The following is a 72089-nucleotide window of genomic DNA, read 5'->3' on the forward strand; positions in this document are numbered from 1 at the left end:
TTTTTACTCCTCATGTATATGAAGGATGTAAGTAATAAAGTCAATTCAATTCAAAACTATGGCTAGAATTGCATCCAAAATATAAAAAACTTTTTTAAAAATAAGCATTGGAGCTGTTTTTTGAGGATATAACTAGAGAAAAGAGAAAATCAATGGATGTGTTGCATTTTGATTTTCAGAAGCACCTTGATAAAATCCTACCGGGGGGCTGGTGTACAAGCACAAGGGGTGGGGATAAAATACTGGTGTGAATTGAGAATTGGTCAGGAAACAGTAGGGATTGGGGGTCCCACAATGATCAGAGCTTGGGTCCCAACTTTTCACAATACATATTAATAAGCTGGATGAGGGAACCAAAATTCATAATTCTAAATTAATTGATGGCGAAAAGCAAGGTGAGATCAGTTGTGAGAAGCTGAGTGACCGTGCAGATGACTTCACTGGGGGAACCAGAAAAGGAGGGTTCTACTTGAAGATCGATGGATGAGGAAATACTGATCTGCAAGGGAATTTGGGTGCTGTTGCACACCAGTCACTGAAAGCCAGCACACAGGTGCGGAAAGTGGGTGTTTTGTTGACTTACCTTGCGAGAGGTTTTTGTGTACATTGGCTACAGTTGTACAAGGGCTCAGAGAGACTACACCTGGAGCATTATGCACAGTTCTGGTTTCCTTATCTAACAAAGAGTATACTTGGCACGTATATCCTTGAACATCTTCCTATTCCCCTGAAGCAATGTTCCCTGTAAGGTGTGCATGAGTGTGCACACACACATCTTTTGCTACTGTGCACAAAGGAATTTAAACTGCACACAAGAAGTGTCACACTCTACCTTGTTGGCATGTTAAGTATCGTACACAATCACATTTCCTTTTCCGGTTTCTGATGTGGACAGTGCTGACAACATGGAGTTTGCGACGATTTGTCTGCAGATTTGAGAACTGGCTTACTTAAACTGTTTTTATTGAAGAAATTGTTCAGTACACACGTGTTGTCACTGGGCAAAAAAATACACAGCACAAGATTTTTGTGCACATTGGTCATTACAAATTCGAGGGAATATTGACCTGAAGTCTACTAGCAATCTGTCCACCGTTTCTTGCCACAGAAAGGTCCAGTAAGTCTCAACAGGTCTGAGAATATTTTCCTTAGTTGACCAATTGATTGGAAGAGCTCCGTATCATGGTGGTCAACTGTCACGTACCCCGTGATGGGAATAAAGAACCAGCAGAGATGGAAACACTTTGGAGTCCAGTATTGCTATAGTCTAATAATATTTATTAGTGACTATGCAATACAGTCATATAAATGTAGGTAAATTAAACAGGTTAGCAATGATTATACATTTAAGTAAATATATCAGTAAGTGTGGAAATATATGTATGAAAAACCAAGCTTCTTTAAGTCTAGGGGTAAAAAGATACAGTCTTACGATGATGAGTAAAGTTCAGTTCAGTTCAGTTCGTGGTATTGAGTTGAGTAGTGATGGAGAGAGAGAAAGGGAGAGATTTGAGTCTTCAGGTGAGCTGACGCCATCGATCTTCTCGTTGTCCTTCGAAATCCTTTAAAAGTCACCGACTGTGACTTTAACAAAGGGGACCGGTTTTCTGTGGTGGAGCTATCCCCCAGGCGAGAGTGGACACACAGACAACCCCCCACCAGTCAACCCCTTTTCCTTCTTTCACCGCAAGAACGACTGATCGATCCTCCAAAACCCACTTTTCCTGTGGGCACAACAATGCTCATTCAGTGTCCAGACATGTGTCTGAGGTCTGTATCATCTGACCTCCTATTTTATCTTCCCGTGCTGAGCAGCAACTGTCACTCACATAACTCATCCTTCCTCTGTCTGTGAAAGAAATGCAAGCAGGCGAACTGTCCTTGAGAAGTATCAACACTCTGCCGAAAATCATAACATCGAGTGTCCATTAAATAACACTGCCTTCAGTCACCATAGCAACTTACAAGCTGCTTGATGCCATCTCTCTCTCCAACTCAGTAGAAGTCCAAAAGTTACTTCCAGTGCCTTAAAGTGACAGTCCAAAAGTTAGTCTTCGTCTCTCTCTCTCTCTTTTAAAAAGCACAGTTAATAGGGGTAAACAAGCACAGTTCATAGGGGTAATTCAGGATCCCGTCACACAACCAATTACAATAAATTTTTCTTTTTATGTACTGCTCTTAAACAGCCATCAACATAGAAATAACACCTTCTTCCAGTGTTTGCACTCTTTAGACAAGCTACTCACCTCCATTCTCCAACCTGCACGCCTATCATGGACAAAAAACTCCACTGGCCCCGGCCACATGTTTACCATTCATTCAGCAGAGTTATATCTTGCTATCCTCTAGTGACGTGGTTGTCAGCACCCTCTTCTCACAGAAGAATTTAAAAACCTGTGTCTTTCAAGCCTCACCAATCGTATTCTTTCCACAACACTGATCCATTCTCAAAAGCAAGGCAGAATTCCAGCAAACCACAGCAAGTCGATACATGTTCAGCCTCCTTCAGACATCACGTTTCATTATGCTGACACCAGTAGTTCATCCTTCCCAAATGACTCCTCCTCAGTCCTCCACGAACTGGATCAACGTGTTGATGTCCTGTGAAGGTTTGCATGCTTCCAGGACTCCATCTGGTGATGCTGACTCAGGGCTGTCCATGTAGGAGAGGTTGTGGACAAAATGCCAGATGAAGATTGATCCAACCCTGGCTCCCGAACAGACAGACACGCATCTGCCATACAAAACAACAAATGACTCCTTCTCAGTACATCCTCTGTAAAACCCACAGCATGTGGTACAGATACAGGCCATCCAGCCCAGACTATCTGTGTTGGCATTTACGCTCCACTCAAGCCTTCACCTGACTTTTCTAAATTGGATTAATGCAAATGGACCATTGATTGGCACAGACTGGGTGTGTCATTGATTGGCACAGACTAGATGGGTCATTGATTGGCACTGACTAGGTGTGTCATTGGTTGGCACAGACTAGATGGGTCATTGATTGGTACAGACTAGATGAGTCATTGATTGGCACAGACTAGATGGGTCATTGATTGGCACAGACCAGGTGAGTCATTGATTGGCACAGACCAGGTGAGACATTGATTGGCACAGACTAGATGGGTCATTGATTGGCACAGATGAGGTGAGACATTGATTGGCACAGACTAGGTGGGCCATTGATTGGCACAGACCAGGTGAGCCATTGATTGGCACTGACTAGGTGTGTCATTGATTGGCACAGACTAGATGGGTCATTGATTGGCACTGACTAGGTGTGTCATTGATTGGCACAGACTAGATGGGTCATTGATTGGTACAGACTAGATGAGTCATTGATTGGCACAGACTAGATGGGTCATTGATTGGTACAGACCAGGTGAGTCATTGATTGGCACAGACTAGATGGGTCATTGATTGGCACAGATGAGGTGAGACATTGATTGGCACAGACTAGGTGGGCCATTGATTGGCACAGACCAGGTGTGTCATTGATTGGCACAGACCAGGTGTGTCATTGATTGGCACAGACCAGGTGGTCATTGGTCTTGTTTCTGTGCTGTGTGGTTCTATGACTCTATAAATATATCACTACAACTCCCCCTCATACACCTGTTTTGTCTCTCTCAACTCACATCAGCCGCACCTCACCTGTTGCAACAAATTCCACATTCTTAAAATTCTTTGAGTGAAGGAATTTCTGCTGAATTCATTGTTAGATTTGTTGGTGACTATTTTGTACTGATGGACTTCTCACAAGTGGAACTAACTGTGAGCTCATTCTTAGCAAATCCTTTCATAAAGCTGGGTGGGATAAGCCCAAACTGTTCCCACTGCTTTCTTGTGCCACGCAATGCCTTGTGACTGTACATGGTCCCAGAACACATCGTACACAGTCAAGAAAGCTCACCAGCCCTCTAATTCTGAGGATGCTGAAGACAGCTGAATTTTACACATCCACACTGAGGCCATTCTGCAGACTTGCAGTAGGGAGCATCTGAGAAGCTGCATCCTGCACGGTAAGGAAACCGCTCCGCACTGGCAGTCAGAACCATCCAATGCATCAGCAGTGCCAGCATACCTGCCATCACCAACATATTTGCAGAAAGGTTCTGGAAGAGGGCCCATAACACCAGGAAGGATCCCACCCACCCTGCTAATGGCCTGCTGAGCCTATTCCCATCAGCTATGTAGGGTTCACGCTAGGACCACCAGACTCAAAAATTGTTACTTTCCCCAAGTAGTAACACTGATCAACACCTCCACCCACTATTTTACTATTTCCCATCAGTCACCAGTCAGCCTAGTGTCACTTTATGGACATACAATCAAACTCGGTACAGTATATAAGCTATATTGTGTAGTTATTATTGATAGAGATTTTTAAATTATTATTGAGTTCTTTATCTTTATTGGCATTTTTTGTGCTGCATTGGATCTGGGTAACAATTGTTACATTCTCCTTTAAACTTGTGTACAGGAAATGACATTGAACAACCTTGAATCTTGAATGATAGCAGATTCCTGATCAAAAGTGTGATACAGAATAGTCATAGAGAAGTACAGCACAGAAACAGGCCCTTCAGTCCATCTAGTCCATGCCAAAACCATCTAAACTGCCTACACCCATTGACCTGCACCAGGACCACAGTTCTCCATACGTCTACCATCCACGTACCTATCCAAATTTCTCTTGAAATCGAGCTGACATGCACCACTTGTGCTAACAGCTCTTTCCACTCTCTCATGACCCTCTGAGTGAAGAGGTTTCTCCTCATGTTCCCCTTAAACTTTTCACCTTTCACCTTTAACCCACGACCTCTAGTTGTCGTCCCACCCAACCGCAGTGGAAAGAGTCTGCTTGCATTTACCCAGTCGATACCGCTCATCATTTTGTATACCTCTGTCAAATCTCCTCTCAATCTACCTTCTAAGGAACCCATTCAATCTCCAGGCCCAGGACTGTGAGAGATGGTACAGTTATCTGTGTATTAGATTGAAGGATATTTATATCTGATTATGAGCTCAATGCAGAGAGAAGACTCTGAGCTTCTCAATCCATCTGGCTCAGTATAAGGTTGAGAGATAACATCACTCATTCAGCAATCAGGAGAGAAAGCTATAAAGAGCAGTACTATTTTCTCCATTTGTAGCGATCAGAAGCAAGAAGGGGTAAAGTGTGGGATCCTAAAAGGGTGGTAAAGCGGAGGAATGAGCTGAGAAGTTCAGTAGTGCAGATTATACAACAGTGATCTTTGTTGGATGGCACAGGGATCAAGAATCAATTTTATTCGCCAGATACACTTATATGTATTAGGAATTTTCTGTGGTGTGTGCAAAACTAAAACATACAACAATATTCAACAATTATAAACATTAATAAATAAAAATAAAGTTAGAAATATGGATGTGGAATAACATGTGCACAAATACATAAATGCCAGCATGTATTTACAATGTACAGCATTATAAAAGTGTTTACAGTGCAGTGCAGTTACTGAGGTATTAGACAGAGGGCGGTGGGGGTGGATTGGCGACCTAGAATAGTTGATCAGATTAACTGCCTGGAGGAAGATGACATGAAGTTTTTGTTTTAATAGCCCAGTGATGATGTGATTGAAGGCTGAACTGAAATGGACAAAGAAAATCCTGATGTGCACTGGGGGGGGGTGGGGGGATGAGGTACTGTAGTATGAAGTCTAGACCGATGTTAACTGCCTCATCTACAGACCTGTCGGCTCCGTGGCTGAACTGCAGCAGATCTAGAAAATTTTGAGTTATGGATTTGAGAAATGACATGACCAACCTTTCAAAAGCCTTCATTATGACTAATGTGCGTGCAACTGGCCTGTAGTCACTGAGTCCCGTGGGAACTGGGGCAATAACGGATTTCTTGAAAAATGCCGGAACAATGCATAGCCTAAGGGACTGGTTGAAAATATCTGTGAAGACTGCAGACAACTGGTTAGTTCAGTGTTTAAGGATGGCAGGTAACACAGAGTCAGGGCCAGCAACCGTCTTGATATTTAGCTTCCTGAACTGCTTTCTCATTTCTTCTTCCTTGACAAGGGTGCGGCCAACAAGTCTTGAAATCAAACTGTAGTTAAGAAATATTTAATATATTTATCTGCCATGCTGACAGTTAGTAAAAGATAATTTGAATTAAGTTGCTGCCATTCATAGAGTAACAACAATGGGAATGTGAGCTGAATGAGTTAAGTAGTTTGTGTGTTAGTCCCCTACAGTGTAACGTAATATTTTATAGACTCAAACCGCCCTTACACCAAATCAACAAGGAAAAAAAGAATACAGGATACTTGAGTGAACAATACATAAGGGCAGCTGGGAAATATTCATATCAATATACTACATGTCCAGAACTAGCTATTTGCCTTTATATCATGTTTAAATTAGGAACTAGCAATTTCCAGGGACTCTATATTCTTAGGTCCTGCTTACTTGAGGGAGGCAGTGGTGAGAAGAAGGCAGGTTCCCAGTAACACTAAACAACAATGCTTTTTGAAATAGGAGTCCATTACGTATTTACTTCTCCAGCTGAACCAAGTAGCTACCCAGCTTCACAGAGCAACACACACAGAATGCTGGAGGAACCCAGCAGGCCAGGCGGCATCTACAGAAATGATTAAACAATCGACATTTTGTCCCGAGACCCTTCATCAGGACTGGACAAAGGGGAAGATGCCAGAATAAGGTGGTGGAGGAAGGGGTAGGATTACAAGGTAGAAGGTGATAGGTGAAGACAGGGGAGTGGGGGAGGAGGATGAAGTAAGTCGCTGGAAGGTGACAGGTGGTAAAGGTAAAGGGCTGGAGAAGCAGGAATCTGATAGGATGGGATCATGAGAGAAAGGGAAGGAAGAGGGGCACTGGGGGAGGTGATGGGAGGGTGAGAAGAAATGCTCCCCAAATCTTTCTGAGCTTTATTGATGTTTGCATTGGTGCTGCTTCACGCATCCATGCTGACTTCATCAATTTCTTCAACTTTGTCTCCAATTTCCACCCTGCCCTTAAATTCACTTGGTCCAAAACAAACTGTCCACTAACATCTTTTAAAAACCTACCAGTTACCACAACTATCTCGACTATACCTCTTCCCACCCTACCTCCTGTAAAAAAGCTTTTCCATTTCTCGGTTCCTTCGTCTCCACCTCATCTGTTCCCAGGATGAGGTTTTCTTTTCCAGGACTACAGAGATGTCTTTCTTCTTCAAACAACAGGGTTTCCCTTCCTCCACTATTGCTGCTGCCTTCACCCACATCTCCTCCATTCCCCAGACACCTTAACAGGGATAGAGTTCATCTTGTCCTCACCTACCATCCCATGAGCCTCCACATTCTCCGCAACTTCCTCCATTTTCAACAGGACCCTACCACCAAATACATCTTTACCCCCTGCCTCCCACTCTCCACTTCCCAAAGGGATCACGTCCTTCATGATTCCCTTCTCCATTCGACCCTCTCAACTAATCTCCTTCCTGGTACTTACCCCTGCAGGTGGCAGAAGTGCTACACCTGCCCATTCACCTCCTCCCTCGCCTCCATTCAGGGCCCCAGACAGACCCTCCATGTGAGACAACACCTCAGCTGCGAATCTGTGGGGCAGTGTATGCAGTGCCCCGCTGCAGCCTCCTCTACACCGGTGGGACCTAATGCAGACTGGGGAACTGCTTTGTTGAGCATCTTCACTCCATCTGCAAACTGCAGGATTTTCCAGAGGCCAAACATTTCAGTTCCAATCCCCATTCCCATTCCGGCACATCTGTCCATGCCCTCCTCTACTGCCATGATGAGGTCACACTCTGGTTGGAGGAACAATGCAGCCTCCAACCTGATGGCATGAACATCGTTTTCTCCAACGTCCAGTAATTCTTCTGCCTCACCTTTCCTTCTTTTTCATTTACCAACTCAGGCCCTCCTCTTACCTCCTCACCTCAACTATCACCACCTCCAGGTGCCCCTCCTCCCTCCCTTTCTCCCACAGTCCACTCTCCTCTCCTATCACATTCCTTCTCCAGCCCTTAACCTTTTCCACCCATCACCTCCCAACTTCTTACTTCATCCCCCCTCCCCACCCACCTGGCTTCACCTATCACCTTCTAGCTTGTTCTCCTTCCCCTCCCCTCCTCCCACCTTCACATTCTGGCTTTTTTCATCTTCCTTTTCTGTCCCGGTGAAGACTCTTGGCCTGAAACATCGATTGTTTAGTCCTTTCCACAGACGCTGCCTGACCTGATGAGTTCCTCATTTTTCTGTGCGGTGCTCTGGATTTACTGAACCTCTTGTGTTCCTTTAAACACAACCTTTTTTAAGGGGCTGTTGGAATGCAATGTGACTGACTCAGGAACAGCAATGGGGTCAGGTACAAAGACCACTCAAAGGGCAGACATAAGAATTCACAATTCAAGACCCAGGATAGTTCGTTGTCATTCTTCATTACACAAGTATAAAGAACAACATGACCGTTACTTCAGATCCCATGGTTCAGAGAGCTGATGGGACAGCCATGGATTATGCAGAACATAGATAACGAGCGTATGAGGAGCATTCCGGTTTGGATAATCCATGGAGCATTGAAAATGCTGAAGGAATGTCCGAGTTCAGCCCAGCAGGAAGTTTTAGAGATAGCGGTGGGATCAACCTACGACGTGATAGTATCATCGGCCGGTGAAACAGACCAGGGGAGGGGGAAAAGAAGTTGTGAAGTGGCTGTAGTGAATGTAGCTGCTGTGACATCACAGAGAACCTGCTTTGTGTGCCCGCAGCCGGGGCACGTAGCAAGGAACTGCTGGAATAGACATGGAGGGTAAAGGATGTGATTTCTTACAGCTGCACCTTCTCAGGCCGTGGTTGGAGGCAGTGTCCTGAAAAGAGAGCGAAATGTGAGAATCACTCACCAAAGCAGGCAGAATCCACAGCAGCGCCCTCTCTTCCTGATTAGACTGCTGAACAGATTACAGAGTTGATGAGGTCAGACAAACGTCGGACGGCAGTCTCTGTTGCCCATGATGGTCATCCACAGATATATACAAGAGTTTATCAGGGGGCCAGCAATGTGAAATGTGAGTGGACATGAGGTCTTTAGCATCAATAACTGATCTATCCTTGCCCACAACTGAAGAGGTGACTTACATTTCCAGTGCATGAGGTGAAACAGTGAGGGTGGAGAGAAGTCAACCCCTGGTACTTGGGACTGAGGGAGTGTGGCTTCCTGTAGATCTCTGGGTGTGCCCAAACAATGAAGGTACTGTGCTGGGGATTTACACACCCAGAAAGGCAGGTGTGATCATAGACCCAGGAGAAGGATAAATAACATGGGTCAAACAGGAACTGCAATCGCGTGTGGCCCAGAGAGACAGCAGCCTCAAGCAGGGAGGAGAGATGGGGTGATGTGCGGGAATCAACTCCCAAGGGTTGGGACCAAGCAGAGTCAGGAGCTGTTGGAAATAGTGCAGCTGCCCAAGGAGGAAGCAGTGATTAATGTAAAGGCTCACCAGAAAGGGGACAGTAAGGAGCAGAAAGGGAACGAGTGGGCAGACGTCAGTGTGAGGAGGGCAGCGGAAGATCAGCAGCAACAGAAATTACAAGTGTTCTGGAAGGAACTACAAATGCCAAGTTAGTAAGATTACATGGAGGCATGAAGGACCACTGCAACCAGAGTAACACACTGAGAGATCGGGCAAAGCAACAGCGACATATTGTGGATCAGAGAGAGCCAGAGGGAGAAGAGATAGTCCTCCCACAGGCAGGTGAGCCAGGTCATGGTAAGGGAGCTGGTTGACAGAAGAGGTTTCACTCCCAGGTGGTTAGAACCATAGATGGTGCTCCGGACGAATGGCTCCTGTGTTGTGTACAGTCCCAGCAGGGCGGCCAGTGGAATCACTGGAGTCAGGCTAAATTGCATGACCCACCTTACCTTCTCGCTGCCCTCGCAGACAGAGTACGAGATCGGGTGTACCCAGTAACAGGGTCATTGCAGAGAACCCAAGTGATGGAAGCAGACCCACAGCAAATGCGAGGGCAGAGGACATGGAGAGAGTGTGGCAGCTAGACGTGAACAGCTTGTTAAAGTTCAACGGTAACTGTACTCTGTAATGAAGGCTGGTTGCTGAAGGTAGATGATTAGTCGCATTGCTCAGAATAGAAAAATATTGGGGAGATTAGATGGGAAGGGATCTGAGTTACAACAGAGACATCAGATTCCACAACTTTGACAGCGTGGCGGACCGAGAAAGAGAAGAAATCACACACGGCTTCTGAAGGCAGTCATCCCCAGCCTGAATGGGGAGTGAATATAAATAAGCTGGGTCCTCTCAGAGGCTGGGCCAGTGATCAAATGGACAGTCCGGGAGGGTGTGCCACCTGGGTGAGGTCCCTGCAGTCATTCAAACAGAGACCACCCCAACCCCTCCTGTACAGCAACGAGAGGGTTTGAGAGACTCATCATCAAGATTCTGGCAATCTGTTGTCACGGCAGGTAGTGTGAACCGTTGCCTGTGAACCAGATACATTTACCTTGCAAGTACTCCTGCCCAGAGAGTAACCACTAATGGTCACTGCTGAGTTTTAGCTACCAGAGAATGAAGGGGTGAAGATAAAGAATGTGATTTAACTGCAATCGGCCAGCAAGGGAGAAGGCAACAGGCATACAAATGGTGAAGCTGCATTTTAAAGACTGTTGGTCAAACTTCTGGAACAATGTCTGCTTAGAGTTGTGTAGGTAGCCATTGGGGGATGATCATGTGGATACAGATGCATATAGGGATATGATAGACAATTGGGGAAAGGGTTTCAAACTACAGGGCAATTTTCCTGCCCTATTTGATTAGATCCTCCTTAAAGTTTGGCCTTTCCTGGAACAAATTTATTTTAGACCAGGAGGTCCAAGAGGAGGGACTGTTATAGTGTATAGCAAATACTAATTTTAACAGCAGCTGATCTTCAAACCTGAACATGAGAGTAGATTGAATCGATAACACAACTCTGAACTGTGGCCTCCTATTTGACCACAGAAGTCTGCATGTGGATGAATGCAGCCCAGAGTTGATAGAAATTAACATTCAGTTTGAGTGTCTGGACTGCGGGTGCGAAGAAGGTGGTGTTTGAAAACTATATGTAATTCAAAAGAAGCATTGTAGATACTATAGAATTGTCCTGCTGTAATGTTTGATCTTTAGCATATAAAAATGTCATGTAATATTGTATTGAGCAGGCATCTTCTTCCAGGAAGGTCTCAATAGGATGCCCACTGCTCATTTTTGCCGAATAAACACCTTTATATCCATTAGCTTCAGTGTCTCGCTGGTGACTTTGTTCTTGTCACGACAGGGCATATGAAAACCCAGTAGAAGAGTGACTGTGTCAGTGTAGGTATGAGGTGTGGAGTGCAAGCATAAAGTGGCAGTGAATGGGGGATGAAGGGTGCTGAGGGGCTGCAGAGAGTAGAGGGTGATGTGGATATAGTAGTGAGGAGTGGTGGGATGGGTTAATGCAGCAGAGGTAAAATTGGGGGTATTGCATTTTGATCATTCAAATTTCAGTTGCATCAGACTGAAGCATCTAAATATTATTGTCCTACATTTATTTTGTAAAAGTTTAAAGTTCTTATAGCCTTTCAATCTTTTTTCTGATTCTCAAGCGTTCAAAGCCTTAAAAACCAAAGTGTCTTGGAGGGTGGGTGGTTTAACCAGCTGTCAAAGCATTTTGAGGGTAGGATAAGGTGTTTTCAACAAGAAACCATGTGGGGTGTAAGACCTTCCTTATTAAGAACCAGTTTCAAGACCATGTGTCCACAGCGGGAAGCTCAGGAAGAGGATCAGGAAGTGCAGAGAGCTCAGCACTTTCCCTGCCGTGACAACAGATTGCCAGAATCTTGATGTCAAGTCTCTCAGACCCTCTCATTGGTGTACAGGAGGGATTGGGGTGGTCTCTGTTTGAATGACTGTAAGGACCTCACCCTGGTGGCACACCCTCCCAGACTGTCCATTTGATCACTGGCCCAATAAATGCCCACTGGCAAATATAACTGGTGGACCATATACAAGGCGATTCATCAAACCTGCAACAACAGTAGATTGCTATTGCTGCCTGTTCCTCCAGCATTTTGAATGTGTTGCTTTGGATTTCCAGCATCTACAAACTTTGTGTTTTTATCTTACCACTAAACAGCTTTACCTCTGCCACTCCCTCCACTTTCCACAGGGATCATTCCCTCTGTGATTCCCTTGTCCATTCATCCGTCCCTATGAATCTCCCTCCTGCCATTTATCCCCGCAAGTAGCCTAAGTACCTCACCTGCCCGTTCACCTCCTCCCTCATATTCATTCAAGGCCCCAAGCAGTCCTTCCAGGTGAGGCAACACTTCACCTGCGAATCTGCTGGGGTCGTCCATCCTGCCCAGTGATCCCGCTGCGGCTTCCTCTACATTGGTGAGACTCATCGTAAATCGGGGGACCGCTTCGTCAAGCACCTCCACTCCAGCCACCAAAAGCAGAACTTCCTGGTGGCCAGACACCTTAATTCCCATTTTGACATGTCGTGCCAAGATGAGGCCACCCTCAGAGTGGAGGAACAACACCTTGTATTCCATTTGGGTAGCCTCCAATGGCATGAATATTAATTTCTCCCTCTCCCTCTCCTCTCCTTCTATTCCCCACTCTGGCCTCTCACCTGCCCCTGGGTCCTCTCCTCCTTCCCTTTCTCTTATGGGCCACTCTCCTCTCCTGTCAGATTCCTTCTTCTCCAGCCCTTTATCTTTCCAACCCACTTGGTTTCTCATCACCTTCTAGCTAGCCTCCTTCCCCTCCCCCAACTTTTTATTCTGGTGACTTCCCCCTTCCTTTCCAGTCCTGAAAAGGGTCTTGGCCCAAAACTTTGACTGTTTATTCATTGGCATAGACATTGCCTAGCCTGTTGATTTCCTCCGGCATTGTGAGTGTGTTGCTCGAGATTTTCAGCGTCTACGGTGTATTTTGTGTTTACAATAAAAATAGACCCTTTGGTTCTGCTGTTCTCTGTCAATATTAATGCTCCACAGAGCTACACCAACCTGATTTCATCTAATCCCATCACCGCTTCTTTCAGTTCCTTCCTACTTTGTGACCCCACCTGGGTTTTCCTGAATCCAGAAAGCCAACCAATCTGTCCTTCGACTTCCTGCAGCAAATCCTAATCTCGGAAGAGGTTGATGATAGGTGATATCTTGCACTACCAGTTCACAAACTGCTTTGAGAGCAATTAAACCACGTAGCCCCAGGCCTACCAGCTGTCAAAAGGAATGTGAATGCCTTGGTATTTTGTGGGAGGGAAGTGACAAGGGTGGGCCTAACCACTGAGTCACACACCAGTTACTGCGATGGTGCTCTGCTTTTGTTTACCGGGAGAGACTGACACTCAGAATTAATTCAGACCATTTCATTGGAACACACTAGCATTAACAATCTGACATTGCAAAACAAATGTGTTAAATATATTAACCCCACTTTATGTTCTCAAATATTGAAAAATAGTTAATACTGTTACAAAGTAAAGCTTCAAAAAGTTAAACATTAGAAATTAAAAGAAAGCTAAACATCAAAAACACAAAAATAACATGTTTTAATGGATTTAACTAATACAAAAAGCATGATACAAAGATGAAACATTGTTCTCTGGAGTTTAGAAAAATGGTGAATGAACTTTTAAAACATGCAAACAAGATAGTGAAGGAACCTAACAGGGTAGCTGAAAGAAGCTCCCACTAGTGAGAGTCTCAATCAAGAGGTCACGCTGATGAGAAGAGGTGGCAGCCATTTTAAACCCAGGTGCATCGGAATTTTTCTCACAGATGGTGAGAAGTCTTTGGAATTCTTTGCCCCGGAGGGTTGCAGAGGTAAGCTTATAGGAGGTATTTATTGAGGAAACAGATAAATCTTTGAAAGGTCAGAGAATTGTGGGTAATTAGGAATTTTCACAAAGATCGGCCATGATCATATTGAATGACAGGGCAGGTTTGAGGGGACGAGTGGCTGCTCGTGTTTCCTTGTGTTCGTGAGCTCTTTTCCCATCTCCCTTACAGTCTTTCCTTTCCATTTAGAGTTGCATTGCCAATACCCCCAGCTTCAGCATAACTGTTAGAGAAAGACAGGATGCTGGCACTCCATGGACGCTGGCACTCCACGGGTGCCCCTTGAGGAGTCCAACTCTGATATTACAGCAATCTCTCAGGAAGTTTGGACCTCACTGTGCAACCTCAGGAGTGATGTCGATCGTCATCTGGCCTTCCCATAAAAAACTACTGCATTTGCTGTCTGATTCGGGCAGGTTGCCAGCTCCCCAACATACTCTGTGTGAAGACAGCAGGATATAAAATACTTCTGAGGGGTAGTGTAAAATGAGCAACAGCAAACCGGCATTGCGTTTTGCCTTCCACCCCCAATTTTCTTCCACAGCCACGCTGTTGCCAAAAGATAAATTTGCGCCGATGTCTCGGCCGCTGAATCTCATAGCCTAGCTTCTGGTAATGGGGAGAAATCATTGGCAAGATCAGACGAGCTGAAATGCTGTTTGAGTTTGGGACTCAAATACGAGAGCACAGGAGTGAAAGCCTTCTGCTCCAAAGCACTTTTAGACGACCCCTTAACTCGTAGCCACGGTGTTTAATGTAACCTGACCCGGCAGTACACTGCAACAGCTGAGCTGTTTATAATACTTCAAAACATGTCCAACATCAAGAGCTGTTTAAACAGACAGTATGATTACTATTCCTGGAAACAATAGGTGCAGACATTGTCCCATCACAGCTGACTGTGTAACCTCGATCTTCCAGCTCAGATGGAATGCTTAATGTCACCAGACAATTTAGACATCACTATTTGAAAGTGTGCTTCAGTGGTGCACATGGACAAAGGTGAGGCCGTCATTGCCGTTTACTTGGATTTTCAAAAGGCCTTTGACAAGGCGCTACACACAAGGCAGTTAAGCGAGAGCCCATGGTATTACAGGAAAGATGTCACAGCACAGATAGAAGATTGGTTCACTGGCAGCAGGCAAATTGTAGGAATTAAAAGGGGCCTTTTCTGGTTGGCTGCTGGTAACTACCGGTGTTCCACGGGGGTTGGTGTTGGGGCCACTCCTTTCGACATTATACGTCAATGATTTGGATGACAGAATTGACGGCTTTGTGGCCAAGTTTACGTACAGTACAAAGAAAGGTGGAAGGGAAGGTCGTGTTGAGGAAGCCAGGAGTCTGCAGAAGGACTTAGTTGGATTAGGAGAACTAGCAAAGAAGTGGCAGTTGGAATAGTGTTGGAAAGTGTACGGTCATGAACTTCGATAGAAGGAATAAGGGCATCGACTATTTTCTAAACTGGGAAAAATTCAGAAATCAGAGATGCACAGGGATTTGAGAGTCTCCATGCAGGATTCCTAAAGGTTAACTTGCAGGTTGAGTCGGTGGTAAGGAAAGCAAATGCAATGTTAGCATTCGTTTTGAGAAGAATTTACAAAAAGACTAGAATATGAAAGGATGTAATGCTGAGGCTTAATAAGGCATTGGTCAGAAAGCACTTGGCTATTGAGAGAAGTTTTGGGCCCCTTAGCCAAGAAAGGACGTGCTGGCATTAGAGAAGGTTCAGAGGAAGTTCACGAGAATGATCCTGAGAATGAAATTATTGATTATTGTGATACAAGAAGCATTTGATATCTTTAGGCCTGTACTTACTGGAGTGTAGAAGAATCGGGGGGGGGGGGGGGGTGGAGTAGTTCATTGAAACCTATTACATATTGATAGGCCTAGATAGAGTGGATGTGGAGAGGATTTTTCCTATAATGGGGGAGTCTAGGACCAGAGGGCAGAGCCTCAGAATACAAGGGCATTTCTTTAGAACAGAGATGAGAAGGAATTTCATTAGCCAAAGGGTGGTGATTCTATGGAATTCATTACCACAGAAGCTGTGGTGGCCAAGTCATTGAGTATGGTTAAAGCAGAGGTTGATAGGTTCTTGATTAGTAAGGGTGTCAAAGGTTACAGAGAGAAGACAGAAGAATATTGGGGTAAGTTTTTTTTTAAAAAAACGCAGAGAGTGGTGAGTGCGTGGAATGGGCTGCCGGCAACGGTGGTGGAGGCGGATAAAATAGGGTCTTTTAAGAAACTCCTGGATAGGTACATGGAGCTCAGGAAAATAGAGGGCTATGGGTAACCCTAGGTAATTTCTCAGGTAAGGACATGTTCGGCACAGATTTGTGGGCCGAAGGGGCCTGTATTGTGCTGTAGGTTTTCTATGTTTCTAATGGGATTGAGAGGGATAATAAATCACCCATGACTGAGTGGTGGAGTAGACCCAATGGGCCAAATAGCCTAATTCTACTCCCATATCTTATGGTTTTGTATTCTTCTTTGTTTGTCAGTTTAATTCATCCACAAGCAGGTCATTATTTGTAAGGCACAATGTCAGCCACAACAAAGCCTGTAATCAGCCCTAAACAGGGGGCACACACTTACCCTCGTGCAGCTGAGCAGCGGACAGCAGTTGAATCTTTGAGTGGTTTCTTTCATCTCCTGGTACAGGAGTTGTGAGCCTTGCAAAACCCCACCATATCAGATCATTATACAATAACCTAACCTCCTCCTTGTCTGGATCAGACCATAAGACATTGGCCCAATCCTACTCCTTTCAGCCTTCTCCCCATAATCTTTGACACCCTTGCTAATCAAGAACCTATCAACCTCCATTTTGAATATATCTAATGACTTGATATCCACAGCCTTCTATGGCAATGTATTCCACAGATTCATCACCCTCTAAAGAAATTCCCCCTCATCTTTCTTCTAAAGGGTCTGTGCCTTCTGGTCCCAGACTCTCCTACTATAGAAAACATCCTCTCCACATCCACTCTATCCATTTCTTTCAATATGTGATCATTTTCAATTAGATCCCTCCCATTCTTCTAGACTCAAATGCTCCTCATACATTAACCATTTTATTCAGGGTATCATTCTCGTGAACCTCCTGTATATCCTCTCCAATGCCAGCACGTCCTTTATTAGACGAGAGCCCAGAACTGCTCACAATACTCCAAATGTGGTCTGGCCATTGTCTTATAAAGCCTCAGAATTATCATGTGCCTCAAGATTTCATCCTTAATAATAGACTCCAACATCTTCCCAGCCAGGCAAACATGGCCAGTAATTTCCTTTCTTCCGGCAGTGGAGTGACCTTTGCAATTTCCCAGTTCTCCAGACCCATTCCAGAATAATGCTTGAAAGATCAGTGCTGATGCCTCCACAATCTCTTCAGCACCTCTTTCAGAATCCTGAGTTGTAGCCCATCTGGTCCAAGTGACTTCTCTACCTTTAGGCCTTTCAGCTTCCCCAGCACCTTCTCCTTAGTGATAGCAACTACACCCACTTCTACCTCCTGGTGCTCTCAAATTTATTGCATACTGCAGCTGCCTTCCACAGCGAAATACTTATTCAGTTCATTCCTTTGTCTCCCATTACTACCACTCCAGCATCATTTTCCAGAGGTCCAATAGCCACTCTCTTACTCTTTATATAGCAGAAGAACCTTTTGGTGTCCTCTTTGATATTATTGGCTAGCTTACTTCTATATTTCATCTTTTCTCTCCTTACTGCTTTTTAGTTGCCTTCTGTTGGTTTTTGAAAGCTTCCCAATCCACTAACTTCCCAGTAATTTTTGCTCTATTATATACCCTCTCTTTTGCTTTTAAGTTGGCTTTGACTTTGCTTGTCAGTCACAGTTGCCTTATCCACCCCTTAAAATACATCTTTTTCTTTCAAATACATCTATCTTGCACTTTCCAAGTTGCCCCCAGAATCTTCAGCCATTACTGTTCTACTGTCGCCTTCCAATCAGCTTTGGCCAGCTCCCCTCTCATGCCTCTGTAATTCCCTTTACTCCACTGTAAGACTGATACATAGAGAAAAAAACAACAGCACAATGCAGGCCCTTCGGCCCACAAAGACATCTGACATCTGACTTCAGCTTCTATCTCTCAAACTGCAGGGTGAATTCTATCATATTATGATAAGGGTACTTTTACCTTAAGTTCCCTAATCCAATCAGGTTGATTACACAACACCCAATCCAGAATTGCCTTTATCCCTAGTGGCTCAACCACGTGCTGCTATTAAAAGCCATCTCACAGGCATTTCACAAATCCTGTCTCATGGAATCCAGCACCAACCTGATTTTCCCAATTTGCCTGCATATTGAAATCGCCATGACTATCATAACATTGCCCTTTTGACATGCCTTTTCAATCTTACATTGTAATTTGTACCCTACACCTAGCTACTGTTCAGAAGCCTGTATTAACCTCCCAATAGGGTCCTTGTACCCTTACAGTTCCTTGACTCTACCAACAAGGATTCTATACCCTCTGATCCTATGTCACCTCTTTCTAAGGAATTGATTTCATTTTTGACCAACAGAGCCACTCTACCTGTTCTGCCTGTCCTTTCAATACAATGTGCATCCTTAGATGTTCAACTCCCAACCATGATCTTCTTTCAGCCGTGACTCAGTGATGCCCACAACATCATGCCTGCTAATCTCTAACTGCGCAACAAGATCATCTACTTACTCCATATATGCGTGATTTCAAATATAACATCTTTACTCCTGTATTCATCACTGTTTTCAACCTTCCTGCATGTCAAACTTCAACTCATCCCACTGACTGCAATTCTGCCCTATCACCTGCCTGTCCTTCCTTACAGTCTCACTCCACTCTGCATCTATTTGTATATCAACTGCCCCATCCTCAGCCCTATCACTCTGGTTCCCATCCCCCTGCCAAATTTGTTTAAACCCTCCCCAACAGCTCTAGCATACCTGTCCGCAAGGATATTGGTCCCTCTTGGGTTCAGGTGTAACCCGTCCCTTTTGTACAGGTCATACCTTCTCTAGAAGAGATCCCAATGATCCAGAAATCTGAAGTCCTGAACCAGTTCCTCAGCCACACATTAGTCTGCCAAATCATCATATTCTTTCCCTCACTGGCACATGGCACAGGCAGCAATCCAGAGATGGCTTTCCTCCTTTTCAGCTTCCTTATATTCTCTCTCCAGGACCTCATCTCTTTTTGTACCCATGTCATTGAGACCTTCTCCTTTAGAAGGCTTTGGACCTGATCAAAGACATCCCTGATGCAGATGTCTTTGGGGCAACAGAGCATCCAGGTGTCTCTTTCACGTCCACAGAATCTCCTGCCTGCCCCTCCAACTATGCCCCTTCTCACTATTGCACTCCTCTTCCCTCCCCCCTCTCCTCTGAGCCACAGAGCCACCCTCAGTGCCAGAGACCTGGTCACAGCAGCTTCCCCGGTAGGTTACTGGAGTGCTTTTCTCATCTTCTGACAGTCATCCAGGTACCTGCCCCCTGCAACTGAGGGGTGACTACCTCCCTGTAGCTCCTGTCCACCACCTCCTCCTCCTTCTCCCATACAAGTCGAAGTTTATTGAGCTGCAGCCCCAGTTCCTTTACACAGTCTCTAAGGAGCTGCAGCTCGATCACTTCATGCAGGTATAGTTATCGGGCAGACTGGAGGTCTCCCAGAATTCCCAAATCTCATACAAAGAACATGGCACTGACTCTGGACCCATTCTCGCCACGCTAGCTAACACATAAAGAAAGATTAAAACTTACCTTAACCTTTGCCCCTTCTCACCAAAGCCTGTTGAGCCAAACCCTAACCACTTTAACAATGGGGTTTAGGAAGTGGGACCTGGGAGCCAACAAAATCTGGGTAAAGGAAGGAGGATGCACAAGAAGTTGATCACAAAGGAATGGAGGAGTAAAGAGCATAGGGCTGTAAGACATGGGGCGGGGGTTGAAATTTAGCCATTTGGCCCATTGAGTCTGCTCCACCATTCAATCATGGCTGATTTATTGTTCCTCTCAACCCACATTCTCCTGCTTTCTCCCCGTAACCTTTGATGCCCTGGCTAATCAAGAACCCACTGACCTCCACTTTAAATATACCCAATGACTTGGCCTCCACAGCTATGAGTTCCACAGATTCGCTACCCTCTGCAAAGAAATTTCTGTCTGATAGCAACCTACAAATGTGATTGTATTTACCTTGGGAAAACTGCAGCCCAGTAGATGAGTGTTTTTGCTCATCACACCTTTCCTGTGGAACCATATTTTGGTTTGATCTTTGACAACCACACTAGATTGCTTTAATCGCAAATTCTTTTCCTCTCTGTCTCTTTCCAAATTCACTAGGAATCAGTTTCTTCAGATCTAATACCAAGAACCAGCAGTTACAAAAGAGGAAACTTACCAAATCTTTCTGCTCGACTAGATCTTCGCCTTGCACCAGCAGAAGCTGCCTTCCTGAGAATTAATTCTCAGCCTGAAAATTAAATTTCTGGATTTCCAACCAGGCATTGTTGAGGTTACAATACAGGCCAAACCTTGTGCCCACTGGCTAGCCACCAGGAATCTGTAGGCAGTGCTTAGGAGCAGGAATTTTAGCTGCTCGATCCCAGTTGCTATACAGATTAAATCTCCACGTTCTCAAACTGGAGCCTTCTGAGATTAAAAAGATAAACACAGAGTGTGAGAGCTCTGATCGCCAGGCTATGACAAGCACTCCTAAGGAGTCGTACTGCTTTCGCCAGACTTAGCAATGATTTATACATCACTTGGAGATGACATTTAACTTAGTTGAAATAATTGCACATAATGATTGACAACTCACTAAGCTAATTTTACGCAAGTCTTCACTTGTGTAAATTCATTTCCTGCCAGTTCCTGCTCCACCAGCTTCCCTCACCTCATTTACCTTAACATCTCCCCTCTACTTTTGCAGCCTAGATGAAGGGTCTGAACCTAAAATGTTGACTGTCCATTTCCCTTTACAGATGCTACCTGACCCAGTGAGGCCCCCCTGCAGTATTTTGGGTTGTTTTTTGCATCTTTAGTGGTATATTGTATGGATAAGAGGAGAAAGCTGCAAGCGCATATTGTCCTTTTAAAGAAACAGACGCGTTTACAGAAGTGATGAGGAGCATTGACTCAAAAAGGCGGCGTCCGTCATTAAGGACCCCCATCACCCAGGTCATGCCTTGTTCTCATTGCTACCATCAGGAAGGAGACACAGGAGCCTAAAGGCACGCACTCAACGATTCAGGAGCAGCTTCTTCCCCTCTGCCATACAATTTCTGAATGGACATTGAACCCATGAACACCACCCCACTACTTTATTTATTTTTATTTTTGCACTACACCTTTAATCTAACTTAATATCTACTTACTGTAATTGTTTTTTTCTCTATTGTGTATTGCATTGAACTGCTGCTGCAAAGACGATAAATTTCACAACATATGCTAGTGATATTAAACTTAACTCCGAGTAGTGTGAAATCATCCACTTGATCTTCTAAAAGAAAAAGCCAGCTTAAAATATATTTCTAAAGGAAATAAATGAGATGCTGTACGAAAAAGGATGCCCATAATGCTCAAAACCAGAGCACAGATGCAAAGAGTGAAGGTGAAGAATATTGGGATGCTTCATCAAGGAAGCTGGAGTTGAATAATGAGGCAAACAGAACATGGTTCAGACATACACTATAGCACTGCTTTCAGGTTTGACGATCATATTAGCATGAAGCAAGGTAGTATAATTCATCAGGATGATAGCACGATGCAAAGGACTGAAGTATTAAAGAAAATCAAGGGGTTAAGAATAAACTATTGCAGATTGAGATTGTGCATGTTGAGGAAGCACGTATGTGGAAAAACAGTAAGAGAATGCTGAATTAAGTGTTACAGAGAAAGTGAAGTGCCGTGCAGTTTTGAATAGACAAGACAGACTTTAAATACAATAAGATAGCCTCTTGACCTCACGATCTACCTCATTATGGTCTTGAACCTTGCCTACCTGCAATGCACTTTCTTTTAACTGTAACCCTTTCCATATCTGATGCACTATTATAAAGATTTAACCTCTATGCAAAATAGTTTTCAACTGTACAATAATGAAACAATGTACCAACTTATTTCCACTGGCAGAGAAACTATCTTAAATAAGAGCTAGGCTATTCAAGAGTGAAATCAGGAAGTGATTTTTTGACCAAAAGGATGATGGAAGTCCAGATCGTCTCTTCCAAGTCAGGAAATATTCAAAACTGAGAAACAATATCTTCCAGTGACATGATTATTTGAAACCCTGGCAGTCAGAATTGGTGCACTTGTCCTTGAAGCTGATCAAAGTTCAGCCGCACTCCCTGATTTCAGTCATTCTACACACTTGCTTCAAAATGGAATGCAAACAGGAAAAAAGCTGGAAACTCTCAACAGCTCCGACAGCAGAACCTGGTGGGAAGAAAAACTAGTCAAAGACCCTTCAGTAATGGGAAGGAGAGAAAATAAGTTTGTATTAAGCTGAAGAGAAGGACGGAGGAGGGATGAATTGGATAAAGAGAAGATCTCAAATAGGCTGGGGTCAAAGTTGCCATGGAGATAAGAATGTAGATTAAGCTGTCTGCTTGATTGGTCAAGAATGTGATCAAAGGAATACCAAAGCTGCAAAATACAAAGGTATACGAAATGTCCAGTAGGTCAGGTGCTAATGGAGAGATGAAAACTGAGCTAACGTCCCATAGGTCAGGTGCTAATGGTGAGAGGGAAAACTGAGCCAATGTCCAGTTGGTCAGGTGCTAATGGAGAGATGAAAACTGAGCCAATGTCCAGTAGGTCAGGTGCTAATGGAGAGATGAAAACTGAGCCAATGTCCAGTAGGTCAGGTGCTAATGGAGAGATGAAAACTGAGCCAACGTCCCATAGGTCAGGTGCTAATGGAGAGGGGGAAACTGAGCCAATGTCCAGCAGGTCAGGTGCTAATGGAGAGATGAAAACTGAGCCAACATCCCGTAGGTCAAGTGCTAATGGTGAGAGGAACAACGGAGCCAATGTCCAGAAGGTCCAGGTGTGAATGGAGAGAGGGAAACTGAGCCAATGTTAAGGAATGATGCTCCACAGCAGAACTGACCTGTCCCGATACAAATAATGAAAATAAATTGCCAAATTCAATCTCAGGTCTAGAAGGTTTCAGTCTGTCCATATGGAAGATGAGTTGCTGTCCCCCCAGCTTAAATCAGGCCTCATTTGATCACCGCCACAAGCCACAGGTGGATAGGAGTGAGGTAGAGACAGGAAAAGGGAAGCTCATGACCAGTGCTCACTCAACGTGGGTGCTCCACAAAGCAGTGACCCAGTCTGCATTTGGCTTCTCCACTGCAGAGGAGAAGGCATTATGAACAAAAAGATGCTCAAAGTGTGATCACAAAATGATTGTGAGCATAATGAACATGGGACTGGAAGAAATACTTCACCTGGAGAGGCTGTTTGGGTCTCCAGATGGTGGGAAGGAAATAAGTAAAGGTGTAGATGTTGCAATCTTTTGCAGTTGTATGCGGAGGAGCTGTTGGAGATGGGAGAGTGGACGAGGGAGTCACAAGGATGGGCATGGTCCCTTTGAAATAGAACAGAGAAGCCTACAGCACATTACAGGCCCTTCAGCCCACAATGTTGTGTTGACAATGTAACCTAGAAAATGCCTAGAATTACCCTACCACATAGCCCTCTATTTTCCTGAGCTCCATGTACCTATCCAGGAGTCTCATAAAAGACCCTATCGTATCCGCCTCCACCACCATCGCCAGCAGCCCATTCCACACACTCACCACTCTCTGCGTAAAAAAATTACCCCTGACCTAGTCTCCTCTGTACCTACTTCCAAGCACCTTAAAATTGTGTCCCCACGTGTTAGCCATTTCAGCCCTAGGAAAAAGCCCCTGGCTATCCACATGATCAAAGCCTCTCATCATGCTGAATGCTGAAAGGGGACAGGAAGATGTGTCTGGTGGACATTGCAAAAGAGGATCTGCAAAAATGCAGAAGCTGTGAAGTTGAAATCTGAGGTCCAAGGAAACTCTTTACTTGCCCTGCCAAGGAGGGAAGGGGATGAGAGGAGAGGAGTGGTGTAGATATAGTCAAGAGCTCTATGTATATAGGATACCACATTTCAGAAAGAAGGCAGGCACCGATGTGGGAAGTTACATCAATGGCACTGATAGAATGGAGACCTGGATACCAGGATGATTCAAGATAATGATCACAACCTCCGTCATCCATCATCAAGCATTCTAATCAAACTTATCACCTCCCCTTTACAATGCACCATCACTTTCCCCCAGAAATTCAACATCCTGAGCTCAAATATTTTCTTCTCCAACCATTTTCCCAACCCACCCTGCTGGAGGTGTTTTCTTCCTTTGTGTCCACTCATTCCCCATTGCTCACTGTGTTTCTGCTAATCATCTTTCACTTGTGCATCAACAGTACAAGATCAATGCGTCAGCATGTTAGGAGACTTGGGCAACACTTCCCCAAAGTCAGGGGAACGCAGACTTGCAGCACTCAGACCAGGGAGCACTCAGTCTCAGACCGTGCGGAGAAGAGTCCACAGGGTCAAATGCCTACCGCCATTCTAAGTACCAGGCATTTCCATAACACAATTCCTAACTGCTTTTAACAGGCTGCATGGGTTCATGGTAAGCAGAACTACTTTGACAATTGCAGGAATGTTCCACTCCCACATCCTCTTGTTGTGTGGTAGAGGTAGATTGACGAGGAACATACCAAAGTTTTGCAGCTGACTGCAAGGAGATGGGACAAGTACAAGAATGTTAGCATAAATCTAATTCCTCTGGGCGAGCACTGGACTGAAATGTTAAGTCTGTTCCTCTCTCCACAGCTGCTGTGTGGTGGGCATTTCCAGTTTTTATTTCTTGGGTGGAAATCAGCTTTCTTTCTTCAGGTCTGAGATAAGCTAATGTTAGTCGTTCACACATTCTTTCAGTTAAAATTAATTAACTATTAATTATTCAGGAGCCAAGATCTCAGAGACTGCAGTCTTATGTTACTCACATGAGCCACACCTAGGCAGGAGAAGCAAATAAGTATGTGTTTTCCATTCCACTGGTAATTGTTCATTTCACTTTTACATGTCACTAAAACAGAAATCTCCCACTTTTGCATAACAGTGTAAAATCAGCAGGAACTATGTGAGTATAGTTACTAACTTCAATAATAAAATAGACAAAAAGTTAATAATTATGAATACAGTTTGACCTCAATAGTTTATACTTCTTACTGTGTTTGAATAGCTTTATAAACGCAATGTTGACATTAAAAAAATTCCACTTAGATAAAATCAGGCTGAGACTGAAGTTAATAGCCTGGGTTTTATGGGGAATGCCTATATTTGCATGTGTAATTTATAGTACTGTGCCAATAGGTTCAGGTTTTCCACTATTTCAATCTCTGCTACAAGGAGATACCTATGTGGAGAAGAGAAAGATACATGCAGTGCATTTGGAGCTGAGAGGGATTACCGACATAAAGCCAAGAAGCCACATGTATCATAAGATGTTTCTAGTGATCTATCTGAAGGCCATGAGGACTAGAACAAGTGCCACATACGCTGGTGATATTAAACCCAATTCTGATTCGCAGTGGCCGTCCAGTGGTCGAGATTGACCATGGACATTGTATCCTAGCTATTTATGTTGTTTTTGTGCAGTGCTGTCTGTGACGGACAAGTCCAACGTGAGAATGGCTGTCTTTGTTGCAAAGGTCACCTCTATAAGGGGTCTCGGCTCTGCTGGAGATGCAGGGTTCCTTTTGTCTTTTGCCACTTCGGGTATTTTACCTGGCCGGACTGAAGGTGTTGTTTCAGGGTGGTTCTCCACCTGGTGCCGTCGGCAGCAAGCTCCTCCCTGGCCTCAGTGCTGATGTCCTGCGCCTTATTACATGATTGTGATCTTGTGTGTGCTTACCGTGTGTGACTGTTGGTATATACTTTGCGCTTTGACCCCAAAGTAACGCTGTCTCATTAGGTTGTATTCATGAGTATTCAGGTACGGTTAAACAGTTGAACTTGGATTGAATCCTACATGCACCACACAGCCGACACTGCCCGAGCAAGGTGTACACGCTTGGGAGGCTGGCACGAGAGAGAGAGAACCTCAATGTTGGGCACCCTGTCCCTCCAGGAGATGCCCAAGATGCGACGAATGCGCCTTAACTGTAAGGTGTTGAGCCTTCTCTGCTTCTCAGTGTATGTTGTCCAGGTCTCGCAGCTGTTGACACAAGCGTTGTACACTGCCATCTTCTTTTTTGAATGAGAGTTTGGAGCTCACCCAGGCTTGTACAGCGAGGCAGGCAAGAGTTGTTACCACCTTCTCGATATGCTAGTTGATTCCTACATCCGAGGAGAGGTTGTCACTGATGATGGACCCCAGGTATGTGAACTCATGAACAACATCTAGTTCATAGTTATCAATAGTAATGACTGGTGGTGCTTTAATGTCTTGTCCCAATACGTTTACCTTTCTCAGGCTGACAAACCAAATTCCTTGCAGGCCTGGGAAAAATGATCCATCACTTTAAAAACTTTCGTGTACAGGTTTCCTGTTATCGTTGGACACGAAGGGCAACCACCATGTAGCTCAGTGTAGATAAATACAAATTATTGCACTTGTGGAAGAAAGAATGGAGAAAAATAAATTAAGTGGAAGGAATTTTAATTAATTATCTTTCTATTCAAAAGGTTCAAAGGAACATCTATACAAGCCTGATGCATTTTGGAAACAAGTCCTGTGAACTGATCAAGTTAAAATAGAACTTTTTGGCCGCAATGAGCAAAGGTATGTTTGGAGAAAAAAGGGTGCAGAATTTCATGAAAAGTACCCCTCTCCAACTGTTAAGCACGGGGGTGGATCAATCATGCTTTGGGCTTGTGTTGCAGCCAATGGCACAACTCTCTCCACTGGTAGAGGGAAGAATGAATTCAATTAAATACCAGCAAATTCTGGAAATAAACATCGCACGATCTGTAAAAAAGCTGAAGATGAAAAGAAGATGGCTTCTACAACAGGATAATGATCCTAAACACACCTCAAAATCCACAATGGACTACCTCAAGAGGCGTGAGCTGAAGGTTTTGCCATAACTCTCACAGTTCTCTGAACTAAACATCATTGAGAATCTGTGGATAGACCTCAAAAGAGCAGCGCATGCAAGATGGCCCAAGAATCTCACAGAACTCGAAGGCCTTTTGCAAGGAAGAATGGGCAAAAAATCCCCCAAGCAAGAATTGAAAGACTCTTAGCTGGCTACAAAAAGCGTTTACAAGCTATGATACTTACCAAAGTGGGTGTTACTAAGTACTCACCATGCAGGGTGCCCAAACTTTTGCTTCGGGCCCTTTTCCTTTTATGTTATTTTAAAACTGTAAAAGATGGAAATAAAAAAGTTTTCTTGCTTCAAATATTAAAGAAATGTGTCATCTTTAACTTTATGCCTTTTGGAAATCAGTTCATCTTTTACTCGCTTAGCTATTCACAGTAACAGAAATTTTGACCGGGGCTGCCCAAACTTTTGTATGCCACTGTATGCCAGAGCTAGACCTAAATTATTCTCTCTGCTTCATTTTCCTACCATGAGCTCAACACTCAATTACTCTGTCTGTTAGAGTCAGCCATAGGCTGGGTATTCTGTGGCAAGTCACTCGCCGATGTCTTTTTCCATCCTGAAGGCATGTCAGGGGTGTCCACTGGATGAATGCTCCTCCAGCAGCTCAGGTAGTTCTAAACCAGTCAGAAAAGCAGCTAATGGCCAAGGACCAATCAGGCAGCTTAAACATTCCCCTCCAGCACCAGTGCAACCTGGCTGCTGTGCATCACAGGTGGAGTGCAACAATTCATTGTGGCATCTTTGACAGCTCCCCTATATTCAAGTCTTTTACAAGCTAAGACAAGGGCAGTAAAAACTTAAATCCTATAAATTTTCACCTCCACATCTCATACCACCTGCTTTGGAAATATATTGCCATCAAGTCAAAATTACAGAACATTACTTAACAACAGTGCAAAATTCAAGCAACACACATCAAAGTTGCTGGTGAACGCAGCAGGCCAGGCAGCATCTCTCAGTTGCTTTTGGAGATTTGTATACATAAATATCTAAACCCCTTTGCTTACACCATCGGCTTTCTCAGATCAAATAATAGGTGATGCACTTCTCAATGGAATTCCAATTCCCATAGCTTTGTTCTTCGAATTAAACTGTGTTTGTTCCTTTTATCACTGCCTCCTCCTCCCCTCCATGTAAGTTACTGTCCCCTTCCTTGGTGTTATCTGCAAACTTAAACTTACAACACTGTTCGTCCTATAACTGATTAATATTTACTGCACATGTCCAGGGAACACCAATTGCTGCATTCTTGGCGATCATAGAAGCAGCATCTCTCCAGTTACTACAGAATCAACAATACCATGTCACCCAGTTATCTCCAAACCTTTACAAAATAAACTTCTCCAAAACTTCCAACATCTTCTGGAAGTCTACACTGACAACAATTGACACTCCTCATCTACCATAAAAGTGATTCATTAAAATCAATTTACCACTCACAATTTCAGGAGCTGCACTTACTTCAACAGAAATCATTAAACATATTTAACTAAAACCACATGGTTAATTGTGAAATAGGAAAGAAAATTTCTAGCATTAATTAATTGGTTTCATAAGGCACAGTTATTATTGATAGATAAGAAATAGTTCAAAGTTAATGATGGTGCAGGCCTGAATCTCACAGGTCTAATTTGTTTTTTACCCCCAAAGTTCACCTGGCAGCCAGAAAACTGGAATAACATGCTACTAGCGAACAAATCTCCTGCAGGGGAATGGTAAACAAGTTGAACAAAAGGCTCTCCATTCACTTTATGTGTAAGTAACCAAGACGGGCAAAGTTAGAAACATACAGTTAATTCTTAATGGTTAATCAAATTCATGAGGATATTTTTCCCCCACTCACTCCGAGCTGTCAGCAATTCATTTCTCCAAATGAAAACAGTTGCCTCCCCCACCTAGCGATTCCCAGAACGGGAGAGACAAGAGATCGTGTGCTGGCTCTGCCTTTGCATGCCTCTGCAAGGGACTAAATGAAAATGCCTCACTCTCATCCCCAAGAAAAGCAATATGAAAAATAAATCTCACACTAAGCATAAATGCAATTCATGTTGAACTGTGTTAGAAAAGTTGGAAATATTCCAAACAGACACAATGCTTACGAGTTCTCTGAACCCCAGGTGAAAATTCCCTGTGCCATCCCAGGTAATCACACACAAAACCTAGGGGTTTGATCAAATCCATCACGTGGCTTGCTGAAGGGGTGCTGGACATTTGAAGTGACATTTCTACTCAATTCTTGGCATCCCATAAACATGTTGAAATGTATTTATCTGCCTTAATTTAAAAATTCCCAGGTAACATGGAACTCAGAAATATAATTAACTGTAGCAACATACTCCAGTAATTCACATGGTAACCAGTGAAAATGACAAAACCCACCATATACTGACCACTGGACTTCAAGCAGTAGTAAATCAGGGAAACCAGACTTGCTGTGTTGTCTAGAATAACAATTTCACGGCTCATCTGAGAGGCTTTTTCAGTTCTGACCCATGGTGGGTTGTATTCCAGTTTATAAACTCTGAGTTGTTTAAAAGTATAGCAATCACACGAGGGTTGTTAAGAGTCATAGAGGTAACGAGAGGGTCATTAATGTTGTCTTTCTATGAATGGAAGTGTGAGCTGTTGTGGAGACACTGGGGTCAAGATGTTAGGACTATATTGTAAGTGGCTGATAGGTGGTGTCGTATCCCAGCACCCCCCCCCCTCCGCCCCCCGGTTCAGGGATGGGTTTTCCAGTTTAACAAAGAAGGCTTCTTTAATCCTTCGTTCAAACCATCTGTCCTCCCTGTCCAAAATGTGCTCACTATTATCATCAAAGGAGTGCCACCACCTACCAGCTACTTACAATGCAGTCCTAATATGTTTACCCTGTTGTCTCCACAACAGTTTATGCCTCCATCTGTGCAAAGATAAGATTAGCTCTATGACTATTAACGCCCCTTGTGTGATTGCTATACCTTTAAACAACTCACAGAGTTTATAAACTGGAAAACTACCCACCATGGATCAGAACTGAAGTCTCTCGGATAAGCCGTGAAACGTCTTCTGGACAACACAGCAAGTCCAGTTGCCTTGATTTACTACTGCTTGATACACAATGACCTGGATGACTGAGAACCTTCATAGACATATGACCACTGTAAGTTCTCTAATTTGGTTAGAAGAATGAAGAAAGTAGTACAGTACAATTTTAGTATGGACACAGAAAGATCTGTAGGGTATGGTACGTACTGTACAGAAGTCTTTAAGCAGTGGCAGATCAAATCTACACAATGGAAAACAAACATATAAAAGATCCTAGTCTTCAAATACATTGCTCAATCAAGGAAGTAGTGCTAATCCTGTACAAACAACTGACTCCGCCTAATCAGAAGCACACCAGCCAATTCTGAACAGCAGACTGTATGAAAGATGACAAGATCTTGAACAGGTGCAGAAGAGAACTACTACAAGGTGCAAGGGTCAAACTAGAGCAAGTGGGATTGTTCTCTGAGAATAAACGGAGAGGAGATTTGACAGAGCACTTTGGAAAGAGTAAATAAAAAAACTCCTTCCAAGGACAGAAGGGTCAATAACCGAAGGTCAACTATCTAGCAAATAAAACCAAAAGCAACATGAAATGGATTATGCTGTGGATTAGTAAAATGAGAGTGCAGAGAGAGCAATGAAAACAGTGTCATTAAATAGTAAATACTTGAAGAGTGACTAACTGTACGGGGGGGGGGGTGGAATTGATGGGTCAAAAGAGAAAGGCTGGAGGGAGAGTCTAAAGGAAGACTTACTCATAAAGGCAATGCAAGGAACAGATTCAAATATCTTCCTCCTATAATTCTTTAAAGTCTACAATTGATTGGGAAAAATATTAACCTCCTCTGATTAAGAGCCTCTATTTTCACTAGATTCCATCAACTGATGCTCACTCTTAAGGGTTCCTTGTGAATAGTAACAGCACAGTTGGAGTGCAAAATGTTAAATGCAAAGTCAGATTCCACAGAATAGAGGGGTGTCCTTCTAGTACAGAGATGAAATGGAATGCCTTCAGCCAGAGAGTGGTGAATCTGTGGAATTCTTTGCCACAGGCAGCTGTGGAGGCCAAATCTTTATGTATATTTAAGGCAGAGGTTGATAGATTCCTGACTGGTCAGGGCACGAAGGGATGCAGGAAGAAGGCAGGGGAGTGGGGCTGAGGGGAAAACTGGATCAGGAGCCAAATGACCTAATTCTGCTCCTGTATCTTATGGTCTAAACCAGGTGAGGGTAGCCAGTGGCCCCATACCCCAGTGAGATAGGGAGATAGGGACATACCTGTCCTGGCATGCGAAGTCAGGTCTGGTGGATTGAGCAGATGAGATCAACTAATCCAATGACTAGGAAGGTGGCTCTGTAAAGATCTGTGGAGAGCAAAGGGCATGACAAGGCACAGAGAGTTCATGGTCATCCATGCAACCAAGGAAGACCCCAGTTGTGATACCTGTTCATATCACCGGACCCTGACTTCTGATGTCAAGAGAGTGGAACTGCCCCAGTGCAACAACTTCTCCACTTTAAAAACTCTCGTGCACAGGTTTCCTGTCATCACTGGACATGAAGGACAACTACCATGTAGCTCAGTGTAGATAAATACAAATTATTGCATTTGTGGAAGAAAGAATGGAGAAATATAAATTAAGTGGAAGGAATTTTAATTAATTATAATCTGATCATGTTACGCAATCCAAGGAGAAACAAAGAATGTATTTAAAGGTTTCACCACCTCCAGTTTGGACTCAGTACCCGAGTTAAGGCTGCTCCCACTGGAATATTCTTTTATTCGTATATACAAGTTAGCATTCGTATATACAAGTTTCAGTCATAATCTCCAAAATCTGCTTTCCCAGAAGCTTGGTTCCTTCTGTTATGTGTGTTTCTATCACAACATTTACCTAAAGACTACTTTTACCATGTGATCACATACATCTCTGACCCGGTTTACAGCCACTTCCCTCCTAGCTATTCGATTTTTAACTGTGGGTTCAGCATCCCTTGTGTCTTGTTTCTTTCCATTAGCTCAGTAGATCATGTTGTTTTTCTAATCCCTACAACAAATTCTCCAAGAACATGTTGAGGTATCTCCAGATGTAGACAACAGAACAGGTTCCCAAACATCTGCACTTTCTGTACAGTGTTAAGCAGGCTAGAAAGCCTCTTAAAATGGATACTCAAAGGAAGTCTGAGTCTAGTTGAGATTGTGGAAGCCAGCGACCTGGTGAAACTAGAGTTAAATATTTTAGGTCTCTAAAAATTGATAGGTGGCAAAGCAGAGAATGGTGAAGGTGAACAGCAAGCGTGTAAGTGGTACTGACAAAGGTGGGGAAGGAGCAGCACTACTATCTAACAAAGGAAAGAGGAAAAATGAACAAAGGAAGCACAATGGGAACATGAACTGGAAACTCCTAAATTTAGATCAACTTCTACTGGATACAACCCGGAAAACAAAGTTTTCCAATATCATGAGTATTGACATTGCCTTGTGTCAACATGGGCTGTCTGCTTTTACCACTGCCATTTATCATCTAAGAAATGACTCACTTAGTTTGGTGAGTGTGCATTAAAACGCAGTGCTTCGCAGGAGTTTCAGCGTTTGTACAGCAGCCAGTCAAAGATCGGATTCATTAACAAGTGCAAATTAAAATAAGACCTTTTAATTTGGCCTTTGTTGGAGTGGAGATTTTGAGGTTTTTGCCCTTTGCTGCTTCAGCAAGGAAAGGCTTGAGCGAGAGAATGTGAAAAGCCGAAGGTAGATTTCAGTTAATTTATTGTTTCTGTCTTTATAATTGCACAGGTAGAGCAGTAGGAATGCCAGGCAGGACAGCTGAATGCTCCTCTCATGGGATGTAGGAAGGCAGAGAGATCTCCAGTGTCCCTGATGATTTTACCTACAAGAAGTGCATCCAGCCGCAGCTTCTAACATTCCATGTTAAGGAGTTGGAGCTGGAACTGGATGAGCTCCGGATCATTTGGGAGGCTGAGGGGGTGATAGACAGGGCAAATAGAGAGGTAGTTACACCCAAGGTGCAGGACATAGGAAACTGGATGACAGTTAAGCGGGAGAAAGGGATTAAACAGCCAATGCAGAGTACCCCTGTGGCCATCTCCCTCCACAAAAGGTATATCAGTTTGGATACGTTTGGTTTATTTCTTGTAAAAATTGTGCTTAATTTATGTTTAATACATGTTTTACTTGTGAATGCTGCTAATCTAATGTGATGCATCTGTGATGCTGCTGAAGCCAGTTTTTCATTGGACCTGTGCAGACATGTACTTGTGTACATGGCAACAGACTTGCACAAGTGGCCTGCATAACTGTCCCTGTCAGGGCACATTGAAATAACAGCATTCATTATGTATTAGACTTGTAGGCAATTACAATTCTCCAAGCACTAGGAACTTTCAGGAATAAAGGTACTTGATATCCAAAATACTCAGCCAACTGGACTGCCTGTGTGGAGAAACAAACCCAGCTAACACTTCATTTCAAGAATCTTTCATCAAATGTGGAAAAGAGAGAAAATATTTTATACATTTCAAAATTATATTAGTTCCTATTATATACACAAGAACATAATAAAGTATACATCTTTCTAGACATCATTGTATCATCAGTTCAGTAAGTTCTCTTATGATGTGACAATGCATGCACACTTCCAACAAACAAGCCCCTCAGTGCCCACAGGCTGCAGAACCTTGGACTGTGGTCCTTGCCCATGAAGCCTTTGCAGTTGCTGCACCAAGACAAATCAAAGCCATCTCAGCGAGATGCTGCAGTTACATTGCAGGCAGCGGAGGAGCAAGATTACACAAACTGCAGCTTGTGGCCTTCCACATTTCACTGAGCACCTGAAAGCTCTGGAAGTCACTATTCCATTTGCTCCAGCCACTAGCCTCATTATTATCCAACACAACATTCACAATGCACCACAGAAAGCATCCCATCTGGATGCCTCACAATTCGGTACGTACAAGACCATAAGAAACTGTAGAGAATTGTGGACGCAGAGCTGCGCATCATGAAAAATCACAAACCTTGCTTGCACTTCTTACTGCCTCAGCAAAGAAGCCAAACTCCCCACCACCCCTGAACACTCTCTCTCCCTCTGCCCTCTCATCAGACAGTCTGAAAATATGTGCCACCAGGCTCAAGGACAGCTTCCATCCTGTTTTAGCACAACTGAACAGACCTCTTGTATGATGCGAAGGACTCCTGACCTCACAATCTACAACTTCATGACCTTGCACATTATTGTGTGCCTGGGCTGCACTTTCCCTGTAAATGGAACACTCCATTCTGCATTCTGTTCTTGCTTTCTGTTGTACTGTCTCAATGCACTGTTATAATGAAACTTTCTGTATGGATAGCAAGCAAAACATTTTTCTTACTGTACCTCCGTACAGAGTGACAATAATAGTAATCTAATTACCGATTACAATGGCAAACAGGTGACCTTTAATTTCACCCTGAGGCTGAGACTGAACTATTTAATGATTATTAAATAAAGCAATAATTCTGAAGTACCAGATCATTCAATGATTCTTTATAGTGTTCCAATCCATGAGAAGCTGAGTAGTTACTGCACACTTATAGCTGGAAGGTTAAAGATGGGGCAGTACTATAGCTAAGAGTGGCAGTGGTGCGGGGAGAGGGGTTGAAGCTGCTCTTGATGGGGAACAGTGGACCACTTGTGAGACCAAAGGTCATTTGATAGGGGAGTTCATGTGCTGAGGGGTGAAGGGGTAATCAGACTGAGAGATTTACAGATGAATTGGTGAGGGCCTATGAAAGATTATGAGAACTAATTGTAAGAAAAGCATTCAGCCCCTCAAGAGCGCTTTGTGGCACCGAACTGTAAAATCTGAACTGTGTTTTGAGTCCACTTTCCCACCGAATGCTCAGACTCTCAGAACCTTATAGTGGAAAATTACAGATCAAAGACTGGTCAAGGCTACATTCTTTAACCTCTGAAACAGGCAAGTTGTTAACCTGTTGCATTTCACAATGAACATGACTGAGTAAGAATCACAACATATACTGGTGCGTAGTATGTTAACTTCAAACATATTTTCTATAATATTATCCAGACTTACAGAATAAATTACATTTATGGAAAACTTTGCTGGTAAAGGTTCATGTTGGGTGTTGTGATTCAAATAACTAAGGATATGACCATGCTGGAATTGAGTGCAGATTTGCCAGGCAGCTGCCTGGATTGAAGGACTTTAGTTAGTGGCAGAGACTGGATAGCTGGGTCTCCTTTCCCTAAAGTGAAGGAAGCTGAGAGGTGGCTTGATGGAGGTATAAAAATTATATATAGAGTCGAGAGGCAAAATCTTTTTCTCATGATAGGAGCATTAAAAACAAATGTACATTGGTTTAAGCAGGGGGAAAGTTTTAAAGGAGACCCAAGGAAAGTTTGTTTTGCTCACACAGTGCAGTTAAACATCTGGAACGCACCACCAGAGAAGCTGGTGAAATCAGATACAATCCCTATGTTCAGGACGTCCTCCTTTTTCAAAGAAAGGGGATTCCCTTCCTCCACCTTCAACACTGCCCTCGACCACATCTCTTCCATTTCGCGCATTTCTGTTCTTACCCCATCCTCCCGCCACCCTACCAGAGATAGGGTTCCTCTTGTCCTCACTACCAACCAACCAGCCTCCGTGTCCAGCACATAATTCTCCAAAACTTCCGCCAGCTCCAACGGGATCCCACCACCAAGCACATCTTTCCCTCCCTCCCACTTTCTGCTTTCTGCAGGGATCGCTCCCTACGCGACTCCCTTGTCCATTCGTCCCTCCCCAATTGATCTCTCTCCTTGTTCACTTATCCTTGCAAGTGGAACAAGTGCTACACCTGTCCCTACAGCTCCTCCTTCACTACCATACAGGGCCCCAAACAGTCCTTCCAGATGAAGCATCACTTCACCTGTGTGTCTGTTGGGGTCATATACTGTGTCCGGTGCTCCCGGTGTGGCCTCCTGTATATCGGAGAGACCTGATATAGACTGGGAGACCGCTTCACTGAGCACCTACGCTCCATCCACCAGAAGAAGCAGGATCTCCCACTGGCCCCCATTTTAATTCCACTTCCCATTCCCATTCCAATATGTCTATCCATGGCCTCCTCTACTGTCACAATGAGGCCACATTCAGGTTGGAGGAACAACACCTTATATTCCAACCAGGTAGCCTCCAACCTGATGGCATGAACATCGATTTCTCAAACTTCCGGTAATGCCCCAACCCCTTCTCCATTCCCCATCCCCTTTTCCCTCTCCTTGCCTGACCATCACCTCCCTCTGGTGCTCCACCTGTCTCTTCCGTGGCCTCCTGTACTCTCCCATCTGATTCCTCTTTCTCCAGCCCTGTATCTCATTCACCAAACAACTTCCCAGCTCTTTACTTCATCCCTCCCCCTCCTGGTTTCACCTATCACCTTGTGTTTTTCTCTCTCCCCTCCCCCACTTTTCAAATCTACTCATCTTTTTCCTCCTCCAGTCCTGGTAAAGGGTCTCGGCCCAAAACGTTGACTACTTCTTTCCACAGATACTGCCTGGCCTGCTGAGTTCCTCCAGCATTTTGTGTTACTAAGTTCAAGAGACTTTTAGATGGGCACTTAGATAGACAAGGATATGAAATGACTGCAGATAAACAGGATTAGTGAGGATTAGAGGTGCAATTGGACAAAAGACCTGCATTTATAACTCTAACACTGAGCAATACAGCCCAGAATACTCTTATCAGGTATCTAAAGCATCTTCTTTGAAGAGAATAAGCACCTGAAAATAAAAGTACATTAACTACCATTAAATGTAATAGTTTACAACCAACGGTCATTGCCGAGATTATGGTGCACACACAGGTTTACTTGGCATCGAATATTCCAGCAAACCTCACACACTCATTTGGCTCAGTCAGATCCAGTACAACAAACAACAGTTTAAAGACCCTTTTGTAAAACCAGGTTGTGCTGAATGTTGTTGCCCCAGATCAAGTTATGAAAAAGGCAAACTAGTTAAGGCTAACGTAAGCAAAATAAATACTTCCTCATACGTTTCCAACATTTCAGACCATTCAGTTCATTGCTTGAATGCCAGCTCTCAGAGCTAGTCCTGTGACAACACAAGCTACCTGCCCCACACTTCCAGTGTCAGTTCCTTCCTGCATCCCAAAGACATCAGATTGACAGGCTAATTGCAGCCTAACACTATAAACTCAGACTCATTTAGCACATGTGGTACATTTATCTAGTACAGCAGGGAGGTTGGGAACTCCATTGTCTGCAAGTTCCCTTAAAGTCACACCACCCCAACATCAGAGCGGATCTTTGTTTTGGCATCTTTTTGGGTCAAAATCCTGGAACTCCAAAACCAACAGCACTATGGGAGGCCCTTCGTGAAAGGTGTGCAGTGGTTCAAGGCAATAGCTCATTGCCAACTTTGGGTGGGAGGTCAATCCTCCCACGAGACATCAATGCTCCCTTGGGCAATGCCCTTGGCCCAAATGTTTTCAGCTTTTCATCAATAACCTTCCTTCAACCATTAAGTCATAAGTGAGGATGTTCACTGATGATTGCATAATATTTAATTCCATTCACAGCTTCACAGCTGACGAAGCAATCTGTATCTCCACCAGCAGAACCCAGACGATGTCCAAGTGGAGGTTGTTAAGCAGCAAATAAGATTCATAAGTTGTTCCAGGCAATGATCACCTTTCACAAGAGGGAGCCCAGCTTCATATGTTAGACAATAAATAGCCTTAACGCTAGCTAAACTCCCCACCGTTAACCAAAAACTTAGCTAGACCGACCATGTAGATATCACTCAACTAGCACTCCCCCTACAAAATGTCAATACCTTTACTAATGGTGCACAGTGGCTGCAATGTATAGAATCTACAAAATGTACAGCAGTTAATCCCCCCAGACTACTCCAAACCCACGACATTTATCACAAGAGCACTAAGAACATAGAAACCCCACCCCCTGTAGGATTCCCACCTCCCCACCAAGTCACACAACCTCCAAGTTAAAAATATATGACCATTCCTTTATTGTCAGTGAGCCTAAATTTGAGAATTCACTACCCAACAGCACAGAATAACTTCAACTGAGTAACAGCAGTTCAAGAAGTTGATTTACCATCACTTTCTAAGAGGTAATTAGGGGTCCTAGTAAATGCTGGCCTTTTCCACAATGCCTGAATCCTGGACAGGCAATAAATGCATTCTCAAACGTTAAATGAAAGAAAAAAACTTGCATATACATTTTAAAACATTATATGGGATTAGGTAAATCACAATCAAGCACACAATTAGAATAATGCAACATTCAAGCTGTAGTTTTAAATTACCAACAGGTGCATTATTCGTGAATGAAAGAGTCTCATTGAAGTTACTATAAATAAACATCCCCAGACACATTTTATTTTACTTCGTACCTTGGGAAAGCAAGTGAAAGATTAGCTAAACATCACTCCAGTATTGTCATCTCCTGGATATCCAAGAAGCTGCTGGAAAAAAAGACTATATCATCTGCTCCGCCTACATCAAAACAAGATCGTGTATCTCACTCCTCTGCTACAAAAATAGCCAGCTTTTGTATCTATTTTAAAAGAAATTTTCTACCTCCAGCTAAAGTTGGCAGAGATACAATGTGCACTAGTTAGCAGTTCACCAATCTAGAAATGAAGGCTATTCCACTGGCTGAGTGGAGGCAACTCAGGAGGGGCAGGGGTGTAGCAAGCTACAATATATTTCATATTATTTTGAAATAGGCTGAATTTGTTTTCCTGTTCCTCTTGAAATGACAGAGATTTGCCCCTAAAAATATCCTGGACCTGTGCCCTCCTGACATTTGGTGTGACTATTGTTCACACAACACAAACAGGACGCATTTGCATGCTGTGCTCGTTTTTCAAGGGTCCATCTAAACATGCATAGTTCTCAGACTCAGAAGCACAATGCTGCTCCCACAACAAAAGGTGATAGGTTTCAGATCAGAGGCAAGACACTTAGGAAAAAGGATATCAGACGTGTCTTCTTCACGGAAAGCATGGTGCATATTTGGAAATGAGCTGCCAGAACTAGTGGTTGAGGAAGGCACATTAGGCGACCCAGGTTCAATTCCCACCACTGCCTGTAAGGAGTTTGTACGTTCCCCCATGACTGTGTGGGTTTCCTCCGGGTGCTCTCGGTTCCTCCCACAGCCCAAAAGACCTACCGGTCGGTAGGTTAATTGGTCATTGTAAATTGTTCCGTGATTAGGCTAGGATTAAATCAGGTGGGAGGGGGATTGCTGGGCTGCATGACGCGAAGGACTGAAAGGGCTTATTCCACGCTGTATCTCAATAAACAAACAAATTAGCGGCACTTAAAAGTCAATCTAGAAAAGTACGTGGAGAGGGGAGGCTTAGCGGGCTATGGACCAAACCCAGTAGATGGGACTAGCTTGCTGGGCAACACTATTGGCCTGGGTGAGTCAGGCTGAAGGACCCCATTCCATTCTGTATGACTCTATAAGCTACCTGCCCAGTAATCATTTCAAATTGGTTTTGGGACCACGGCTTTGCTGGTGGTGCTTCTGAAGTTCCGTTAACTTGCGCGCATTGAGTGGAACATGAGCAGTGTTGCCATTTCCAGCTGCCTGATCATTGTGATTTCCCCTAAAAGCCAATACTACCTGCAGATACTCACTACAAGGCTTGGCATATCCTTCTTGTGGCCACATTGGTGGCTGCTCTGGTTTCCTCACACATCCCAAAGATACGCTGGCTGGTAGGTTAACCGGCTCCTGTAAAACTATCCCTCATGTTAGTGAGTGCCAGGAGCAATCAGGACTAAGCTGAGAGAGCGATAGAACGAGAGAACAGAGGGGTAGGTGCCGGGACATATAATAAAAGCATTAAGAGGCTCTTGAACAGGCACATGAATATGCAAAGATATAAGGGAATACGGACCATGAGCAAACGAAAGGGATTCGTTTAATTAGGCATCATTAGCCAAGACACGGAGCAGAATTAGGACATTAGGCCCACAGAGCCTGCTCCACCATTCGATTGTGGCTGATTTATTTACTCTCTCAAACCCATTTTCTTGCCTTCTTGCCATAACTTTTGATGTTCTTTCTGATTACATACCCATCAACCTCCACTTTAAATATACGTACCTAATGACTTGGCCTCCACAACCATCTGTGTTCATGAATTCCAGACATTCAACACCCTCTAGCTTAAGTTGTTCCTCCTTCTCTCTGTTCTAAAAAGGGGTACCCTTTTATTCTGAGGCTGTATCCTCTGGTCTTAGACTGACACGCTATGGAAACATCCTCTGCACATCCACTCTATCAGACATCCCACCTCTCCCAGAAGTTCCGGGAGTCTCCTGCATATTAATAGTGGCTCCCTGATGCCCGCAAATTATATACAATATCCCGGAAATCGAGAGAGGGTAGAGGGGAGAGGGAGGGGGAGAGGGAGGGGGAGGGAGAGGGGAGGGAGAGGGGAGGGAGAGGGGAGGGAGAGGGGAGGGAGAGGGGAGGGAGAGGGGAGGGAGAGGGGAGGGAGAGGGGAGGGAGAGGGGGAGGGAGAGGGGAGGGAGAGAGGGGGAGGGGGGGAGAGAGGGAGAGAGCCGGCGCGCGCCATGGCAGAGTGTCCCAGTGAGACAGGTTCACAAATAAATCTGGTGAGTCATACGTACAAGTGTATACATGTGTATACGTAGAGGCTGTGGAAAATTTACCTACAGCCTCTACACAGGCACCAAGCATCACACACATACTGTTCACAACAAACATGAATTAAATATACATGATACACAATTATTACAAGTAAAAACACAATTAGAACAAAAAAAATTAACCAAGTCTATTCTACTGCAAAGTGATCGAATTGACTAGTATTGCTAAACTATAGTTATTAACGTTGCACAGGTTGGTTCAATAAATGAATGGTTGAAGGGAAGGAGCTGTTCTTGAACATGTGAGCTGTGTACAGCACCGTAGTTTTCAGCCTGTAGATGACAAGATTGCAGACTTGTATTCTCACAGAGGCCTTGGACATGCAAGCGTTTCCCCATCAGCACAGAGCACTGGAAACACTAAGTTCAACATTCAGGGTGTTATGTAGAGCATGGAGAGATCTTTCCTAAGTTATTGTGCGTGTAACTCACTGTAATGTTTCACTGCTAATGTAATGACTGCTCTCTAATGTTCCACTGCTAAAGTAATAGTTTCTCCGTAGCAACAATGCTTGGGTTATGACTAGAGATAACAGGGTCTTTGGAATGTGTGCTATCCAATGAGAGGCATGTTGTTCTTTCTTATGAGTCTGGGAGAAGGGATTTGGCAGTCTTTTATCAGGGAGAGATGAAGAGAGAAGGCGCGAAGGAAAGAGTTGGTAGACGGCCAGAAGGAGCGGACTCAGAGCAAGGGTCCAACAGTCAGCAATGTTCGGAGGAGGTCGATGGGGGAGGGGATCAAATGGATGATTCCATGAGCTCCAACGTGCACTTTAGATGCTTTATTAAAATGGGCCCTTTTTTCTTTCACAGCATCTACACAAACGAGATTTCTCAGTTTGGCTGGGCCAGAGGCTGTCTTACCCTGGCCAAACCTCAGGGTTACATGAGTTATATATGTGTTGTGTGAACTACTGTGCTTTACACCCTGGCGTGGAAACATTCTCCCATTTGATAGTATACTGTACATATATATAGTTAAATGACGATAAACTTGACTAGTACTTTATTCATAGTTGTTGCTCATTGGCAAATAGGCAAAACAATCCATTTGCAAACTGTGAAGCTCTTAATTCCTTTCTCATTGTTGTAATAAGGCACCAGAAAACTACCACTGATAGAACTACCTTGCTCTTGTATCACTACCTCTATTTTAAGAGGCAATCAAACTAATTATCCAAGAAAAAATCTTTTGTCATCTGTTGGGTGTGGTGGCGCCTCATAGGTAATCTTGATGTCAAAGTTTCTTTAACTTCATGACAAATATCTAAACACAAAATAATCTGCAGATGCTGGGGTCAAAGCAACACTCACAACACGCTGGAGGAACTCAGCAGGTCGGGCAGCATCTGTGCAAACGATCAGTCGACGTTTTGGGCTGGAACCCTTCGTCAGGACTGTAGGGGGAAGGGGCCGAGGCCCTATAAAGAAGGTGGGGGGAGGGTGGGAAGGAGAAAGCTGGTAGGTTCCTCCCACTCCCATTCAGATACATCCATACATGGCCTCCTCTACTGCCATGATGAGGCTAAACTCAGGTTGGAGGAGCAACACCTCATATACCGTCTAGGTAGTCTCCAGCCCCTTGGTATGAACATAGAATTCTTCAACTACCGGTAATTCCCTCCCCCTCCCTTCCTCTATCCCTATTTCACTCTGCCCCCTCCCCAGCTGCTTATCACCTCCCTCTTGGTTCCCCCTCCTTCTACTACCCATTGTGTTTTCCCCTATTCCTTCTTTACCTTTCCTGCCTATCACCTCCCTGCTTCCCCTACCCCACCCCGTTATCTTTCCCCTTACTGGTTTTTCACCTGGAAAATACCAGCCTTCTCCTTCCCACCCTCCCCCCACCTTCTTTATAGGGTCTCTGCCCCTTCCCTCTTCAGTCCTGACGAAGGGTTCCAGCCCGAAACGTCAACTGATCGTTTCCACGGTTGCTGCCCAACCTGCTGAGTTCCTCCAGCGTGTTGTGAGTGTGGCAAATACCTAAACTATGCACCCCACATTGCAATGGCAAAACTAATCAGGCACAAGATTCTTTAAAAGATAAATCCTAGAAAAGCAAAGCACTAAAACCATTAACAGTAAAAATTACAATGCCTTTTCCAAACTGCTTAAAAAGTTTCACTGTACTTTGTGCTTCTCATGCTAAAACAATGCTGCCATCTACAGTTTGGAAGTGCAAGTGTAAGTGACCCAATAAGTCCCAGGGTGCAAGCGGGATGTGTGGTCAGGGCTGAAGGTCTGGAGTGCACTGGCGCAGGGATCTGGACAGTGGCTTGGTGTGTGGCTGGAACACAGGTAGGTTTCAGAGGCAGGGTTTGAATGCCTGTACATCTCCCACCAGATTCACTGGAAAATTGGTTATACTGTAGTTCAACATGCAAAGAGAAAAATGAAATACAATCACATTTGGGTATATAACAGCCTGGAAAATTTGGTAGTCTCTTGATTTCCATTGCTAAACGCAACACGATGATACCTGCTGTTCATTGCATCACTGCAGTTTGCCATCACCATTCTCAGGACATCATCATCTCTGGTTTAATCCCATGAACTACCTGCCAACAAAGACATCAACAAGTTTGTAAATTTAACATCAGTTAGTCTAAAACCATCAACTTTGGTTTCCTTTTGCTCTAAATCAGGGCTCCACAGACTCCTCGATTAGTGGCAGGGATCGTGGCATTATCGGGGCTGGCAGATCCTGCTCTAAATTGAATTTCTCCACAGTCAAAATCTTGCCATCTTTATCAGTCAAATTTCACAAGATCAAACCCTACCCAAACTTTAACACAGTTTACTTTCAACTTTGAGATTAGACCACCCTACATTTAAGCCTCTTGGGATTTGCCCCATTCAATCCAACAACAAAAGACAAAGCCTTTAGTTGCCTTGGTGCCTCCTTTGTAAAAGCCCACCTGCCCCTTGTTGTTTGCTGAACTTCTCCAAACCCAAATTTTCAGACCAAGATTTGGCTCTCCAACCCCAACTCCCAAGCACCTGTCGTGCATCGGCAATTATTCTTTCAATATTTTAACCAATCTGAAGTGCCCTTGGGAACTTTCTACACTAAAGGTTCAACGGGCAGGGGTATTCAGAAGATATTTTCAATCTCTCACTGCTAAGGTTGGAAGTTCCCACCTGCTTCAAAAGGGCAACAATTATACCAGTGCCCAAGAATAGTGTGAGCTGCCTCAATGACTATCGCCCGGTAGCACTCACATCTACTGTGATTAAATGCTTTGTGAGGTTGGTCATGGCTAGAATCAACTCCTGCCTCAGCAAGGAGCTGGACCCATTTGCCTATTGTCACAATAGGTCTATGACAGACATCTCAATGGCTCTCCACGGGCCTTGGATTACCTGGACAATACAAGTGCCTATGTCAGGATGCTGATCATTGACTATAGGTTAGCATTTAATGCTGTCATTCCTACAGTTCTGATCTGAAAAATTGCAGAATCTGGGTCTCTGTAACTAGATCCTAACCGGAAGACCAGTCTGTGCGGATTGGTGATAACATATCCTCCTCACTGGCAATCAGCACTGTGCTTAGCCCACTGCTCTACACCCACAACTGTGTAGCTAGGCACAGCTCAAATGTCATCCATAAATTTGCTGACGATACAACCAAGGTTGGTAGAATACCATATGGTGACCAGAGGGCATACAGGGGTGAGATATACCAGCTAGTTGAGTGGTGTCGCAGCAACAACCTTGCACTCATCAGTAAGACCAAAGAGCTGATTTGGTCAGAATGGGCAAGACACGGGAACACACACTCAGAGGGATAAGAAGCAGAAAGACTGAAAAATCTCAAGTTCCTGGGTGTCAATATCTCTGAGGACCTAACCGGACCCAACATATCAGTGCAGCCATACACAAGGCAAGACAGCGGCTATATTTCATTATGAGTTTGAGGAGATTTGGTCCATCACCTATAACACTCAAAAACTTTGACAGATGTCCGTGGAGAGCATTCTGACAGGCTGCATCAGTGTCTGGTATAGGCGAGGTCTTGGATTGAAGCAAATTGCAGAGTGGCAAAATTAGTCCGCTCCATCATAAGTATTAGCCTCCGCTGTATCCAAGGCATCTACAAGGAGCAGTGGCTCAAAAAGGCAGCACCCATTATTAAGGACCCCCCCATCACCCAGGGCATGCCCTCTTCTCATTATTACCATCAGGAAGGAAGCCTGAAGGCACACACTCAGCAATTCAGGAACAGCTTCTTCCCCTCTGCCATAAATGCACATCTAACACATGAACACTCCCTCACTACTTTTTTAAAGTCTTGTTTTTGCACTACTTACTTTAACATACACACACACACACACACACATATATATTATACACACACAATTATACACATACACACACATATATATTATACACACATACTTAATGTAATTCAGTTTTTTTTCTATTTTTATCATGTATTGCATTGTACTGCTGCTGCAAAGTTAACAAATTTCAATATGCATGCCAGTGATATTAAAACTGATTCTGATTACCCTCACGCGAATTGTGTGTCACTAAGGGAAGATAAATAATCTCATCTATGGATACTTTATTAATGGTCTTCTATCCTTCATAAGTGGATGCTCAATTCCATTCATAACTCCTCAGAAAATGAAATCATACCCATGCAGCAAGACTGAAACATTGAAATGTGGGCTAATAAGTGACAAATTATATTCATGCCAATCAATTATTATTTACAAAAAGAGAAACTCTAGCTACTTTTAGTTAGCAGTCTTCACTAAAACCCTGAAGGGGTGGTGCAGAACTACAGTGAAAACAAGAACGAACAAGTCAGAGGCAGCAACTGATCCACCCCTCAACTTGCAAAATGATTTCCATGTCAGTAGCAAGCTGACACCTCCCCTTGCTAAAGATGAACACAGCTCCAGCAACTGCCAAGACGCTCAACACCATCTGGAAGGGAGACCAACTCACTGAACTGGCATTCCTTCTGCCAGTGACTGCAACAAGAGCAAATACATGATTGATAGCAATGAACTACTACACTGACCTCAAGACTTGATGCTGGTGCACCAAACATTTACCAACCAGATAAAGCGCAAGTATTTTCACTCTACATCAAACCAACCCCAGGTTGCCTCAAGAAAATGTAATTTTAATCCTATTATTGCATTTCACCACTTCTCAATCGAAGGTAAGAGACAGATTTTGTGGTCAGCAGTGAGCCTCAGATCCATTTTACCTAGGCACTCAATTCACAGTACTTCTAGAAAATATTGGGGGCATTTCCAATGGTGAAATTAATGCATTGTGGAGGGTCTGACAGCAGGAAACTATTAGTAGTTTTAAACACAAAAAAAATAGAAAAGGTACTCCTAGACTTAGCTCAACCTGTTGAAGACTTAAACCTGTGAAGACTTTTGACAAGGTCCCACACAGGAGGTTAGTGTGCAAACTTAAAGCACACTGTATTGGGGGTAAGGTATTGATGTGGATGGAGAATTGGCTGGCAGACAGGAAGCAAAGAGTGGGAATAAACAGGACCTTTACAGAATGGCAGGCAGTGACTAGTGGGGTACCGCAAGGCTCAGTGCTGGGACCCCAGTTGTTTACAATATATATTAATGACTTGGATGAGGGAATTAAATGCAGCATCTCCAAGTTTGCGGATGACACGAAGCTGGGCGGCAGTATTAGCTGTGAGGAGAATGCTAAGAGGATGCAGGGTGACTTGGATAGGTTAGGTGAGTGGGCAAATTCATGGCAGATGCAATTTAATGTGAATAAATTTGAGGTTATCCACTAGGGTGGCAAAAACAGGAAAATAGATTATCTGAATGGTGGCCAATTAGGAAAAGGGGAGGTGCAACGAGACCTGGGTGTCATTATACAGCAATCATTGAAAGTGGGCATGCAGGTACAGCAGGCGGTGAAAAAGGCTAACGGTATGCTGGCATTTATAGCAAGAGGATTCGAGTACAGGAGCAGGGAGGTACTACTGCAGTTGTACAAGGCCTTGCTGAGACCACACCTGGAGTATTGTGTGCAGTTTTGGTCCCCTAATCTGAGGAAAGACATCCTTGCCATAGAGGGAGTACAAAGAAGGTTCACCAGATTGATTCCTGGGATGGCGGGACTTTCATATGATGAAAGACTGGATCGGCCAGGCTTATACTCATTGGAATTTAGAAGATTGAGGGGGGGATCTTATTGAAACGTATAAAATCCTGAAGGGATTGGACAGGCTAGATGCAGGAAGATTGTTCCCGATGTTGGGGAAGTCCGGAACAAGGGGTCACAGTTTAAGGATAAAGGGGAAGCCTTTTAGGACCGAGATTAGGAAAAACTTCTTCACACAGAGAGTGGTGAATCTGTGGAATTCTCTGCCACAGGAAACAGTTGAGGCCGGTTCACTGGCTATATTTAGGAGGGAGTTAGATATGGCCCTTGTGGCTAAAGGGATCAGGGGGTATGGAGAGAAAGCAGGTACAGGGTTCTGAGTTGGATAATCAGCCATGATCATACTGAATGGCGGTGCAGGCTCGAAGGGCCGAATGGCCCACTCCTGCACCTATTTTCTATGTTTCTATGTTTACAAAGATTGAATTGTTAAAACCTAAAGTTTGGGGTTTCAAATGCAAACAATTAAAATATCTTACAATCAAATATTGGAAAAATGCGAAGGATAATTTTAAACTAATGACCCAGTTAAGTGTCTTTGTAAGTTAACCTACTCATAGAAGAGTCTCTGAGACATTCCCTTTATTTAAGATCACTGCAAAAATATTCTGTGGGCCTTTAGTGTAGGTGTTGGTGAATTAGGCCAAATTCTCACTTCCTCTTGAATCCAGTGACTCATTGTGCCTTCATGAAAGCACAAATGGATGGGCAATCAATGCCTGCCTCGCCAGCAATGCCCAAACCCCACAAGAGTACAGTACTCCATTCCATCCGTTTCACACTCTCGGTTTAGAGCCCTAGAGTGCCATCTCGTGGTACCTCCCCATACATACACAACAACACACACAAAGTGCTGGAGGAACTCTGCAAGTCAGGCATCAGTGGAGGGGAATAAACAGCATCTGTAAAATCTCGTGTTTGTGCACACAAGTACAAAACTATTTTAAAAGGCATTTAGTAGTAAATCCAGATTTAGAAAACATTGAATCCCAGCAAAAGCATTGCTGCTTTGCAGTGTCAAATGTGGCTCAGCTATTAGCATTTCCAAGCATCCAGGGTAGAGGCACAGACACTGCTTCTTTGATCATGCTTGGTAAGGAGTGGAGGGCCTGCCTATTCTCCCTCAGCAGACCAGAGGTCTTTATCAAATTAGTCTCGTCATTATAGCTGCTCGGGCCAAAGCTGGCATTTTACACTGTACTGTTCATTTAACAGCTTTTTAAAAACAATAACAGAAGAAGCATATGGTCCCCATGCATTTTGTGTGCAAGGCTGAACAAACCATATAGTTTCCAGGTTCAAACTTCTGCGTGATAAGTAGACGATTCTCATCTATGATGACCATAAACTAAAATAAATCAATTAATATTCTAATTGTTAACCTTTTACTCATTTTCAGAGTTAGGCACTGGCTACAGGAAAGGACCTAGCTCTGGTGCTCTTAGACCAAATACAGTGGAATCTGGTTAATTGGGCCATCTGTTAATCGGGACAGCCGCTTATTTGGGACAATTCTTAAAGAACAAAAACTAATTTTAAAAACAGATTTCCTTTGTTTATTTGAGACAATATGCCACTTCATTGGGCTAGGAGACTGTCGCCTCAGTTTTAAACTAGCGTCAGTCACTTGCACTTGTGTGGCTGCTAAACACTACACCGTGCTCAGAGCAAAGTTTTTAAAACAGCATCAGTTGCATGTGTTTGCCTTCAAAAAGTGGTGATGTCAACCACTGGTAGTTGGCAAGAAATAAGCAGCTAGACAGTTCAGAACTGTTTTGCTCACTGTGGTTGGAAATGCCAGAAACAGCCGGGAGTTAAAATGAAACAATTTCACTACTTCAACAAGTTAGGACTACGAAGGTTTTGACAATCATCTTGAATGTTACAATGAAAACGAAGATTTGGAGGATGCAATCATTGAATACGTTGTATGAAAGCAGTTCATTATCTGCACTGGTGACTGCGCTGACGTGTTTACAAATAAAAGAACACCATAGTGTACACCGTGGATGAATTCCTCTGTCAATTACCATTAGAAACTATAATTCTATAGTACTGTAGTAGTACTGTTACTGTTCTTATTCATTCTGTATTTCATTTAAATCCATAATTTGTTACTTAGTTAAATGGTAGTTCATCTTTTTTTATACAGTTTAAACTACTTGCATGAAACTTTGGCGTAACTGGTCCAAACTGTACTGGTCCAGATGTGTTCCAATTAACTGGAATCCACTCGAGAAAACTGCCCAGATTCACAAGAAGAGCACCCACAGGAAACCAAACATTCAAACCCCACAGACAGCAGAGCTCATGACTAAACACAATCTGCCGGAGCTGAGGCATATTGATTAACGCTTCCCCTCCTCACCACAAAACCCTGCCCCACCCATCCAAAGTTAAACATAGTACGAATTCCACATTTAAAGACAAATGAACTGGAGATTTTACATTGTATTACATTCTCAAAGAAATATCTAGGTTATTTTGTATAGGAATAAAAGTTTCTAAGTTATTTCTTTCTGAAACAAAAAGCACTGTATGGGGAAAATGACAAAATGAATTGTACCAATCAGTTGAGACCTGAAACAACACACCATGGATGAGGAAGCCAAGAAAAGCAATTGCTTCACTTTTCAAATTAAAAGCAAGATTCTTTGCATACCTTCTCCTACAAGTTTCCCACTTTCATAGATCAGCCCATGCAATTTTGTTGCTTACTCAATGGACTGTATTTCCAAACTATAAATTAATGCCAAATAGAATTAAATTTGACCTTTATTATCATTTGTATTGGAACAGAAATTTTAATTTAATGCGTAAATTCAATACTGTTATCAGCAGCCTGCGTTCTCTTCTGAAAATCTAACCATTTTTACAGAATTAGATGGCAATCAATTCAAACCTCTCATTCTAAACTTCATTTACTAAAGCAGTTTCACAAAGTCAAGACCTCGCAATATTTAAGTTAAGATCAGAATTCAGCTCTGGAATTTTATTACAGAAGTGTGCTGTTCAATCATTTTAGATGGGCGGTGTGACAATGTGCAATCTGAAAAAAGTCGAGAACAATCCTTTTGTTAATTAATGCTATGTTTCAATGACATTCTTTCCTTAAGATTTGTAGAAGTGCAGTCTGTTAGCTCAGCAGGTAGCACTCTTACTTCAGAGACAGAAGAAACTGAGCACAAGTTCCATTCCAGCGACAGGAACATACAACACATGCTGGAACTTCGAAGCTGTGCTACTTGGTGATGCCATCTTTTGACACAGAACTCCTCATTGCCCCATTATGAACAAATGGAAATTTCTCTTTTGTATCCAAGCTGACGTTTGTCCCTTGAGCAATAGAGTACGTTTTGTCAATTTTATGTGGCCATGGGTTCTAGCTGTGCAGAAATTAGCTGTTGTTTTGATGTATTACAGTTGTGGCTACAGAGCACCTCCGAACATCCTGAGATTACAAAGGGCATGAAGAAACGGCTCTTTCTTTATCAGTTGGCTATTGCGAAACCACAGGCTGAGCATGCACTCCCTTCCCTAATACTCAACAAATAGGGAAACTAACAATTGGCCATCTTTGAATTGATTCAGGTCAGTAGCTGATAAAGCTACACCACCAGATTTAACAAGAACTGTTGTAAAAACATATTTATTGTTTCCTTTACAAATGTTCATGTCCATATCACATTTTCTTCCAATTGCAGGCTTGGGTTCGTTGATCCACTCTGAACCGCAGCTTTGGCTCTTCCAGCGTGAAATTAGCCCATCAAGTAACCTCTGGAAAAGAAATTGATATTCCATAGTAATAACGAACATTGCCCTACTAAACAAGCTCAACCGTTTAATTTTCCTGAAGATCAGCATAACTGGAAATATCGCATATATTCAACATGAAGCATCCATAATTTAATTCATATTCACCATAAATCTTAACTGAGCTCAAAGGAGAAACTGAAATCAAGGACCACCGACCACATCTGCCTGGCTGATAATTAGATCTGAATTGGTTACCAGTTCCTGGAGACAAAGGTGGCCTTTAGCCATGTGCATGAATATGCTCTCTTTACATTCTCAGGGAATTGACTTGTATCCCATCATGTGTGAATAATCTTCGTTCAGTAAATGTGTCTACATTGCTATAGTAAGACTCCAATACTCCGACATCGGATTGCTCAGAAATCCCGATGGCTTGGCCACTAATTAGCTCAGACTGAAACATGGGAGTTGTGTGCGAGCTGGTCCAGGATTGGAGAACAGAATACCAAAGGTTTAAAAAAAAGGCAGGTAGGTTTGTGGCTGAAACCACAGTTGGGGAATGCTTGCATTTTCCTTTAAACCACCCAGGTTTAATGGAAAATTTATTGCACTATTGCGTAACATGCTGAAAAAGTGGAAGTATATTGGGTATACAACAGTCCAGAAAATCTGCAAGTCTAGTACTATCAAAGTCCCAAAAGTTATCAGCTTTACTGTAGTTTGTGCTGCAAAAGCCACACAGCAGAATTGCCTCTCTCCTTTATTTAGAATGGTTCAAAGATATACCCAGATATCCAAGGTTTTTGTCAATAAATATTACATTAAGTTTTTTTTAAACTGAATCCTAGTACCTCAGACCCAAATTTGAAAAGGAATTAGGTCACAGATATTACAGAGCAACTTTTTTTTCATATATATCCCCACCATCCAGTTCCAAGCTTTCTGCATCTACCATCGGGCAGGAGGTACAGAAGGCTGAAGCCCTAGACCACAACTACTCTCCTTCAACCAGTCTGTCTTTGAACCATCTGACAAAACCCTAAACACTACAGTTTAAGTAACACAATTACTTTGCACTTAAATGGACATGTTTTTCTTCATTTTAATTCTGTCCTCTCTCGCAAAAAATGTATAATTGATGTTTAGTTTGTTGTTCCTGTAAATGTTGCCTATATGCTCAGTGCCCACTTTATCTGGTGTGGTGTGGAACTCAGTTTGGTCTTCTGCTGCTGTAGCCCATTCACTTCAAGGTTAGGCATGTTGTGCATTCAGCGATGCTCTTCTGCACCCTACTGTTGTAACGTGTGGTTATTTGAATTACTGTCGCCTTCCTGTCCACATGAACCAATGTGGCCATTCTCCTCTGAGCTCTCTCATTAACAAGGTGTTTTTGCCCATAGAACTACCACTCACTGGATGTTTTTGTTTTGTTTCTTGTACCATTTACTGTAAGCTCTAGTAACTGTTGTGTATGAAAATCCTAAGAATGAGCAGTTTCTGAAATACTCAAACCACCCCATCTGACACCAACAATTTATTCCAAACAAAGGCACAGATCACATTTCCTCCCTGTTCTGATATTCGGTCTGAACAACAACTAAACCCCTTGACCATGTCTGCATGTTTTTATGCAGAGCTGTGGCCACATAACTAGCTAATAGGACATTTGCAGTAATGAGGTGTTCCTAATAAAGTGGCCACTGAGTGAATGCTGTGCGTCTGTGCTGCTGCTACAGTAAGTTTTTCATTGCATACATGTACTTGTGCATGTGACAATAAATTCACCTGGACTAGAAAGTGCCGAGTACCAGGAACAGGTTGCCAGAGGTAGTGGTGGAAGCAGATATGATAGTGACATTTAAGACACAAAGACACAAACACGCTAGGGAAGGAGGGATATAGATCGTGTGCAGGCAGAAGAAATTTAGTTTAATTTGGCATCGTGATCAGTACATCGTGGGCCATGTTCTATCATTTACTTCTTTGGAACAGATCAGGAGGCAAAGGGAAAGATAGAAGGTGGGGCATTCAACATACTAAATAAATCAGAATAAGGCATATGATCACTAATGGCTTTCCCTAACCACCACAATTTCATACTAACAAATATCAGAATTAAAATAACTTAAACTGTAGACCATGGAACCCCTTTGCAATTCATTTGATCATGTTACCCCAGAATTTTCCTGCACCAACTCTTTAGCCCTCAATTCCTTCATTACATAAAATACCTATCAATCACCATCTTGAATTTAGTCGGCAAAACAGCTCTCTGGAGGAGAATGTTCCGGATTCACTGCCTCTGGCAAAGAAATTTCTCATCTTTATCCTGAATGGCCAACTCCTTATTCTGAGACTAAATCTCATGGAAGGTACCTCACTTGTGTTTCCAGAAACACCATTCCTGCATCTGCTCTGTCATTCCGTGTAAAATCTGTCCACATTTCAATGTGTTCACTTCTTATCTTTCCACAGCAAAGGAGGCAGCCCCTTTACCCAAATCATGGGTTGCCCCACAACCCAAAAGCCCATTTCTCCCAGCAGTCTTTCATATTACCCTCCTCACACAGTAATATCAGTGTGTTCATCTGCCCTGCAATCTCTCCATAAGATTGTGTGAACTGTTCACCCATTAGACAAGCAAAAGCTCAGGCTCCTTCAATCCCCGACATCCCCATAAATGCATCAATTATAGTTCCATGCCTCAACTGACCAATTCTGCAACACTTTATGTAAACGAGGTAGAACATAGTGACCATATAACTGTACCCCTTCTGATGCATCCAAACTTGACTCGAGCTCTGACCTGCAGATACCTACCGCAGATGTGGCTGCCTTAGGTCTCAATAGTTTCCACCTGTTCCCACCTACCTCGACTTGTTGGTCTTTATGCAATATAATCACTTATTTATGGTAGATTTGTACATTCAGAAGGCCTTTGATGAAGTGCCACAAGAGATTATTAAGCAAAATGAGAATGCATGGTATTGGGTGCAATATACCAGCATGAACTAAAGACTGGCTAAATGCTATATAAAAAGGGATAAATGTTATTTTTGGCTTGGGATGCTGTTACCAGTGGGGTGTCACAAGGATCACTTCATAATCAACAATTTGAATAAGGGAATATAGTGCACTGAATCCGATTTACTGACTTTAGAAGACTTGGTATCAGAGTGGTACAGAAAGGATTGGGGGTGGGGAGAGGTATATACAAAGATTCCCAATTCTGAGAATAAATGAATGGACAAGAACATGGAAGCTGGAAAATAGAAAATGTGACTTGAGAGGCCCCTTGGGTAAGAGTGACCATAATATGGTGGAATTCTTCATTAAGATGGAGAGTGACATAGTTAATTCAGAAACAAAGGTTCTGAACTTAAAGAGGGGTAACTTTGAAGGTATGAGACGTGAATTAGCTAAGATAGACTGGCAAATGACACTTAAAGGATTGACGGTGGATATGCAATGGCAAGCATTTAAAGGTTGCATGGATGAACTACAGCAAATGTTCATCCCAGTTTGGCAAAAGAATAAATCAAGGAAGGTAGTGCACCCGTGGCTGACAAGAGAAATTAGGGATAATATCAATTCCAAAGAAGAAGCATACAAATTAGCCAGAGAAAGTGGCTCACCTGAGGACTGGGAGAAATTCAGAGTTCAGCAGAGGAGGACAAAGGGCTTAATTAGGAAGGGGAAAAAAGATTATGAGAGAAAACTGGCAGGGAACATAAAAACTGACTGTAAAAGCTTTTATAGGTATGTAAAAAGGAAAAGACTGGTAAAGACAAATGTTGGTCCCCTGCAGACAGAAACAGGTGAATTGATTATGGGGAGCAAGGACATGGCAGACCAATTGAATAGTTACTTTGGTTCTGTCTTCACTAAGGAGGACATGAATAATCTTCCGGAAATAGTAGGGGACTGAGGGTCCAGTGAGATGGAGGAACTGAGCGAAATACATGTTAGTAGGGAAGTGGTGTTAGGTAAATTGAAGGGATTGAAGGCAGATAAATCCCCAGGGCCAGATGGTCTGCATCCCAGAGTGCTTAAGGAAGTAGCCCAAGAAATAGTGGATGCATTAGTGATAATTTTTCAAAACTCGTTAGATTCTGGACTAGTTCCTGAGGATTGGAGGGTGGCTAATGTAACTCCACTTTTTAAAAAAGGAGGGAGAGAGAAACCGGGGAATTATAGACCGGTTAGCCTAACGTCGGTGGTGGGGAAACTGCTGGAGTCAGTTATCAAGGATGTGATAACAGCACATTTGGAAAGCGGTGAAATGATCGGACAAAGTCAGCATGGATTTGTGAAAGGAAAATCATGTCTGACGAATCTCATAGAATTTTTTGAGGATGTAACTAGTAGAGTGGATAGGGGAGAACCTGTGGATGTGGTATATTTGGATTTTCAGAAGGCTTTTTACAAGGTCCCACACAGGAGATTAGTGTGCAAACTTAAAGCACACGGTATTGGGGGTAAGGTATTGGTGTGGGTGGAGAGTTGGTTAGCAGACAGGAAGCAAAGAGTGGGAATAAACAGGACCTTTTCAGAATGGCAGGCGGTGACTAGTGGGGTACCGCAAGGCTCAGTGCTGGGACACCAGTTGTTTACAATATATATTAATGACTTGGATGAGGGAATTAAATGCAGCATCTCCAAGTTTGCAGATGACACGAAGCTGGGGGGCAGTGTTAGCTGTGAGGAGGATGCTAAGAGGATGCAGGGTGACTTGGATAGGTTGGGTGAGTGGGCAAATTCATGGCAGATGCAATTTAATGTGGATAAATGTGAAGTTATCCACTTTGGTGGCAAAAATAGGAAAACAGATTATTATCTGAATGGTGGCCGATTAGGAAAAGGGGAGGTGCAACGAGACCTGGGTGTCATTATACACCAGTCATTGAAAGTGGGCATGCAGGTACAGCAGGCGGTGAAAAAGGCGAATGGTATGCTGGCATTTATAGCGAGAGGATTCGAGTACAGGAGCAGGGAGGTACTACTGCAGTTGTACAAGGCCTTGGTGAGACCACACCTGGAGTATTGTGTGCAGTTTTGGTCCCCTAATCTGAGGAAAGACATCCTTGCCATAGAGGGAGTACAAAGAAGGTTCACCAGATTGATTCCTGGGATGGCAGGACTTTCATATGAAGAAAGACTGGATATGAACTGGGCTTGTACTCGTTGGAATTTAGAAGATTGAGGGGGGAATCTGATTGAAACGTATAAGATGCTAAAGGGATTGGACAGGCTAGATGCAGGAAGATTGTTCCCGATATTGGGGAAGTCCAGAACGAGGGGCCACAGTTTGAGGATAGAGGGGAAGCCTTTTAGGACCGAGATTAGGAAAAACTTCTTCACACAGAGAGTGGTGAATCTGTGGAATTCTCTGCCACAGGAAGCAGTTGAGGCCAGTTCATTGGCTATATTTAAGAGGGAGTTAGATATGGCCCTTGTGGCTACGGGGGTCAGGGGGTATGGAGGGAAGGCTGGGGCGGGGTTCTGCGTTGGATGATCAGCCATGATCATAACAAATGGCGGTGCAGGCTCGAAGGGCCGAATGGCCTACTCCTGCACCTATTTTCTATGTTTCTATGTGAACATAGACTTTTGTCAAAAAAATTTAAAAAGCAGGATACTTTTTAAATGGTTGAAAAGTGGTGGTGTTGGGAAGGAATTAGGCATCCCTGCACATAGGTCACTGACGTTAACATACTCAGTAAGCAATTATGAAGGTGAACTGCCTGTTGGCCTTGCTTGCAAAAGACTTGACTAGTGTTTTAATTCAATTCTATCCATCCCTGGAGAGATGATATCTGGAGTATCATATATAGATCTGATCTCCCTACGACAGACATACCTGCATACAGGAAGTGCTACAATGATTCACCAGATGAGAGATGCTGGAATGGTCTGTTTTGCACGCAAAGCAAAACAAAGTAGGTTATCTCTAGAGGTAATCACACTGAAACATACAAACTTCTTAAGGGCCAGAGGGTTCGATGTCATTACCATGGTGAGATTGCACAATAAGGCATTCAAGATCCGGAGATATTTCATCATACAGAAAGCAGAGAATAGAACATAGAAAGCCTACAGCACATTACCAGCCTTTCAGTCCACACTGTTGTGCCAACCACGTAACCCACTCTAGAAACTGCCTAGAATTTCCCTACCACATAGCCCTCTATTTTTCAAGCTCCACATACCTATCTAACAGTCTCTTAGAAGAATCTTTGGAGTATGTGGAGAACAATCAAATAAAGAAAGGCAAGATTTTTGGATATTAAGGGAATCAAAGTGATGCTGAGGCAAAAATCAGCTATAATCTCACTGTATGGGAGATCACATCGGGGGGAGGGATCACTATGCCTACTTCTTACGCTCCTATCCTCTTCATCTTAAAAATTTTAAAAGATATCTCAATTCTCTCTTCCACATCTTGCCATCTACACAACTGGGTCAAAGAACCTTAGTAAAGCTTATACAGTGGATTTTGGTGTTAATTGGGCAGTCACTTATTTGGGATACTGTGGTGCTTAACTGGGACAAGAGACTTTGCCAAACAGTTTCAAACTAGTGTCAGACACATGCACTTGTGTGGCCATTGGACTTAGAGCAAACGGCTTTTAAAATAGCATCAGTTGCATGTGCTTGCATTTGAAACATTTCTGGCAATGAAAGTTGGCAAGAAATAAGCAGTAAGACCATTCAGAACTCTTGTTCGCTGTGGTTTCACACACTCAAGTTTGGAGATGCCAGAAATGGCTGGGAGTGAAATTGAAATGACTTCACCACTTCAACCAGTTAAGAACTATGAAGAATTTGAAGGTATTGACAATCATCTTGAATATAGCAATGAAAATGAAGTTTTGGAGAATGCAATCATCAATAGCATTGTATGAAGGCAGTCCATTATCTATACTAGGTGACTGCACTCATTTACAGTCAATCAAAAGAACGCAGCAGATGAATTCCTCCGTTGATAACTATTAGGAGCAGTAAATAAAATTGACTGAGATGTCAATAAAATTGAGAGAGTACAGAGGAGGTTTATTAAAATGTTGCCTGGGTTTCATCTCCTAAGTTACAGAGAAAGGTTGAACAAGTTAAGTCTTTATTCTTTGGAGCGTAGAAGATTGAGAGGGGACTTGATAGAGGTGTTTAAAATTATGAGGGGGATCGATAGAGTTGATGTGGATAGGCTTTTTCCATTGAGAGTGGAGGAGATTCAAACAAGAGGACATGAGTTGAAAGTTAAAGGGCAAAAGTTTAGGGGTAACATGAGGGAGAACTTCTTTACTTAGAGCGTGGTGGTTGTGTGGAATGAGTTTCCAACAGAAGTGGTTGAGGCAGGTTCGATGTTGTCGTTTAAAGTTAAATTGGATAGATATATGAGCAGGAAGGGAATGGAGGGTTATGGACCGAGTGCAGGTCAGTGGGACTAGGTGAGAGTAGGAGTTCGGCACAGACTAGAAGGGCCCAGATGGCCTGTTTCCGCGCTGTAATTGTTATATGGTTGTTATATGGTTAAATAGCTGTACAGTACTGTAGCAGTATTGACAATGTTCTAATTTGTTTTGCATTTCATTTAAGTACATAATTTGTTACAAAGTTAAACAAAATTTTATCTTTTTTATACACTTAACTATTTCCACAATACTTCAGCTAATCGGGGCAGCCTCTAAATTGAGCCAAAATGTACTAGTCCCAATATGTCCCAATTAACCAGAATTCGCTATATTCTAAACAGGAACTTGAGAATAATTTTGTTTGGAGAAGACAACTCACCTTTGTACAGATCTAGTAATATTTACATTATCTGGGTATACATACACTCAATTGAATCCTAGAAACTGCTTCAGATGGAAAATAGAAACTGGTCCTCATGGTGCAGGGCAAACAGATTAATCCTTGTTTGTTGAAAACTGCTATATAGAACATAGAAACACTATAGCACAGTACAGGCCCATTGGCCCATGATGTTGTGCCAACTTTTTAATCTACTCCAGGATCAGTCTAAACCTTCCCTCCTCCATACCCCTCCAGTTTTCTACCATTCATGAACCTCTAACAGTTTCTTAAATCCCTTTACCACCACCCCTGGCAGGGCATTCTATGCACCCACCACTCTCACGGTAAAGAGTTTACTTCTGACATCCTCCCTATACTGTCCTGCAATCACCTTAAAATTATGCCCACTGGTATTAGCTATCTGCACCCTGGAAGGGGAAAAAAAGTCTCTGGCTATCCACATGATCTATGACACTTATCATCTTGTACACCTCTATCAAGTCAGCTCTCATCCTGCTTTGCTTCAAAGGAGGAAAAAAAGACCCTAGCTCACACACAAGACATGTTCTCAAATCTGGGCAGCATCCTGGTAAATCTCCTCTGCACGTTCTCCAAAGTTTCCACATCCTTCCTATAATGAGGTGACCAGAACTGAGTACAATATTCCAAGTGTGGTCTAAACAGAGCTACAACATTGCCCTGCAGTTCTTGCAATCCCCTAACTAATGAAGGTCAACAGACCATATGGCTTCTTAACCAATCAATCTGTACAGCAATTTTAAGGGATCTCTGGACATGGACCCCAAGATCCCTCTGTTCCTCCACACTGCCAGGAATCCTGCCAGCAACCCTACTCTTCCTTCAGGTTCGACCTTCCACTGTCAATCACTTAACACTTCTCCGAATTGCCACTTCTCAGCCCAGCTCCTTATACCATCAATGTCCGTTGTAATCTACGACAACCTTCCACACTATCCACAATTCCACCAACCTTTGTGTCATCTACAAACTTACTAACCCACCCTTCCATTTCCTCATCCAAGTCACTTATGTTTGTACATGTATATATTTATTTATTTAAAAAATCACGAAGAGCAGAGGTCCCAGAACAGATCCCTGTGGAACACTATGGTGGCCAGCCTCCAAGCAGAATATGTTCCATCTACAACCACCCCCTGCCCCTTCTGTGGGCAAGCCTATTCTGAACCCCCGGATCCCATGCCTCCTGACTATATAATTCCCACTTTCACAGTATATCACAGATATGTGGTCCCCACTTGTGTTAGGCCCTTTCATACAAGACAGCTGAATAATTTCCCTTGAATGGAAATTGTCAAGCTCTAAACTACCAAGTTAAAATATAGTCAGACAATTTAAGAAAAAGAACAGCAGTACTTAATATTCAGATATAATACATGTTGGTCAGTATCTGTAATAGATTGGAATATTATTACTTACGGCAGTTTCATTCTCATAAAGACTCTGGCCATGAAAAAGCTCAACAGGACACTGACGAAGCCAATGAAAAGAAGTAGGAATCTATTCAGTTTTGGAATATTTGGTGCATTTGAGCGATCCAAGATTATAAATCCCAGACCTCCCATTGTAAACAGAAAACTAGAAGCAAGACCTTCCATGATGTACTGTCCATTCACTCTATGTAAAAGTAGAAAGAAAACAACATTAGTTCCAAACAACAGGAATTCTGCAGATGCTGGAAATTCAAGCAACACACATAAAAGTTGCTGGTGAACGCAGCAGGCCAGGCAGCATCTGTAGGAAGAGGTGCAGTTGACGTTTCAGGCCCAGACCTGACGAAGGGTCTCGGCCTGAAACGTCGACTGCACCTCTTCCTACAGATGCTGCCTGGCCTGCTGCGTTCACCAGCAACTTTTATGTGTGTTGCTAACATTAGTTCCAATTTGCTGTGGTTCCAAATTAGAGAACATGTGTACAACGAACTCTGGCATTTTAGTGAAAAGGGTTTATTTATTTATAATTTACTGAGCTACAATGCAGAGTAAGCCCTTCTGGCTCTTTGAGCTGTGCTGCCCAGCAACCCCCGATTTAACTACAACCTCATCACGGGACAATTTACAATGACCAATTAACCTACCAACCAGTAGGTCTTTGGCATGTCGGAGGAAACCAGAGCACCCGGAGGAAACCCACGCAGTCACATGGAGAACGTACAAACTCATTACAGACAGTAGCAAGAATTGAGATAGCTCCAATCCCAATTCTGATGATAAATATCACAATAAAGGTTAATTCCTCCCAATTATAATGTGTGCATAACCCAACACCTAATGCTAAAACTCATTTATCTGATATTCATACATCTGGAACAGCAAAAATTTCTAAGAATACTAAGCAATTTCATATTTTTCACTAAAGACGTTCATCTGAATTCCACACACCAGGTTGCAATGTCATTTTGATCATGCACTGATGCACATTAAACTATAGCACAGCAACCCACCCTCGGCCCCTCAACTGTGAAGAGGCATTGCCCTTTTGACATTGACAGTTAGTGAATTCAGTTTAAGGAATGGGCTAGGCAACATGTAGAAGTCTATGCATAGCCTAAGATTCAGTGTTTGAGCTTATTTATTTAAAACGTTGTGCAAAAAAGTGAGAGAAGATTTTTTAGCATATTTTCATGTACACACAAGTGCAAAGCAGCTGTTAATTGATTAACAAGAACGTTTGCTTTGAAGATTTGCCACTTCATGTACAACAGGTCCAGTCATTCATTGGATTTTTCTGCTGTATTTTATACTCATGTTTAGCCTTTTACAGAACTGTAAAACATTGTTACTTAAGGAGCATTTACCGAGAGATCTATGCACAGAGTACTAACATGGACGTGCAGTAATATTTTTGAGCAATTCTCATGCAATCCGCACTCCCTTTTGCTGTACGGCTGATAGTCTACTGTACAATAATAAACCATGACAAGATTATAAATCTCTCTCCCATTACACCAACTCACATTAATAAATATTATTTGGTTAAATTCTGTAAGCCCCAGGTGTGTTTCAATTCTAAAAAGGAGCATTTTGATCTTGCACACCAATTTCTTAAAACTAAATTGACTCTTAAAGGAATTCAAATAGCCAAACAAGATGCGTAGGCAAAAGAGTGACGGAGACAGGAAATTAGACAAATAATGATTCTATAACAAGGTTTATATTTCTGATCCACGAAGAGCTGAGCGCTACAAATCAAAAATAGCCCAAGATTTGATCTATACCCTCAACTTATTTGCAAAAATTTAAGTTGAAGTAAAAACATAATCAAAATAAGACCATAGTGAACAGTCCCACAAAAAAGAAATCAACCACTATCATTAATTATCACAGAGAAATTTCAACAAGCCCGCTTTTATCTACAGAAAATAGAACATGGCATAGCTCAATTCTTGTTTTTGGCATGTGCCTGCGTGCGTGCGCGTCTGCGTGTCCGTGATGATGTCTTTTTCATGGCTTATACAAGGTGTGGAGCGAGAGAGCCAGGGAGAGAGAGAGAGAGAGAGAGAGAGAGAGACTGTGTGGCACGCCACTCTTCACACAGACATTTTTGCAGTATTTTTTCCCCGTTATTTTACGAGGTCGAGTTGCAATCTCAACACTCAACCCAGCATGGATGGAAAGCGTACTTGGGAGCCGACCCAACTAGCTTCAAACCCAGGAACCTCCGCTCCCGGGACCGGCGCCGATGTCGTTGCGCCACCAGCCAGCCCAAGCATAGCTTAATTCTAATGTGGTCACGCCAGAAAAATCTACAAAGTCCCAACAATAAAATATAATTCGATACTAATGCCCACCTAGTACACAATTCAGAGAACATTGAACATCTGTGGAACTATAGCACAGAGAAAAAACAGAGAGGAATCAGAGTGAAAATAGCAAGGGAAAGCAAAGTGCGAATGGTGATTTATCCCATCATACCTGTACGCTAAAAAGGCAACAGGCCTTTGGTGACCATGTTCATCTGTCATCGACCCCACACTTGGAGGCTCCACAATCACATCGTAAATGATACCTACAAAAAAACCACACGTGGCAGTAAATACACCCATACACCCTGCCCAGCTCCCAGCACACCTTCATTACCTTCTACTGTAAATGTTTCACCCAAAATAAGATCTCTGGAAAGGGTTAAAGCAGTCCCAACACTGACAATTTCAAGTCATGAAAATGCCCTGCTTCTTGATCAACGGCTTTCTACATGTACCACATCTTTCATTCTGGAGTCACTGCCACAATACATAGACTATTCACCCATGGATGGTGAAACAGCCACATCAAATATTTCCCCAAGGAAAGATCTCCAATCCAAAACTTTAACCCGTTTCTCTTTTCATAGATGTTGCTTGACTGGCTGGATTTTCCAGCATACTTGTTCCATTAAATATCTCCGTCTGGGTCGTTTCACATACATGTATCCGAAATGGAATGAATTATCAATCAATTTTCCCAGATTCAATGGGAAAGACAGGTTTTTAGTAGAGATCTCCACTGAAAGCTGAGTTGGTAGAGGCATTGCTTAAGGCCGCAGGAGACTGGAAATGTGCTGGACTATCGCTGCTATGGTACCAATAACTGCAAGGTACCAAATTCAGCCTGCTGACAAGTCGCTGCCTAAAGGAGTTAAGCAGCCTGCGTAGTAACTTAATCTCAATTTGAAAATCACAGATGCTAGAAATTTGAAATAAAAACAGAAAATGCTGCAAGCATTCAGCAAGCCAGGGGATATGTGGAAAAAGAAAATGTTAATATTTTAGCTCAACAATTCTACATCAGATTTAATTGTTCTTTTTAGGAAAACTTCAACATTTCTTGAGCATAAAATATTACAGTAACTGAACACACCAGACAGTAGCAGTTCCCAACCCATAACCAATGGGTACAAAATCAATATGAACATAAAAGAGGGGAAAATACCAAGCGTTCTCTACGTAGGACCTGCAGTTTACATTTACGGTTAAATCTTGCAATTTTACAAGTTTGAAATCAAATTTAAAATTACTGATTAGGCATTAGCAACTAAAGTCCAATGTGACTGTTAAAACACCTTTCAAGAATAGAAATTGGTACAGGTTGAATTCAGAGATAGAAAACGTCTCATACACTCCTCAGAGTTTAACTTCAGTGTATTTCCTAGTGAGGTCAGGCCTCAGCCCCAGAATTTCATAATAATTTTAGCACTAATACAAAGGACAAGAGACTATTTACTTAAAAAAAAACAAAATAAACATCAGTCACTGATTGAGTAAACAAACATTAAGGATCTTGACAGGAGTATTGTTAACCAAAAAAAATTATGCCAAGCCACAAATGAAAATATTAGGACAGCTGACCAAAAGGTGACCAGAGAGAAACTTTAAGGAACATCATAAAGAGGCAGAGAGGTTTAGGGAGGGAATTTCAAAGCTGAAAAGCCTTGGTAAAAACATTGTTACTGCAAGCAATTAGAACCGGTTTAAAAATGAGGTGTTGTTTAGTTGGTAAGTGACATGATGGCATAGAACTAATGCTGTAGCCCCACACCTCCAACCAGATTTGATCTTGAGCCTGGGGGCTGTCTGTGCACCCAGTTATCTTTGTGACAGTATGCATTTGCTTTGGATGCTCCAGTTTCCTCTCACACCTCTGGCTTCTACAAATTATCCTAATGTAGAGTGATAGCGGGGTGTATGGGGCGTTCAAGGGGGGGGGGTTAGTACCTCTGCTGAGGGGGTTCGTCGTGCTCATTCTGGGACAGCTCATTCACCTCTGGTCCCCACCGGGCTGTGGCTCCAAGTAGCTGTTTGCATACAACGGTCACACCCCCGTACACCGCTTCGACAGGTGAGGGTAACTGGCGGCCTCATACCCGGGTGAGATAGGGACATCATCTTCTTACTCTGACTTCTCATCTTTTTTTCTCTCTCCAGTCCTGATTAAGGGCCTCGGCTCAAAACGTCGACTGTGTACTCCATAAATGCTGCCTGGCCTGCTGAGTTCCTCCAGCATCGAGGAGAGTGAAGAGTTAGGGTTAGGGTTAGACGTCGAAGACGTCATGGTCATCCACTGCAACAAAGGAAGACCCCGGTTTGTGACGCCTGTTCGTATAATTGGACCCTCGTAGGATCTTATACATTTCAATTGAGATCAGCCCTATTCTTCTAAACTCCAAGGTCTGCAGGCTCAGAAACAGGGAGTGCAAGAACCAAATTCCTTGGTCAGCGAGCATCTATCCTGGACAAGAGCGAGTGTGAATGGGAGGGAGGGATGAAAGAGGAAAGGGGAGGGGGTCAGAAGGGGAAGGTCAGGCCGAGACTGGGTCACTCACCGCCGGTGATCAGGAAGTAGGAGATGATGACTAAGGCGTAGACGGTCATGGCAGACGGCATGTGCAGCCATCCCGGCTTCTTCAGCTTCACGTTGGGACACTCCAGCAGCACAAACGGCAGTCCGAACACCGTCTCCATTGCCAACCATCAAACCCCAGCCGCAACGTGTCCCGGAAACATCACCAATCACTTCCGGCGCACGGCGCCACGTCTCCCACTGCGAGCATCGGCCGCTTCGGGTGAGTCACGTGGTCCCCTGACGTCACTGGCGCGGCGCTCTCCGTTGTGGATTTTGGCGGCGAACCCGGGGTCGGAGTTCAGGTGGAAACGGGTGATTAAAGTCGCTGAGGTCGCTGCACAGGAGTGTCACTGCCTGTGGGGTGGGGGTCAGCAACTACAATAAGGGTTGTGGCCTGTACAAATTACAAATGGCCAGACACAATGATTCCAGACTATGAGCGGTCATTGATCAATGATCCGAGTCTGAGACCGAAGGTCAGTAAATGTGGTTACGTGTTAAGGGCAACTGTTACAGCATCACACACGAAGTGCTGCAGGAACTCAGCAGGCCGGCCGCATCTGTGGACAAGAGCAAAGTCAACGTTTCGGGCAGAGACCCTTCAGCAGGACTGGAGGAAAAAAAAGCTGAGGAGTAGATTTAAAAGGGGCCGGAGGGGTAGAAAGGCCAGGTGATAGGTGAAGCCGGGAGGGGGAGGGATGAAGTAAAGAGCTGGGAAGTTGATCGGTGAGAGATACAGGGCTGGAGAAGGGGAATCTGATGGGAGAGGACAGAAGGCCATGGAAGAAAGAAGAGGCAGGAGGAGCACCAGAGGGAGATGATGGTTGGGCAAGGAGATAAGGTGAGAGAAGGAAGTGTGGATGGGAAGTACTGAAGGGTTGGGAGGCATTACCAGAAGTTCGAGAAATCGATGTTCATACCATCAGGTTGGAGGCCACCCAGATGGAACACAAGGTGGTGTTCCTCCAACTTGAGTATGGCCTCATCACGACAGTGGAGGAGGACATGGATGGGCATATCAGAATGGGAAGTGGAAATAAAATGGGTGGCTACTGGGAGATCCCAGTTCTGGCAGATGGAGCATAGGTAGCCTCCAACCTGATGGCATGAACATTAATTTCTCAAACTTCTGGTAATGCCCCCCCCCAAACCCTGTCCTTCACTGTTCCCCATCCCCTCCTCCCTGTCTCATCTTATCTCCTTGCCCACCCATTGCCTCCCTCTGGTGCTCCTCCCCCATTTTCTTTCTTCCACAGCCTTCTGTCCTCTTCCATCAGATTCCCCCCTTCTCCAGCCCTGTATCCCTTTCACCAATCAACTTCCCAGCTCTTTACTTCATCCCTCCCCCTTCAGCTTTCACCTATCCCCTTGTGTTTCTCTCTCCTCTCCCACCATCTGCAAATTTCCTCTTGTTTGCAGTTAGTAGGATCAGTGGTTAGAGTTAATGGTCTGCATCAATTGTCAGAATCAATGGTTTAAGTCACTGCAAAAACTCAAGAAAATCTGCAGATGCTGGAAATTAAAAGCAACACACACAAAATGCTGGAGGAACTCAACAGGCCAGGCAACATCTATGGAAAAGAGTAAACAGTCTGATGAGTCTTGATGAAGGGTTTTGGCCCAAAACATTGACTGTTTATTCTTTTGCATAGATGCTGCCTGGTTTAAGTTGCTGGTTGGGGACAATGGTTAGGGTCAGTCAAATTACTCAGCAAAAAAAAAGGAATCCTGTAAGAAGAAGGAGCAGGAGTCGGCCATCTGGCCCGCCGAGCCTGCTCTACCATTAAATAAGATCACAGCTGATCTGGCCATGGACTCATCTCTACCTACCTTGCCTTTTCCCCATAACTCTTATTTCTCCTACTATGCAAAAATCTATCCAAGCTTGTCTTAAATCTATTTAATGAGGTAGCCTCCACTGCTTCATTGGCAGAGAATTCCACAGATTCACCACTCTCTGGAAAAAGCAGTTCCTCCTCATCTCCGTCCTAAACTTGCTCCCCCCATTAGTTCTAGTCTCACCTACCAGTGGAAATGACTTTCCTGCTTCTATCTTATCTATCCCTTTCATAATTATATATGTTTTAATAAGATGTCCTCTCATTCTTCTGGATTCCAGCGAGTACAGTCCCAGGCGACTCAATCTCTCTTCATAGTCTAACTCCCCCAAATCTCTGGAATCAACCTGGTGAACCTCCTCTGCACTGCCTCCAAAGCCAGTATATCCTTCTTCAAGTAAGGAGACCAGGACTGCACAAAGTACTCCAGTACCCTGTACAGTTGCAGAATAACCTCCCTGCTATTAAATTCAATCCCCCTGGCAATGAAGGCCAACATTCCATTTGCCTTCTTGATAGCCTGCTGCCCTGCAAATAACCTTTTGTGATTCATGCACAAGCACTCCCAAGTTCTTCTGCACAGCAGCATACTGCAATATTTTACCATTTAAATTATAATCTGATCTTCCATTTTTTGTTCCAAAGTACATGTCCTCGCCTTCACCAACATTGTATTCCATCTGCCAGATGCTTTGGAATTTCAGGAAGATTTCTTGTTCAATTGAAGTGAAAGCAAATATTCAGATTGTAGCCAAGTGGAACAGGATTGGTTGAATTCAAGCTGTTTTCAGATACACTCTTTGCCACAATTCAAAGAGTTGTTGAGAATATTCAACTACATGGTATTATTTTGTGAGGTATTATGTAGAAGCTGTGTGTTTGGTAGAGAATGTCCCCCTCTCTCGGTATTATGAGCACTTTAAGGAATTCTAACCCGGAATCCAACCTTGTCTCCAAATGTTGGCCAAGCTGTCCCTCGCTTCTCCTCCTCCAGCAGTTTACTCACCAATGATGTCAGACTCACCGTCCTGTAGTTACTTTAATGTCAGCTTCTACATTTTTGTAAGTATACAGAGTACAGTTTTTAATATTAAGTGTTTGTTGGGTCATACTCTGAGTTCCCGCTGAAATATGCAATCACCAGCCTGCCTGATGAATAGTAGTCTAAACTGCTCGAGATGCATTCCTGTCAACCGGGTTACCATGACAACCACTCTCAGTTCAATTACTTGCTCTTGCAGTCTTTACCTAGTAGTTCAATGGATAAAGGTACACTTTGGATCATAAAATCTTCTTACAGGAGTATTCACAGATACTTAGACTAGGAAATAGATTTTGTGTTAACATCCCCAGAATATACAGATATATAGATTTTGTGTTAACATCCCCAGCAGCCACTTCATTATGTCCCACCTGCACCTAATAAAGTGGCCACTGCGTGTAAGTTCATGGTCTTCTGCTGCTGTAGCCCATCCACTTCAAGGTCCAACATGTTGTGCGTTCAGAGATGCTCTTCTGCACACCACTGTTATGGTTATGTTGCAAAACCCAATAGCATGAATACTAGCAATGCTTCACTACCAGATGAACTCAACGCCTTCGATGCCCACCTTGAAAGGGAGAATAAAACTACAGCCGTGACGATCCCTGCTGCAGCCGGTGACCCTGTGATCTCTGTCTCAGAGGCCGATGTTAGGCTGTCTTTAAGGAGGGGAACCCTCACAAGGCAGCAAGCCCCAGTGGAGTCCCTGATAAGGCTCTGAAAATTTGTGCCAACCAACTGACAGGAGTATTCAAGGACATTTTCAATCTCTCACTGCTAAGGTCAGAAGTTCCCACCTGCTTCAAAAAGGCAACAATTTTACCAGTGCCTAAGAAGAGTAGTGTGAGCTGCCTTAATGATTAGCACTCACATTGACAGTGATGAAATGCTTTGAGAGGTTAGTCATGCAAAGGACCTGGACCCATTGCAATTTGCCTATCGCCATAATAGGTCAATGGCAGACACAATCTCAATGGCTCTTCACACGGCCTTAGATCACCTAGGCAATAGAAACACCTATGTCAGGATGTTGTTCATTGACTATAGCTCAGCATTTAACACCATCATTCCCACAATCCTGATCAATAAACTACAGAACCTGGGCCTCTGTACCTCCCTCTGCAACTGGATCCTCGACTTCCGAAGACCACAATCTGTGCAGATTGGTGATAATATCTCCTCCTTGCTGACTATCAACACTGGCGCACCTCAGGGGTGTGTGCTTAGCCCACTGCTCTACTCTCTATATACACATGACTGTGTGGCTAGGCCATAGCTCAAATACTATCTATAAATTTGCTGATGATACAACCATTGTTGGTAGAATCTCAGATGGTGACGAGAGGGCATACAGGAATGAGATATGCCAGCTAGTGAGTGGTGTCGCAGCAACAACCTTACACTCAATGTCAGTAAGATGGAAGAGCTGAGTGTGGGCTTCAGGAAGGGTAAAACAAGGGAACATGAACCAAACCTCATAGAGGGTCACGGACGGAGAGACTGAGCAGTTTCATGGGTGTCAAGATCTCTGAGGACCCAACCTGGTTCCAACATGGCAAGACAGTAGCTATATTTCATTAGGAGTTTGAAAAGATTTGGGTTGTCACCTGAAACACTCAAAAACTTCTACAGATGTACCATGGAGAGCATTCTGACAGGCTGCATCACTGTCTGGGATGGGCAGGGAGGGGGCTACTGCACAGGACCAAAAGAAGCTGCAGAAAATTGTAAAGTTAGCTCTATCTTGTGTACTAGCCTCTGTAGTATCCAAGACATCTTCAAGGAGTGGTGCCTCAGAAAGGTGACGTCCATTATCAAGGACCCCCATCACCCAGGACATGCCCCCTTCAGGAGATACAGAACTCTGAAGGCACACACTCAGCTTCTTGCCCTCTCCATCTGATTCCTAAATGGGCATTGAACCCGTGAACACTACCCCACCTTTTATTATATTATTTCTGTTTTCACACTATCTTTAATCTAACTATTTAATATACATAAATACTTACTGTAATTCAGTTTTTATTCATTTATTTTTTTATTTCTATATTATGTATTGCATTGAACTGCTGCTGCTAAGTTAACCAATTTCATGACACGTACCAGTGATAATAAACCTGATTCTGATGTTGCCTTCAAATTTGCTTGAACCAGCCTGGCCATTCTTCTCTGACCTCTCTCATTAACATTTTCGCCCACAGAACTGACACTCACTGGATTTTGTTTTTTGCACCATTCTCTGTAATCTCTAGAGACTTGTACATGAAAGTCCCTGGAGATCAGAAGTTTCTGAGATACTCAAACTGCTTCGAGTTTCTGTGTACTCTGACACCAACAATCATTCACTCCACAGTCAAAGTCACATCGGGCTGAGACCCGATGACCTGAGGAAAGGTCTCGGCCCAATACATCAGTTGTTTATTCCCCTCCATAGGTGCTGCCTGATTTGCTGAGTTCCTCCAACATTTGTGAGAGAGCTGAGAAGTACAATCCAGAACCAATGCCTGCACTAAATATCGGCCTAGGTCAGAGATCCATGCAGAAATTATAATTAAAGTGCACAGGAAGAGTCTGTTGAGCAGTAAGACAACATTTATTTTTTTAAATACTGAGGTTAGTAATGGAGAGAGATGTTTTTTGACTCTTGCAGAATCGCTTGGTGGTTTTTAGTAAACATTGTACACGGTTAACACACATAAAAATGCTGGAGGAACTCAGCAGGCCAGGCTCTATGGAAAAGAGTACACTATGGAAAAGAGTACAGTCGACATTTTGGGCCGAAACCCATTGTACACGGTTAACTCCAGCAAACGCCTGTGTTCTGAAGTATCATCTTAAAGGTTTCCATCACCATCTGGTATGAAGGCTCGAATGCACAGGATCGAAAGAGGCTGCAAACGGTTGTAGGATCAGCACTGGGCACAAAACTCCCCGTCATCGAGGACATCTTCAAAAGATGATACCTCAGGAAGGCAGCATCCATCATTAGGGACCCTCACGACTCGGGACACAGAAACATAGAAAATAGAAAATAGGTGCAGGAGTAGGCCATTCGGCCCTTCGAGCCTGCACCGCCATTCAATATGATCATGGCTGATCATCCAACTCAGAACCCTGCACCAGCCTTCCCTCCATACCCCCTGATCCCCGTAGCCACAAGGGCCATATCTAACTCCCTCTTAAATATAGCCAATGAACTGGCCTCAACTGTTTCCTGTGGCAGAGAATTCCACAGATTCACCGCTCTCCGTGTGCAGAAGTTTCTCCTCATCTCGGTCCTAAAAGGCTTCCCCTTTATCCTCAAACTGTGACCCCTCGTTCTGGACTTCCCCAACATCGGGAACAATCTTCCTGCATCTAGCCTGTCCAATCCCTTTAGGATTTTATACGTTTCAATAAGATCCCCCCTCAATCTTCTAAATTCCAATGAGTATAAGCCTAGTCGATCCAGTCTTTCATCATATGGAAGTCCTGCCATCCCAGGAATCAACCTGGTGAACCTTCTTTGCACTCCCTCTATGGCAAGGATGTCTTTCCTCAGATTAGGGGACAAAAACTGCACACAATACTCCAGGTGTGGTCTCACCAAGGCCTTGTACAACTGCAGTAGTACCTCCCTGCTCCTGTACTCGAATCCTCTTGCTATGAATGCCAGCATACCATTCGCCTTTTTCACCGCCTGCTGTACCTGCATGCCCACTTTCAAAGACTGGTGTATAATGACACCCAGGTCTCGTTGCACCTCCCCTTCTCCTAATCGGCCACCATTCAGATAATAATCTGTTTTCTTGTTTTTGCCACCAAAGTGGATAACCTCACATTTATCCACATTAAATTGCACCTGCCATGAATTTGCCCACTCACCTAACCTATCCAAGTCACCCTGCATCCTCTTAGCATCCTCCTCACAGCTAACACTGCCGCCGCTAACACTGCCGCCCAGCTTCGTGTCATCTGCAAACTTGGAGATGCTGCATTTAATTCCCTCATCTAAGTCATTAATATATATTGTAAACAACTGGGGTCCCAGCACTGAGCCTTGCGGTACCCCATTAGTCACTGCCTGCCATTCTGAAAAGGTCCTGTTTATTCCCACTCTTTGCTTCCTGTCTGCCAGCCAATTCTCTATCCACATCAATACCTTACCCCCAATACCGTGTGCTTTAAGTTTGCACACTAATCTCCTGTGTGGGACCTTGTCAAAAGCCTTTTGAAAATCCAAATATACCATATCCACTGGTTCTCCCCTATCCACTCTGCTAGTTACATCCTCAAAAAATTCTATGAGATTTGTC

General features: G+C 43.4%; 1 protein-coding gene and 1 long non-coding RNA gene across 2 annotated transcripts; both read right to left on the reverse strand.

Annotated features, from left to right (window-relative positions):
* Positions 1–1799: 1799 nt before the first annotated feature.
* Positions 1800–27332, reverse strand: LOC140193056 (uncharacterized). Its single transcript, XR_011884583.1, has 3 exons — positions 27270–27332; positions 20310–20560; positions 1800–2734 (listed from the first exon to the last, which is right to left on the reverse strand). It is a non-coding gene; the product is annotated as an uncharacterized lncRNA (long non-coding RNA).
* Positions 27333–50638: 23306 nt separating this feature from the next.
* Positions 50639–65091, reverse strand: ostc (oligosaccharyltransferase complex subunit). Its single transcript, XM_072250500.1, has 4 exons — positions 64895–65091; positions 62509–62602; positions 60014–60211; positions 50639–50782 (listed from the first exon to the last, which is right to left on the reverse strand). Exons 1-4 carry the CDS (start codon positions 65031–65033, stop codon positions 50764–50766), a joined length of 450 nt encoding a protein of 149 aa, XP_072106601.1. The 5' UTR covers positions 65034–65091; the 3' UTR covers positions 50639–50763.
* Between the last annotated feature and the right edge of the window lie 6998 nt (positions 65092–72089).

Source organism: Mobula birostris, unplaced genomic scaffold (assembly GCF_030028105.1).
Source record: "Mobula birostris isolate sMobBir1 unplaced genomic scaffold, sMobBir1.hap1 scaffold_379, whole genome shotgun sequence".
Taxonomy (NCBI): domain Eukaryota; kingdom Metazoa; phylum Chordata; class Chondrichthyes; order Myliobatiformes; family Myliobatidae; genus Mobula; species Mobula birostris.

Coding starts and splice junctions, on each gene's coding strand:
- ostc (XM_072250500.1), bottom strand. CDS start 65,033: ATGGAGACGGTGTTCGGACTGCCGTTTGTGCTGCTGGAGTGTCCCAAC. Junction 62,603..64,894: donor CTACTTCCTGATCACCGGCG/GTGAGTGACCCA, acceptor GTTTTTTTGTAG/GTATCATTTACGATGTGATT. Junction 60,212..62,508: donor GTTGCCTTTTTAGCGTACAG/GTATGATGGGAT, acceptor ACTTTTACATAG/AGTGAATGGACAGTACATCA.